A 72,089-nucleotide genomic window follows, 5' to 3' on the forward strand; every position below is an offset into this window, starting at 1 on the left:
AGCTTCAAAAGTATCAGATTTTTCTCTCAAAAAATCCACCCATGAGAATCGAGAAAAATCATCAACACAAACTAAAATATACCTTTTACCATTTAAGCTTTCTACCTGGATCGTGCCCATTAAGTCCATGTGCAAGAGTTCGAGAACTCTAGAAGTATTCACATCTGGGACACTCTTGTGAGAAATTTTCAGTTGCTTACCTAACTGGCATGGACCACATTTTCCCAATGACTCTTTACCTAATTTAGGTAATCCTCGAACAATCCCTGAAACAGATAATTTTTTCAGATTTTTAAAGTGAATGTGACCAAGTTTTTCATGCCATAGGTCAGTAACATTTTCAATGACAGAATGACAAGTGGCATGCGTAGTGAGTGTATAACAATTATCACTAGATCGCAGCCCTTGTAACACAATTTCATCAAGAATATTATATACATAGCAATGATTGCTATCAAAGCTCACAGTATAACCCTGATCACAAATCTGACTAATGCTAAGTAGATTAGCTTTTAGTCCTTCAACCAACATGACATTCTTTAGTTTAGGAAGCCCTTCGAACTTGAGAGTTCCCATTCCTATGACTTTACCAGTAAGACCGTTACCAAATGTAACTTCTCCACAGTGCATTGGTCTTATGTTCACAAGAAATTCTTTTTCACCTGTCATGTGTTTGGAACAACCACTATCAAAATACCACATGTTAGAAGCAACAGTTTTAAAACAAGTAGATCTACCAAGCATTTGTTTTTGACAACCCATTTTTGTTTTTGTAAAACATGTTTATTTCCAATGTAATTAGATTTAAACATGTTATGCATGGTTATGCATTTAGTTCGAATGTGACCTTTTACTCCACAAAAATGGCAAATAGGAATGAAACGTCTTCCTTTCCCTTTGAAATTGTCAAACTTACCGTGCTGCTTCTTTTCTGTAACAACAGAGTGCTTTGCTGTCGAGACAGAAACCTGCGAGGTAGAAACAGTTCTCCCAGAAACAAAACTATTAGTGGTATTAGACACAGGTTGATTTGGAACATAACCCAGCCCAGCATGATTGGTTTGGCCAGATTTTTGAATTTTTTCAAAGATGGTGGAACCTGGATTTAACATTTTAACATTCTTTTTAATGTTATCAATTTCCTTGGTTAAAGAAATGATTTTTGACTCTTTTAAGGACAATTCAGATTCACAACATTTGAGTTTATCTTCCAACTCATTAATGTTGTTACACAAAATTTTATTATCTTTAACCAGGGAGCGATTTTCAGCACTAGTTTCCAACCACTTACCAAACATTACCTTGTAGGATTCAACCATGGAATCCTCATCAATTTCTGACTCATCTGATTCGGATCTGGATTTTTCCTTGTTGTCATTGATCAGGTGTAACGCCCCAGTATTTTGCCTTATTTTACAAAAATACTATTTTCATGCAAAATTTGAAAAGATAAAAAAATAATTTAAATACAACAGTGGATTTTAAAAAAAATCAAAATGCAACAGAGAAGGATCCTTCATTTGTAAAACAAGATACAGTAAGTAAATAATTTTAAATAATGCATTTCCACTGTGTTAGATTTATCAACTGCTTAAAATAAAACTAAGGCACCACCGGCGTTCTAGATCGTTTGTCCGCCCGTAGCCGCTCACAGTATACGTACCAGAACTGACCCTGCTCACTATACATACTTCCCTGTCTAATACCTGTAGGGGGAAAGTAAGGGGGGTGAGCTAAAAGCTCAGTAAGGAAATGCTTATCAAACAATACTATATAATATCACACATACCATTAATGTATTTATTAAGTTTTAACAATATCATACATGCTCTTTTATAACTATAACCAAATAACTGTACATATGGAAACCTTTATCATACAAGTCTATACTATTTGTTCACACCGTACACATATACAGAGATCATAACTCCAATATCATACTCATAACATAATCATATCAATACTATAAATAATAATAACATTATCACAATATTGGCATATCATAGCCATTACTTACATAACCCGGGCCTAGCCTGACCCTACAATATCCTGGGCCTAATCTGCCCATATAATAACATGGGCCTATGCAGCCCTACCATTGTTATAGGATAGGGTATCTCTATATTCAACAGTAACATCACTGTATCATACCCACCATAACAATCTCATACACGACTCAGTAAAATGCAGGGTAGGGTATCTCTACATTCAACGGCCTTATCCCGTATCATACCCCACCATGGTCCCCCACTTTACCTGAGACGTTAGCATACAACATACAACATACAACATGCAACATACAAATATATCATACAACATACAACCTGAAACATACAAATACAACATACAACATATACAAGTCATACAACCATAATCTATGTATCAATTCACAAACTCATATTGTGTCCATACCACACATTCTCAGTACCATATACATATTCATAATAACAAATCATAAATCATATTTCAATATATAAAGAATTTAAATTTATGCAGATAAACACATAAAAAATTATCTAATTTCCTTACCTCAAATCCCTCTGCTTAAGAGTAGTTATCTCGTCACTACTACCTATAATAAGACATGGGTCAAGGCCCTAATATTAAAATTCGTACTCTTACAGTACAGCAGAAAGATTACTATTTTTGACCAACAACTACACTAATTCAGTAAAAGTTGTCTTCATAAAAATTATAGGAAATTCCATTATCTTTCCAACGATATAAAGATCATTAAAAATGGATTAAAACTGAGAGAGCTATGATTGTTTTACTGAAACTATTTCTGAGAAGGAATATGGAGTAACGAATTATACGACTTAGCAAAAATACAAACTTTTTGTATTGAAAGGTTCAGAACTAGAAGATAACATCTTCATAAAAGTTTTAGGAAATTAAATTCCCTTTCCAATGATACCAAAATCTCTGAAATTGGAATTATATTCAAAGAGATATTACAATTTTACCAAAACAATTTTGGAAGAACAAGATTCAAGAAACGAATTACATGATACAGAAGGAAACTAACTTTTCGACATAGTATAACTCCGAATTCACGAAATGTTTCTTCATGAAACTTATGGAAAATTGAATAAGCTTTGAAACCATATATAGATCATTAAAAATGGACAAGAATTGAGAGAGTTATGGTATTTTAAGTGAAAGTACTTTTTCTGGGAATATGAAAAACAACGATTTACAACAAAATCAGAAAGATGATAATTTTCGACATAGAATATCACCGAACTGGTGAATAGTTTCTTGATAAAAATTTTAGATCATCGAATAAGCTTTTTAACGATATAAAAATCGCTGGAAACGGATCAATATTGAGAGAGATATGACTATTTTACTAAGACAATAATTTTCAGAAAAAAATAAAAACGAGATTTCATAGTTTAACCTAAAAGTTCACAACAATAAGTGGAAGAACTCTCTTACCTCTTGATGACTCTTCTTAATCAGTGCTAGATCTTGAAATCTCAAATTATTAGAATGGTGATGATGATCTCAATGTTATGTTGATGAAAATCATGAGTGATGTTTGGCGAAGAGAATGAAACAAGAAGGAAAATTATAAATCTTTGATAGGTAGCAAGATGGATAACTTGTAGGATATAGGATTTTATGAGTGTCCTCTCTAAGAATTGTATTCAGGCTGAAAGAAAGAGATTGAGATTGAGTTTTATTTTTCTTAGGGTTAGAGACTCTGCATATTACGTATCAAGAATGTGATAGATTTAGGTTTTATAATCTAATTAAATCTATAAAAGAAAATAATAAAATAACCCCTATAATCTGATGCTAATTTAACTCTAAATAGAATAATTAAATAAAAATCCTATTTGTTAGATATAAGTTTTAAATTTAAATTTTAAAACTTAGGGTTTCTATACTAAACTTAACAGGTTGTCACTTTGTAACCTAATTTTGACCCCAATAAAGTTAAAATTACGATAAATCTATTTCTACATAATTGATAGATCTTTGAATTATCTTTCCAACGCCACTGAAATCACCTCAATCCGAGCTCTAGAACTCCAGATATGATCGTTTTAGTAAAACAGTTTTTAATCCTGCGAATTTATCCAAACCTACGAATTTTTAACATTAATTAATTAAACTCACTAAATATATTATAAAACCCTAATGGACCTTCATATTGGGCTTTAATTAAACGATTACTTACTCTGTAAAAATACCATAATATTTTACTTTCGTAGTTAATACAACTTTAACTCTCTAGAAAATTGGTACAACTACTCTAAGCAATAATATCAACTCACTAACAACACAGAGAAACAAGATAATTATCCTCGCTCAATTAATATCCAAAAAAAAAAAAAATTAAATACTATTTTAATCTGGATATTACATCAGGATATTGTTCAAGCAAATGCTTTTTCCTTTTTCCTGCAAATTTCTTGACAAAACACTTGTTAGGACAACTTTTTCTTTTTCATCCTCACTACTCTCAGAATCATCACTCCAAGTAACATTCAATCCCTTTTTATTTTTCTTTAAGGTATTAGCACATTCGGATTGAGTGTGACCAAAACCTTCACATTCTCTGCATTTAATACCTTTTTTATTGTTAGATGAAAAAAGTTTAGAGGGAATGTTACCAGAAATGTTACCTTTTGGGTTCTTTGAAAAGAACTTTTTATTTCCACCAGATTTCATGAATTTTTGGAAATTTTTTGCCAATAGAACCATTTCATCATCATTTTCATCATCAGAAACAATATTTTCAGAAGCATTAAAGGCAATACCTTTGCTTTTCTCATTCGAGAGATTTTGCTTACTCTTTTTCTTGATTTGTTGATTCAACTCAAAGGTTCTTAAAGATCCCATGAGTTCCTCAACCTTCATCTTGCCAAAATCTTTTGCCTCTTCCATTGCAAGCAATTTTGTATCAAACCTGTCAGGAAGAACTCGAACAATTTTTCGAACCAAGACAGATTCATCTAGTTTTTCTCCCAAGGCAAAAAACTCATTAGAAATATTAGATAATCTTTCATAGAAATCATTTAAAGTTTCAGTATCTGACATTCTCAATTCATCAAATCTAGTTTGTAGCATGGTAAATCGTGATCTCTTTACATCAGCAGTACCTTCAAATTGAATTTGAAGGATTTCCCATGCTTCTTTTGCAGATTCACAAGATGAGATTAATTTAATAAAACCTTCACCAACACCATTAAAAATAGCATGTAAAGCCTTATTATTATAACTGCATGCTTTTTCATCTTCAAGTGGTCCAACCGAGTTCGCATTTTACCTGAGTATTACCTTTTTCATCATTTTCAGTAGGTTGAGACCAACCTGTAAGAATAGCTCTCCATGCTTTCTCATCTTGCGATTTGATGAAAGCTCTCATCCTGACCTTCCAATAAGGATAATTCGACTCATTCAATAGAGGAGGTCTAGAGATGGAACTTCCTTCTGCAAACAAAGACATCTCACACAAAACAAGTTAAACGGAATAACCTCAAGATCTCACTAAGAATTTAGTGACTTGCTCTGATACCAATTGAAATTCCGTATTTTAATATTCCCAGTTTGATTATTTAATTAAATGATTAATTAAATGCGGAATAATAAAACCGAGTATCGAAAACAAGTTTTACGTAGTTACAGAATGCAACTCTGTAACTCCAGAGAAACCCAGAAAAACAAACAGTGCATAAAAGTAAAAACACACAAGATTTTTGTACGTGGTTTCAACAATCCTTTCAGATTGTTACTAGTCCACGGGGCCACGCCCAGAGATAAGATTCATTAGATCGGTATCAAAAATACAAAGTAATTGACTTATGCATAAATAGACTCCCTCTTATTGTATGCCGCAAGCTTGATGTATTCCACCTACTAACCGAATCTTGATAAAACTCCAAGTGCTCGAACTCCCTTCGATCACCTTGAAGAGTGCTTGAATCCTCCCGATTCAAGGCTTAAAGGCTATCTCCCGAAAGCCTATACAACCATCTCCCGAAGGTTGTGTGCTTGTATCCTCCCGATGCAAGACTTCAAAAGCAATCTCCCGAAAGCTTGTAAATACCCTTCTCCCGAAGGTGCACTGATGTTCTTCTTCGTTGTAGACTTGAATACAGACTCAAGACAATACAAACAACAAATAAACAGAGTAAGAGTAGAACAACTATTCTCTACAAAACAAAGACTCTCTTTTCTAAAGATATGAATGAAATTCAAAGATACAAGAGAGGTACCAAGAGAGGTACTAAACAAAGACACTCTTTCCTTAAGATATGAAAGCAATTCTAAGTGTATGAAAGAGATACAAAACCTAGCTACTATAAGATGTATTTATAATGAATATACATCTCATAGACAGCTTACATTCGGTCTGAACAAGACCTCAACCCACTAGAAACTTCCCTAAAATAATTCTTCAATCAGTCCAGGAATTTCCGTTTCTGTACCTACAGAATCGTGGGCAGTAACTACAACTTTCCTTTTATAGAAAATGAAAGTTTAGCTCCGGTTTTCTCTTCAAGAAACTTGATCTAAGAAAATGGGAAACTCAACACAAGATCAGATTACACAGCTGGTTAGATAAAAACGAAATGGGTAACCAAACTTACCATTTTTACCTTTTTTCCAAAAATAGGAAAGCTAGACAACTTTCCTTTCAAGTTTGAATACACCAAATAGGAAACCATATTAATGTATACCAGCCGAAAATATACAATGAATAATAAAATATTTTTGTCAATTAAATATGCCAAAAATGGAATTAACACAATATATATGTTACTTGTAAATGATAAAAGTTTTCTATATAAGGTGAAGTAATTCATATCTTAAATTATTATTTTGAGATAAATAATATAAATAACATATATAATTTTAATTAATTAGAGAGTAGCCGCAACATCTCTGATTAAATAAAATTATGTATTATTCATCTTATGTTACTTATATCTTTAAGTGTGATAAATTAAACTCAAATCATCATTTGTAAAATAATCTAGAATGAGAATAAATTAAGAACATTCATTTGCTTCTATTTTTAGATGCCTAATGTATGACTAATAAGAATCCGAATAATAGTTTGCATTGCATTTGTTACAGGATCGTTAAATAATATCATAATAATTAAAATTAAGACCACTTTATTTTTCATACAAAGTGATGAGATATCTTTAAGATACTAAAGATTATATTCATACATACTTTATTAAGGTGAACCGATTCTTTAGAAATTTAATCACTTAAGTTATGACTTCGTTGGTTATATTGATTCACGTAAATTAATATTTAATTACGTCATTCAGATTACCAGTAAGTTGTACCATGGGGAGCCTTAATTGTTATTTTTTATTATAAAAGTCATATCCATTTATTGTTTTGAGGATACATCTCATATGGTGTATTATAGAGCTTCATAGTAGGCCTAGAGTTTAGAATTACATTTTCAGGCTATTAAGAAAATTTTACGACAAATCAACTACAATATTTATGGCTAAGAACTATAAGAGTTTTGGTCAAAGCTAGCATATCAACATTAAGTATTAGCCATAAAGAGGCGTGATAAATGGTCATTAAGCATGTAACGTCCGCGCTTCAAGTCTCAAGTGGGCCCTTACACCTACGGAATGATAGCTCTTATACACGAGTACGTCACTATGGCTGCTTCCTGGAATGATGAATGACCCTACAAACCAGCATGTGTGTTTCCAGCGTGCTTTGTCCTCACTTGCACGCTTCTTAGGAAAGCTTTCCAAGAGGTCACCCATCCTAAAATTACTCCAAGTAAAGCACGCTTAACCGTGAAGTTCTTTAGTGATGGGCTACTGAAAAACAAGATGCACCTTATTGATATAGGTAGTACTAATCAATCCATTTAAGCCTTCTTCACCTATGTAGTCCCATACCTACACAGTCTCAGGATCATCACACATGACTTTCCCCAGGCGATATGGGATTGTACATCTCCTGGTCTTTCCCCTTTGAATCAGGGGCTCTGACTGTCACAATCACCCCCTTTGGGGGTCTGACGTCCTCGTCGACCACACTTCCGACTGGGTCAAGACTTTGATACCATTTGTAACATCCTTGCTTCAAGCCTCTATTGGGCCCTTACACCCACGGAATGATGACTCTTATACACGAGTACGTCACTATATGGCTACTTCATGGAATGACGAATGACCCTACAAACTAATATGAGTATTTCTAGCATGCTTTGTCCTCACTTGCACGCTTCTTGGGAAAACTTTCCAAGAGGTCACCCACCCTGAAATTACCCCAAGTCAAGCATGCTTAATCGTGGAGTTCTTTCGTGATGGGCTACCAAAAAACAAGATGCACCTTGTTGATATAGGTAGTACTAATCAATTTGTTTAAGCCCTCTTCAACTGTGTAGTCCCATACCTACACAGTCTCAGGATCATCACACATGACCTTCCCCATGCGATGTGGGATTGTACAGCTCCCGGTCTTTTTTTCCTTCGGATCACGGGGCCCTGACTGTCACAAAGCACGGGATACTGAATTGGGTGATCGCAGTATCCTTGATTAAAGGCATGCCACAACACAAATTCAAGGATAATATAAAGTAAATATGGGATTCAGTTACCCCTTATGCAGTTTTTTTTTTGTTGTACAGCTAAACTTATTCAATAAAACTCTAATTTCAATATTTTCTCATATTTATGTGTACTTTAATTTCATCTAAGAAAATTATCGTAAGAGAATTCGCTTAAGTACATTGCCACATTGTTATGTAACAAAAATATCGTAATACATGAAAGATAATACTCACCATAAAATGAGGACATATCGCCATGATTCATGTGTTTGTTATATAGCAAGGATAATCGTTGAGTTTAAGTGATAAATCTAAATGCTAACCAAGTGGGGAGAATATTAGAATAATTTCTATTTTAAGAATAGAATCAACAAATTAATTTAAGATATATGAATATTTTATATTTTATATTTTATTGAATTTGGACACAATTAATTAATTGATATTCTATATATGGTCAGATTACGATTTATCAAATATTTGATTTCTCGATTTAATATCCTGAATTAATTGTCAAAATATTCTGATAATTAATGTGGCAGAGACTTTTGATGGAATGTCTCATCTATATAAATATAGGATATCAATTCCCGAGCTCACTACTCATTCTGTGAAAATATAATAAATCCATCTAAAGAGAGTAGAGAGAGCTTGGAAGCTCGATTACCCACGCTAATTAGTTTCCTTATTTACAGATAAAAACTTGTGTGAAATGGAAGCTCAAAATTCAATGACTATACGTATTTCGATTCTATATATAGTTATATAGTGTATATGTTTATTTTATTTCCTATTTTATATACATATTTATATATTTCATCTATTCATATAAAATGTCTAACATTTCTGTCCAAACAAGAGGAGTTGAGAGAAAAGGAGAGAGAAGAGGAAGGATGGATAGGTTAGGAGGGGATTGAGAGACTAGCTAGAGGAATAGAAGTGATACTTCTATGTTGTTTGGTAAGTTAGGAAGGAGATAAATAATTATGAGTGAAATAGAGAGAATTTTAATTATAAAATTATTATATTATCCGTTGTTAAAAATGGATTTTTTGAATTTGGAAGGATTTGCTCTCCCTTCACTTCCCCCTTCCCCTCCTCTAATCCTTCCTACCAAAATAAAGGAATTGACCTCTCCTTCCACTTCTTTCCTTCCACACATTTATCTATCCATAAATCCCCTCTACCAAACACACAGGTTAAGATTTTTGTGGGCTTTTTGATTGCTAATTATTATTGGCTAGTGGTATTTGACTATTGGAGTTGCATTTCGTTATCTGGATTAGTTATTTTTCTATGATAGTTGTATTTTATTTCTAAGCTAATTTTATTATTATATTATTAGTTAATTAATTAAGATCTTTATTATTTAGAGGATATTACAAGTTTTTATAATTTTTCACGAGTGTCCAAAGTGTTATATTGATCAATATGTATATATGATCATAATCTTGTATGTTTTAGATTAGAGTTGTAAAAAAAAAAAAACTAAAATTAGTAATATACTATACATTAATATATAACATTGTTTTTACCTAAAAACCTTGATGTTTTGCTATATAAAAAAACCAGCTGAATGAAATAATTATTGCTATATTTTATATGAAATAATAAAGTGCCTTTTAAAAAAAATTAAAACACAATAATTAAGCATATCATATCATCATATAGATCATAACAAAAATACAAAATACAAAAGCCAAATTACTGATTAATAAAGTGACAAATATATAAAGTAGTACTCATGCATACACATATATATATCATGATGAAAATAAATTATAAGTAGTTTACTGATCGAGGGACCAGTACTAATTAACAATCCGATCTAGCTATATAGCTAGCTAGCTAGTATTGCTTCTTCTTTTTCTTTTTCTTCTTTAATTAATCACTAAATAATTATATAATTATATTAGTGTCGAGATGATGATGATCTTGGTTATTATGTTTGCACTTGGGAAAATGAACATAGGGAGTGGTTTGTAATTCCAAGTCACTACTGATATCATCATATTGATCATCCTTCTCTTCTATTAGTACAACTACCTTTGGTGCTTTCACATCTTGTAGTAATTTCATCTCCTTATTCTTACCCCATAGAACAGCATAAAGTCCCCCAATTATCAAAACTGACCCTATTGCCCTGCAATATTCATACAGATATATACATTATTATATATATATATATATGTATATATATATGATAGAGATTAATAAAAAATATAATTTTTTGTGAGTTAAAACATATATATATATATACGTACGTTCCAACATAAATTTTCTCAGATAGAAGAGCCCAACTGAAAATAGCCACCACAATCAGTAACATGGGACTAAACACTGACACGTAGAGTGGACCTTTTCTTTGTATACTCCAAGATGTTAGGAAAAATGCCACTGCTGAACCCATAACTCCCTGCAATTAATTTTTATTATATGTTATTGGCTCTTTTTTATTGCAAGTAAATTCTTAAAGTAATTTTCTAATATTGTTATCAATTTTTTTTTCCTATTGTAATAATTAGTATAAGTGAAAATTACGACATTAAAATGAAAATTACCGCGTAGAGAGAAGCAACAAGCCAAATGTTATTGGTCAAAGACCAAGCCGACATGTTGTGTTCGACAATCATGCCAATGGCCCCACACTCCACGCTCGCCATCGAGCACATTAACGTCGTCGTTGTGTATGGAGCTGGGAACTTCTCACTCAATCCAGCCTTTTTTTTATTTTTCAAAAAGAAAAAAAAATAATTAATTATATATATAATGACTCTATAATTAGTAATTAATTATTAATTATTACCTGGATGATGAACCATGCAGCCCAACCAACGGTGCTTAGTATAATGAAAATAGGGCCTAAGAGTGGGTTTGTGGGAGTAGAAGTAGTGGTAGTAGGGACTCTGGCTTCGTCAAGATAAGACCAGTGAATATTAGATTTACCCAAATTGATATTTTCACCGTGGTAAAACGACAGTAACATGGCTCCCCCTACACATAACATTGTTCCTACCACTTTAGCTATTCCTTCTTTCTTCCTTAACCCAGCTGATTCTTGTCTGTAGACATGTATTAATAACCAATTAAACACAAATTATTATAATTAATTAATTTAACCACATTAATAATACATATATATACCTGAAAATGACAGCAAGGAGGAATGTGACTGCTGGGAGAATATTAGATAATGCACTAGTTATTATTGCTGATGAGTATTTTAAGCCAATGAAGTAAAACACTTGATTAGCTACTGCCCTGCATTAATTAATTATAAACCAATTATTTAATCATATATCAATGTTTAATTAAGTAAGTTATGCTTAAAGAATAATCAACTTTTGTTGAATAAGGATGGATTTTTAAGAGTCCTTACCCAGTCAAAGAGCATAAGAAAATCTGGAACAAAATAGGCAATGTGATCTTCGGTCTTGTTTTCCTATAATATAATAATAACCAAAATTAAAGGGAAATAAAGTTAGCTTGTGATGAGATATATTTTTTACGCAAATTAATTAATTATAATAATATAAAGTATATATAAATTCAGTTTTGATTATTATTATTATTATTATTATTATTATTATTATTATTATTATTATTATTATTATTATTATTATTATTATTATTGTTATGCTTTTTGCGGAGTCACGAACCATAGATGGTATATATATCATGAAAAGTTTCTTCTTAACACAATTATGGCCAATATGAAGTAAAACGACAAAAATGTGTATATATATATGTAAATATTATTACCAAATAATAACGAGTGCATGTTTTTAGACAAAGGGAATATAGTATACGTTACGTTAGAGCCAAATTAAACGACAATAAAATGTTCACATGCAAAGCGTGTCAATATTATTGGAATTGCAAATAATAATAATAATAATTCAACTTATTAATTTTCTTTTTATTAAAACTAAAATTTTATCACGCTTCTCTCTCTATATAGTGTTTGGATCTTATTTCAGTGTGTACTTTTGGTTAATTACGTTCTAGAATTCTTAACTGTTTTCAACATTGGAGTGTACATGTACAAAACGAGGGAAATTAATTAATTGAATTTTTAATTATTTTATTAATATATAATTTTGGTAGTTCTCCACAAAAATAATATATGTCTTATTTAAGGATTATGAGAAAGTACAATATTTCTTGTCCTTCTCAGTTTTTAGGGAGGTTTAAAGGTGAAAACACCATTAGTAATACACTACTCTTCTGCTTCTTTTCTTGCTTTATTTAAGGATTTCACCAACCAATTTGTTAATCAGCCAAAACTTGCTTATTCTACAATATGGATTAATTATTAATTTTTTTATTAACATATATATATATATAACAAACACCATATAAATATAAATATTTAACCCTATTTATATATAAGTTCCCATTTTAAGGATATATATATTATAAAAATTAATTAGTTATCACAACAACAACAACAAAAATTAATATGTATACACAGTGTATACGCTCTTTTCAACATACACATTAATATATATACATATATACGAGCATCAAATTATAATTACAAACCCATATCAGTCTTTAGATATAGCAGCTATATAATTATTTTTGTTATTGATCAAGAATTTTTTTTTTCTTTTGAGGAAAAAAGATATATTCAAGATTTGCATTATTATTATATAGACTAGCAATAATAATTAAAATCACCAAATGAAAACATACTTGCACACACACTATTGTACTCAGATGAAGAAAATTTGATCAAACTATGTATATATAGGATAAGTCTATATATATATATTTATATGACATAGATGTATATAGATATACGTACCATTCGAGAAAACTGAAGGGGGCAATGGCTAAAGTGGCAAATATTTGGCGATAAGAGACAAGAACAAGAGGGTTCATTCCAGAGTCCAAGGCAACTTTGGACGTAATATTCATCCCTGCATAGCAAAATTGCACTATAACCATTACCAAGAATGGCATGCAATCTCCTACTCTTGACTTCATTATTCCCATCTTTATTTTAATTAATTATAATTATATATAAGTATAAATAGTACTCTTTCTTTCTCTCCTCTCTCTCTCTATTTATTATATATAGAGAGAGATTAGAAAAGAAAATATAAGAACAGAACTAAGAGGCCGTATAGAGAAAGAGAGAAGTGAATTATATGATGATATGAAGATATAGAAATGAGGAGAGGGTGTACATATATATAGACATAATAAATGGTGAACGGAAAGTAATAAGAGAAAAGAAAATGTTACATGAAAAAAAGGAGAAAAAAAGATTAATGGGATTGATGATATATATTATATATATATATATATGATATGTATATTTCTTGTAAGTAACAACACACTTGTGCTGCTGCATGAGGTAGAAGCCAAAACCGATTGCCACTACTTACATTAAAGACGCTGCCTTTCAGTTTTGTCTTTGGCTATATACGTACCTAGCTAGCTACTTTGTTTGTTCATTCATATATCTAAATTATTATCAAACCCCTTCAACAAGCTAGCTACTACACATACCCAATTCCACGTCACCCTCAATACTATATATATTTATAGCATTTGCTATAGGATCATCATCACTAGGACTCTGTTTTCTCTTTTCACTATAAATATATATAAAATATAATTACTTAATTTCTTTTATATAAAAAAACATATATTGTAGTTATTGATCCACATTATTGATAATTTAAAATATCAAAAATAAAATTAAAATAGTTATTAGTACGTTACATGTTACGAATTAAGATTTCCTCTTAAAAATTGATGTTATCAATCAAAATTTGATACATTAACTAATTTAATTTATATTGAATATGTTAATTACTTTTATTGACTAAATAAAAAATTAATTGACGTGTTAAATTTTGATTAATTTAACACAATAGAGATACTACTTTTTAATAAGAAATCTTGATTCTACATTACACGTATACTTATTATTTTTTAAGCGCATTTAATTTACTAATTTAAATTTTATTTTTGACATATCGTAAATTATTGTTTGTGTTTTATAATTATAATATAATATTGAGTGATTCTACAATGCATCCCTTTAAAAAAGATGTATTATTTCAGAAAAAAAATTTAGTCTAATTTTTTTTTTCATATTCATGTACGTTATAGCTATTTAACATATCCTACAAAATTTTGAGAGATTCTGAATAATTTACATATAGAAAATAATGTTCAAACAGTCTATTTTACACGCGTATAAAATAAAATAATCACGCGTGCAACACACTGTCAGAACACAATTTTCGGCGTGTTTAACTTTTCCAAATTTCTTAAAATTTTGCATGATGTCTTAAATAACTATAATTTACATGACCATGAGAAAAAATTTAACTAAAAAATTATTTCAGACACTAAAACAGATAATAATGTATTAGTGTATCTCTTTTAAGGGGTACACCATAAATATATATACCTACCTAAAAAGTTTCTTGTATTTTTATATGTGTATATATGAGTATATGTACATATATGGGTCCCTCTGTACAATGTATAACACACACCTAGTAAGAAACTCATCATCATCCACCATATAACAAATGGTCTACTTTATGGTTTAAACCTTTAAAGTATATATATCATAACTCTAATTTTCTTTTTAGGGAAAAGAATTTAGTCAAGTTGGGGGTGTCATGAGAGTGAGTGAATATTATTATCATTATTATTGTTATTTATTAAGCTGTGAGCTACGATGTACTAGCCACGCTACACTACATGTGAGTTAATCAAATATATTGGATTGCCGTTTAGAAGGGTTTTTTCTCATGTACAACTTAGCCAAATTATATGCTTGTAAATATATAATACTTAATATTAGAAATAATGTGATATTCTTTTGTATTTTCTTGAAATGGTTTTCATAACGATATGTATATGAAACGTATAAAGATGATCAATTATTAAAGAAAAGATTCTTGGCAACACTTTGTCATGATCACTAACTTTTCATCACCATTTATATGTGACGCATTTCACCGTGATCATATTGGTGACAATTTTTCTTTTCATGCTTTCATTGGTTAAATTTTGTTTATAATCTTATTATGTATCTTTCTTTTCTTTTTCTTTCACTTTTTAATTTTTTTTCCTTTATTTATTTCTTTTTGAGAGATAAAGAGTTCATTATTATTCTTTCTTTTACCATAAAACATTAGCTAAATCTTACCTCACGCTACAGTGAATAGCCACTAACCAATTAGAGTTGTAAATATATGTATGTGGTGTTGGCTTGCCCTATATTTTGAAAAGATTGTGAAAATACAAGTTGTGTCAAACCATAAAAAAAATATAGATCATGTCGTGTCGTGTCAACAATTTTATAAGGCAGCCTAGCACGGTCTATACCCGATATTTGTGTAGTGTGTTTAAATTCGCGTCGTGCTTTTAATCGTGTTAATCTTATTTTCTTAAACACACTAACTTGTTTTCTTATACGAATTTAAATTCGTATTCTATATTTTTATATTTTTATTACGATTAATGAGCTAATTATATACTAAATTTGATATTATTTTACCAAGATCTTAATTTACACTACAAAAAAAAAACTATCTTTAGTGATAATATTTTAGTCACAACATAAAATTTTGTGACTAAATGTGACTTTTAGTCACAACAAAAAATTACATGTGACTAAAGCATAGTATTTAGATACAAGTGGTAACTATAATTTAGTTTTAGTCACAACTAGTATTGTGACTAAAAACACATTTAATCACAATAAATTATAATTTTTGTAACTAATACTTTTAGGCACAGGCTTTTTAGTCACAATATAGGAATGGTGATTTATAATTAGTCACAGTTTTTTTACTTTAATTTTAGTCACAAATTTTGTTGTGACTAAAAATAAGATTTTTTGTAGTGTTACTATATGTATATTTGATTAATAACTATAATCTAACATTCACGTCTTGGGACGAGTGGCTGAAATGGTTCTCCAACCCTCAACATAGGCAAGGTATACAACAACTAGACTCCTTTTTAGGTGGGGCAGCCATCATATTTGAAAACATATGGAGGGTAAGGAACAAACTCTGTCATGAAGGGAACTCAACTCCAATTGGCTTGGTGATCAACGGGATCAACCTACGATTCAAGGAAATTGAGTTGCTGAATTCCAACTTATCTGCAACACTACACGACTCACAATGGTTTGCTCCTCCCCCAGGTTGGATAACTTGTAATTCAGACATATCTATTGGTAATTCCCAATCTGCAGGTGCGACAATATTCTATGATGAGGACAATAGGATTGTAAAAATTGTTACATTTATATCAAACTATTGTGACCCACTCCCTGGTGAACTCCATGCTATTAGTAAAGGAGCGGAATCAGCAGTTTCGTTGGGCTACAAGAATGTGATCTTTCTGAGTGATTCGGCGGCAACGATTGATTCAATTCGGACAACACGTTCAGATTGCAAGAATTTACACCACAATACGAGAGAGCTGATATCAAGCTTCCTTAGTGCAACTGGTTCGTTATGTAACTGGGAGACTCATTGGACTTCCCGGAGACATAATGGTGTGGCCCATGCTTTGGCCAAATGGGCAAATCAAAATAACAACTTTGGTACCTTTGATTTGTCCGATTTTGATGGTTCCCTGCAGTCTTGGATTGCAGATGGCTGTGTAGGAGACATTCGGCTGTAGTAGTTTTTTTTACTTTCTGTAGTTTTTTATTTTAGTTTTCTTCTTAGCACTTAGTTTGCCCAGGCCTTGTTTTTTTCTGGGTCACCGTCCTTTGTTTCTTTTGGATTGTTTGTTGTTTCTCTTGTTTTGTTTGTCTTGCTTGTTTGGCTGTTGCCAGTAATCAAAAAAAAAAAAAAAAATCTAACATTCTAAATGTGAGCAATCCTAAAATGATAAATAAACACATATAAAGTTAAGAAAACTTTACATTGATTGTAGCGAAATGATATGACTCTATCCGTTCAGATCTACCCTTAATCCTTCCTGTGGCAAATTTGAACTTGGATTCTCCTTCAGACAGACGACAAACGAGTAATACAACCTTCCTCACTATTATGAGTATTATTTTGACACGTGGACAATCACTCAATATTAAGAAGCACGAAATTTTGAGGAGAAAAACTAAAAAATTTTTGAAAATTTTATATATAATATAATAGCTCTCCTTTTAATTCTACTTGTCCGACAAAAGGTAAGTCACAAGTGTTATAAAAAGGCTATCATATTATATTTATAGTGTTCACTAGTGTTATAATTAGAATTAAATAGAATTAAAAAAAAATAGTCTAAAATTCAAGCCTTGGCCGAATTTATTATTGAGGTCAATGGGTTTGAATTTTATCATTTTATTGTTTCTTTTATGAAACTGATTTTTTTTTCAAAAATATCATTTTTCTATTCTAATTGTTTAAATGCTAGTTTTATCTATTTAACAATTACAATTAATTATTAAAAAAAAATTACCATTTAATGTTAATTAGACCCTCCAAAATCTATTAACTAATAAATAAATGCTAAATTCTCTTTTTTTCTCAAATATGTCCTCCGTTAGTAAAATTCATAAATAAGACTATGGGCCTATGTAAATAAATCAAGTTATTGAGACTACAAAATAATATTAAATAGTGAAAATTAGATGAAATATGGGATTTTGTAAGAAAGTTACAAAAATATGGTATTTATAGGTTTGTCACTCTTCTATGACATTTTTTCACATTTAAGACTTTTTATGGTATTTGATATGCCATATTTTTGTAAACCTATTATCCAAACCCATATTTCATGTTTTTGTTTCTATCTTAACTAGTTTTTTTTTTTAGTTTATTTTACTTTTACAATTTAGGATTTCTTTTTATTTAGAAAATTTATACCAAATACTAACTTTTTTTTTTTCAAACATTACATTTATAATTTGACAAAAAATATTTTATATTTATACTTTTCTTAATTTTCTTTTTCTTTTTTACTGTTTTTTACTTATTAAAGTTTTAAAAAGTTTTTTTTTTCTTTTTTATATATTTTTTAGTCAATTTTGGCTCTGTTTTTTCTTTTCATTTTTTAAGTCAGTTGATGACTTTTTTTTTTCTAATTTCTTTTCGTGTCTCTCTCTCTTTTTTTTTTCTCAAACTATTATTTTTTTCTCTTTGTATATATATATATATAATAAGTGTACATTTTTGCATCTCATTTTTTTTACAGAAATTAAACTTGTTTTTTTATTTAAATTGTTATTTATTTTTTTTTGTTAAAAACTAATTATTTTATTAAATACAGTAGAAAAAAAAAATCAGTTTCATCAACATCATCATGAAAAAAAAGAATATAAAAAATCATAATCTAAAAGAATACAAACTTTAAAAACTAGTTTCATCAACATTGAAAGAAACTAATAATTTCATTAAAAGAATAAAAAAAATAGTTTCATCAACAAGTTAATGAAAAAAATTACAATCTAAAAACGATACTAACTTTAAAAACCAGTTTTATCAATATTAAAAGAAACTAATTATTTCGTTAAAAGAGGCAAAAAAAAAATAGTTTCATAAATAACATAATGAAAATTACACAATGCCTAATAACTAAACTTTTACAAACAATACTAAATTTAAAATCCAGTTTTGAACATATAAATTTTATATCAATACCTAATAACCAAACTTTTAACTTCATTCTTTATTTTAACATTTAATTTTTATTTGCTTGCTCAAAAAATAGAATTGATTTAAACATACATTATGTAGCAAATATAACAAAGAGTCACAGAAATTAAAATCAAAGAGAAAAAAAGAAACAAAGAAAATTAAAGAGACAAAAATGCAATAAAAACCATAAAAGAATAACAAAAAGAAAAAAACCAGTAGAATGTGAGAAACCAGTTAGTAAAACAACCAAAATAAAAACAAACAAATAAAAACCAGTTTCTTGAAATAATTAAATAAAAAAATTGAAACTTAAAACTCAATTATGAACAACAATAAAAAAAACAGTTATGAAAACTAGTTACTTAAAAAAAACCAATTATGAAAATAATAAAATAATATGTGTGTCAGAAACTGATTATTTAAAATAAAATAAAATTATTGTTCAAATATCATACAATAATAAAACTGGTTTTATACAAACTAAAAAAAATACAATAATATTATAAAAATGGAGCAACCCCATTACAGAACAGATAAAACCTGTGAAACTAATTTTTACGCTATAAAAAATCATAACAAAATATAAATGTTAATTATAAAGTTAACTGCTGAAACCAGTTTCATCAGACAATCAAATAAAAAAAATATACACACAAAAATACAAAAAAAAAAAAAATACTAATCACACATATAATCAAAACAACACACCATGCATACCAATATTAAAAACAAAATATAAGTATAAGTTTCGAATCTAGAAACAAAATAATAAAAAAGTAACTTAAAATTAAAAATTTGTAATAACATAATGAAACTATTTTTTTTATTCTTTTAATGAAATTATTAGTTTCTTTCAATGTTGATGAAACTGATTTTTAAAGTTTGTATTATTTTTAGATTATATTTTTTTATATTATTTTTTTTCAGGATGATGTTGATGAAACTTGTTTTTTTTTTCTTTCTGCTACTTTTAATGAAATAATTAGTTTTTAACAAAAAAAACAAACAGTAGTTTAAATAAAAAAACAAGTTTAATTTCTGTAAAAAAAAATAACATTTACTGTTGAGATCATTTTTCATTTATTTTAGTGTTTTATTTTTTAAAAAAAGAAAAAAAAAATAAAAAGAAACACAAATTTAAAATTTTTTATGGCATTCCTCATGACTTTTTCCCATATTTGTAAGTTTTTTTTTTAAAAAAAAACCATATTTAAGGTAATTAAGTTTTTATGCCACATATATCAAAATATATCTTCATTTTTCCATATTTTTGTAAATAGCCCTATTAAATATCTCATCTAGTGTGGGGACTATGGGCCTATGTAACCAAGCCCTAATAAGCATATCTTGAAATTTACAAAGTGAATTATCTAGCTTATTAATTCCTCATGACTCCACTATGGATCTAGCATCACACACTCTTGATTACATAGAAGTTCTATATATCAAATATAGATACACTATTAATTATCAATTGTTTCGAACAACAATCATTGATCTTCTATAGACAGTTTACATTGAGTAGTGATGAAATTACTGTTTTGCTCTTCAATATATTTTATCCTTAAAATACTTAGCTACTTGTAAATAATATTTTGAGAAACTAATATAATTACTGAAATGAGACCTCTATTATTTATTGTCTTTAGCCAAGCTCAAAGGAAACTATCGCTGACTTCTAATAGACATAGAAACTATAGATGTTTATATATATGTATATGATTAACACTCCCACTCAATTGCATTACTGAGTTCTCAAGATGTAAGTATGGGCTAGTCCTACGGGTAAGCTGGTAAAGAACAAATCAAAGAACTTGTGCAATACAATTAAGCTAGAACTTAATCATCTCAGGATTGAGATCAAATGATCTATGATCAACTAAGTGATATTGACTTAAAAGATATATAACAATAAGTTTTAAGTTTATGATATATTTTCTACTGTTAAAATCGGTCTAGTCTGATGTATAGCTGATACATCCAATCTTGGTTTACTTTACTAATGCCCTAGAAAGCACATTTGTAATGTCCCCGCTTCAAGCCTCCATTGGGCCCTTACACCCAACACGAGTACGCCACTCTGGCTGCTTCATGGACTGACGACTGACCCTACAAACCAAACGAGTATTTCCAGTGTGCTTTGTCCTCACTCGCACGCTTCTTGGGAAAACTTCCCAAGAGGTCACCCATCCTTAAATTATCCCAGGTCAAGCATGCTTAACCGTGGAGTTCTTTCATGATGGGCTACCGAAAAACAAGATGCACCTTATTGATATAGGTAGTACCAATCAATCCATTTAAGCTCTCTTCAACTGTACAGTCCCATATCTACACAATCTCAAAATCATACAAACTTGCAGGATTGCCCAGCTTACCCGGTATTTCCCCTTATGGATCACGAGATTACTGTCTGTCACAATCACCCCCCTTGCAGGGTCCGACGTCCTCATTGACCACACTTCCAGTTGGGTCAAGGCTCTGATACCCGAAACATGTAATTTTTTATTATAAAGTTAAAGTTATTACAAGTTTAATTTTCATTTTGTTTTAGTTAAAAGTTTAAATTTCCCGCGCTTATTTTACTTGTAATCCCGTTTAGGGGATTAGGGTTTCTTAATCACCTTGGGTAGCGTGCCTATTTGTTAGGGCGTTACATAATGTATATGCATGCTTATATGGTTAGTACACTACCAACACTTGTACAGAAAATGGTATAGAGTGCATTGGTATAATGTATGTGGTTTAAAGAGTACATTACTGTGTTACCAGTACAAGTACAGGAAAGTACACGATGTGTGTGGATATCACTCAGTGGTACTCAGGGTACGAAACAAACCCTACCAACACTCATGCAATGAGGTACATAGTGTATGTGGTACAGTGGCTGTACCTTAGTATGGAACGTTCTTACTCATGTGTTAAGCCTTGTAAATAGGTGTATGGGCGCCTAGATACAAGTCGTTATTATATGATATGTTATATGATTTTCTTACTGAGTCTGTCGACTCACAGTTCTACTTTCATGTGTAAGTAAAGGAAAGGCGATGGCTGAATAGGAGTGAGCTTGAGCTTGGATGGGATTATACATGTCATGGCGGCGCAACCTAGAGAGTTCGGTCTCGGAACATCTGGGGTTGTCATTTTGTAGTCGCTGTGCGACCTGATTATTGTGTTTTGGAATATTTTGTAAGAAGGTTTAGAAACGGGATCCCGACTTTTGTAAATAATTATGTAAAGTTTAAAAGTTAATACTAAAGTTTTAAATTGACACGATTTTTGAGAAAATTCTTTGATTAGCAAAGATAGCATTGCAATTGAAAAATTATTGTAGCGTGCCTTAGCATTAGGGCGTTACAATATGCCTACCTCAGAATATACAGACAAGAAGGAGATATTCATCCACTTGAGCAGAATAAATGTAATAACATACAACAACCTTGTGCTACACATAGCGAGATAGTCACCTCACAATACTGATTTGAATAAAAGGATGCGACGAGGTGAACTACCTCCTAACACTTAGCATTTTCTTTTATTAAAGATGGACAAGGATGATAACTCATATCAAGCGAGATATAACCTTCTAAGTCAGCAATAACCGTCTAAAGGATAAAAGTAAAGAGCGGTTGAGTGGTTATTAGATATTATCCCACATGTGATTAAATGAAACGTGAGGATGGTCCATATTCCTGAACCATTATATTTGAATCAATCCCAAAAAGAGTAACTGCCAACTTATATTCCTATAAATAGGGACAGATTTTATAAAAAAAGGGACGCATTGGAGAGAGAAAAGACTATTACTCAAATTTTGATATTGTATTCTGAACTCAATTAATATCCCTAATAATAAGGACTAGTGGAGTATGTAGATTTTAACTACAAAACTACGTAAAAATATCTGGTGTTATCTTATCATTTATTACTTATTTATTTTTGTAGTATATTTATTACAAAAGGCTATTTGATTTGGTTAACGAAAATCTGCGTTAACCGTCTGGTACTTTTATTGGTGATAAAAATTCAGAAAAATCCCTCCTTATAAACTTTATTTACTCACATTCAATGGTCGGTGATGATTAATGTAACAATAATCAACTTGAGGAAACAATCCATCGTCCTGGCAAAGAGCCCATGGGATATCAAAGGCCCAACACCTCTAAAACACCATGTTCAAAGAGGAACAATGGTGATGGTGATCAAATTCTAGAACGAAGGAACGAAGATGCTAATAACTCTGCCAGATACGTGCCTAGGAGTGAGGATGCTTATGATCCAACTAGATACATACCATTGGTAGAGTTAGAAAATAGACAACTCCGGCAACGATTAGCTAAATCTAACCGATGAAACACTAAGTTGGAAAGAGAGGCTGTAATGACCAGGATGACACAGGGAACAGTTCCTCAAAACTAACATGATTTAACGGTAAGAAGACCACGAGGAAGACCTCGAGGCTCCAGAACCATGAGGAAGGAAACAAACTAAGGGGATCCCCCAAATACTCAGGAAGAACAACCTGGGAATACAAGGGATGCTCCAATGGACAATCAGACAAATCCTAATAATACAAGGAACCAAGAACATCAATGAGATGTTCTACAAACTTCCCATGGATTTAATAACCAAGGGAATGAACGAACTGACATGCCAGAAGCATCTCACAGGAATGATAAGAGGCACGACAGCCTCGACCAAAGAACTAGGGAATCCCTTGTAATAATGAGAGAAACCCTAGAAATCAACCAAGGTCAAGTGGGCTTCCTCCGAGGCATCCTCAACGATCATCATGAGCGGGTAGTGACAATGTATACATGTACTTGAACAGAGGACATGTATCTAATCTCTTTTAGAGGAGAAGGCCAGTGCGAGATGAAGCAAGTTCAAGCTTGAGATAATCAAGATCTCGAGGGCATAGTCGGTCTAGTAGACATACGCGAGAAGGAAGTAGATCTCGACGTTATTATGCTGACCAAGAAAGCATAAGCAATTCACAAAGCTATCAATTCGAGAGTTATTTAGAGACAAGAAATGTAAGTAATTATGAGCGAAGGCAGCCTGATCTTTGCAAGCACCTAAATTAAAGACAACTTGATCTTTGCGAGAGTCTAAACCAAAATGCACTTGATTTGTGTCATCAACTTAATCAAAATACTAATCAGCAACAAGTGGACCCCATCCAACTACGAATAATTGAACTAGAGGATAAATTCAAAAAAATATCAGGATGGTAAACATGGTAAATTTCCAGGCTACGACTCGGATGAAGACACCGAGCCATTCCATCCAAATATCTTAAATTCTGAGTTTCCTCAGGGATTTAAGAACCCACATGTTTCGCAGTACGATGGGACCAAAGACCCAGTTGCTCACTTAAACAACTTTAACACTATCATGCGAGCCAACAATATCTCGAATAATTTGAGTTGTATTTTATTCCCAACCTCCTTAACAAGAGCTGCGAGCAGCTGGTTCGACAAGTTTATACATCATTCCATAACATCCTGTGAACAGTTATCCAGGGACTTTAAAAAGCAATTTCAAGCCGCAAGAGACCGACGACCTGAAGCATCGTCCTTAACCAATATAAAGTAACAACCAGGAGAGTCACTTAAGGCTTATTTAAGTCGCTTTAGCATAGCCGTTGCAAAAGTAAAAAACTTGAATGAAAGTATTCAACTCACAACACTTTAAGCAGGAATCACAACTGACTTACCCATGACAGGAGGTGATTTATGGGATGATCTCCAGGGTCGCCCTGTGACGAACAGTAATAAATTCAATGAAAGAGCACAAGTTTTTGGGCGTAAAGAGGAAGCAAGAAATGAAAAGAAGTTGTTGAAAATGGGCTCGGGAAGCAAACCCAGCACCAGTACAGCAACAACAAGCATAGTCTCAACTAAAGTGGACAATTCTAGTGGTTCAAACTGTTGGAAATTATTTTACCAGGATCTATTTACTATCATGTATGTTTGATTAACAACTTAATATGAATTCTAAAACAATGAAAATAAACACATATAAAGTTAAAAAAACCTTACAGTGGGTGCAGCGGAATATTATGACTCCTTCCGTTCAGATCTCTAGCCCTTGATTCCTTTCTGTAGCAGAGCATCACCAAGATCTGAACCTGGATCTTCTTTTCTCCTTCTTTGATGCAGAATTTCCATAGTCTTACATACTATGATTGAGGTACCACTTGATGTGTGTGAGCACTACTCATCTCACAAGGATTTCGAAATTTTCTCTCTTTTTCTCTCTTAATTTCGTGGTCTTAAGCATACAAGAGAAGAGAACAAGGGTTGCTTTATATAGGGAAAAGGGAGAGCACAACTTTCCAAATACACAGTTTCCTCTTTTACTGTGTAATTGATTAACTGCCTTATTTAGTGTGATCCACCACTTTCCTATTATTGCTAGGCTTTGATTAGCAATTACATGGAAATTAAAATTAAAAATAATAATTGGGAAACACACAAAGAGGTGGCCGGCCATAGGGTGAAATGGGCCTCACTTAGATTTTGCAGTTTCCTCAATTTTATTTCTATTTCTCCAAAAATACCATTTTTCCAATTCTAATCATTTAAATGCCAAAACTAATTATTTAATAACTAAAATAGATTATTAAATAATATTGTCATTTAAAATAATTATTAATTAGACATACAAAGTCTCTTAATTAATAATTAAACATAGAAACCCTTTTATTTACGATTTCATCCTTACTTAGTGAGAATTCATAAAGTAGACATAGTCTAACTTTTAGAATTATAATTGATTAATTAAAATCAATTAACTGAGTCTTACAAGCAGTATGGTCTCAACTAGTATGGGGACCATGGGTCTATATAACCGAGCTTCCAATAAGTCGAACCGAATTTACCAAGTAAATTCCCTAACTTATTAATTCCTCATTGAATCCACACTTAGAACTTGGAATTGCACTCTCAGTCATATAGAACGCTCTATATGTTCCACGATATAGACACGTCATTAGTTATCCATTGTTATAACCCTAATGTGATCAATGATCCTCTATATAGATGATCTACATTGAAAAGGCACTACTGTTACCGCTACACCTTCAATGTATTTTATCCTTAAAACACTTAACCCTGTATAAATGATATTTCAACTAAGTGAAATGAGATCTCCACCATTTATCTTCGTTTGGTTAAGCTCGAAGGAAATCATCCTTTACTTTCTATTTTCCAAATAGAAGCTATAGATTCCATATTTATGTTAGCGCTCCCACTCAATTGCACTACCGTGTTCCCAAAATGTACGTATCACCCTGACCCAAAAGTAGACTTAACTAACAAATCAAAGAACACGAGTAACACTCTTGAGATTGAACCTAACCATATTAGGATTAAGATCATTTGATCTAGGATCAACAAGTGATATTGAATTGAATAGATATTACGGTAAGTTTTAATATATCTAATCAAAGTTCAATATCGGTCCCTTCCGATGTATTATCCATACCTCCGATACTGGTAAACTTTGCCAATGTCCTGGAAAGGACATAACACTTTTCCAAGGTGTAAGAATACCTATCGCTGATTATACCATGTCAGTATAAATCCAGTGTTCTGACAAATCAGGGAATAAATTTTTGAACATATAATAAAGATTATATTCCACTGTGCTGACAACACTATAATCTTTAACAAACTCATATGTTCTGAAATTAAAAAGAATTCATACATTAAATACATATAATCATGAAATAAATCATGTGAACCATGCAACATAAAATGTTATTTCTGATCTTTATTAATAAGTAAATCTGATTATATGAAATGAGTTTTATTTAGGGCATAAAATCCAACACAAACACGAAAAGAAAGGATGACTCGAAAGAATCATCCAAGAATAAAAAGAAACAGAAAAAGCATGACAAGTATGTATCAATTTATTCAGTATTTACTGAGTTGAATGAGACTCGCGAGAACATTTTCCTCGCTAATGAAAACAGGGTTGCATTTTGCAAACCTGAGCTAATGAGGCATGCAAGGCATAAGCGAGATTCAATGAAGTACTACAGATTCCACAAAGATATAGGGCATACCACTAAGGAATGTCGACAACTGAAAGACGATATAGAAAGCCTGATCTCGCTGGGATACTTTAGGCAGTATGTAAGACATCAAGAAAACAAGCCTAACTAGCCTAACAACCCTAATAACCCGAATAACCAGAGAATGCAACCTCCTCCTGTTGAAGGCGAGGATATCTTGGTCATTTTGGGAGGGTCGCACCTCGCTGGAAATAGTAATAATGCCTAAAAGAGGTACATAAATAAAATAAAAAATGGACAATCGACATTTGCTCCAGAACCATTAAAAAAGGCAAAATTAAATGAACCTCCAATTATCTTCTTGGAGGAAGATATAAAACACATACAATATCCACATGTTGATCCCCTCGTCATAATAGTCCAACTCGCCAATAAAAGAGTGAAAAGAGTGCTGGTAGACAATGGGAGTTCAGTCAACATCCTCTACAAGGACACATTGAAAAAGATGGGTTTAGAGGATGCAAAGTTGAAACCATGCATGGTGAGCCTGTGTGGATTTACAGGCGACAGTGTTGCTAGCTTAGGCATCATCGAGCTTTCCACTGACTGTAGGAGAGCCACCCTTATCAACGACACAAATGTAGGAGTACATAGTTGTTGATCTTCCAAATGTATTGATGGGTCGCCTAACACTAATAGGAATGGGGGTAGTAAGTTCAATCAAACACTTGTCCCAAAAGTTTCCAACACAAGCAGGAGTAGAAGTAGTCAGAGGTGACCAATTATTGGCTCGAGAGTGTTATCGAGTAGAACTTTAGAATAGGAGAGCCAACCATCAACTAATGGTAACCCTGACTGAAGAAAGCAAGAGGGAAGAAAAAGATCTGGATCCTAGAATCCAAGATGAAAATAACCAGCTCAAACCTATTAAGGAGTTGGAAGAAGTTATTTTAAATCCAAACAATCCCAAAAAATGTGTATTGGGAAGAATTTGGAGGAAGAACTAAAATAGCAATTAATTATTTTCCTAAAGTCAAACCAGTATCAGTTTGCGTGGAGCCACTTAGATATGGTGGGAATATGTCCAAAGATAATCTGCCATCATCTGAATATCGACCCCAATTATCCAGCAAAAAGACAAAAGCGATGACCATTAGATTCTAAGAGACAAGGTGCACTCAAAGAAGAGGTTGACAAATTATTAACTAATGATTTTATCCGTGAGGCATTTTATCCCTCATAGATCTCAAATTCAGTCCTTGTCCCAAAACCAGATGACACTTGGAGAACTTGTATAGACTTTTTGGTTTAAACAAGGCATGTCCTAAAGATTATTTCCCACTACCCAAGATCGACCAGTTAGTGGATGCAACAGCAGGACACGAGTTGATGACTTTTATGGATGCATATTCTGGATATAACCAGATTAAAATGCATGTCCCTGATAAAAAGCATACGAGCTTTGTAACAAACATGGGACTTTATTGTTATGAAGTCATGCCATTTAAATTAAAAAATACTGGAGCAATGTACCAACTGTTGGAATTTATTTTACCAGGATCTTAGATCTACTCACAAGTATGTTTATTAACACCCTAAATATGAACTTTCCAAAACGATGAAATAAATACATATAAAGTTTAAGAAACCTTACATTGGGTGCAGCGGAATTAAATGACTCCTTCCGTTCAGATATCTAGCCCTTGATTCCTTTCTGTAGCAGAGCATTATCAATATCTGAACCTGGATCTCTTTCTCTGAATCTTTGATGCTGAAACTCCTTCTTGCTGAAAGTCTTTCTTCACGATCTTTCTCACTATGATTGAGGTATCACTTGCTGTGTGTGGGCACTACTCTCACACTAAGATTTTCGAAATTGAAGAGGGAAGGAGAAAGAGAAGGGTCAGCCAAAGATAGGGAGAGAGAAGGCTCAGTTTTTTTTTGAATCAGAAGTGTAGAAATTTAAGTGTAAATTTCCTGAAGCCTTCACTATCTATTTATAGCATTCCACTAGGGTTAGGTTTGAATTATTTGGCATTAAAATAATGAAAAAATCAGTTTAAATTTCCTACAAAAGTGGCTGGCCCTATACAAGTGGATTTGGGCCTCACTTTTTGCAATTTTGCAGTTTTATCTTTTCTGCATTTGATTTTCTCAAAAACGCCAATTTTCTAATTCAACCATTTAAATGTCAATTCTAACTATTTAATAACTATAAATAATTATTAAATAATATTGTCATTTATCATATTTATTAATTGAACCATACAAAGTATCATAATTAATAAATATGCCCCTAAAACTCTTTCTTTACAATTTCGCCCTTACTTAGTGAAAAATTCACAAATAGACATAGTCTAATTTGAGAATTATAATTGATTAATCAAAACCAATTACATGAGTCTTACAAGCAATATTATCTCAACTAGTGCGGGGACCATGGGTCTATATAACCGAGCTTCCAATAAGTAGATCAAGAATTTAGCACTAAAATTCACTAACTTATTAATTCTTCGTTGAATCCACGCATAGAACTTAGAATTGCACTCTCAGTATATAGAATGATCTATATGTTCCACCATATAGACACATCATTAGTTATCCATTGTTATAATCCTAATTTGATCACTGATCCTCTATATGAATGATCTACAGTGTAAAGGGATTAAATTACCGTTACACCCTACAATGTATTTATTCCTTAAAACACTTGACCCCGTATAAATGATATTTCAGCTTATGTGAAATGAGTACTCCACCATTTATGTTCGTTTGGTCAAGCTCGAAGGAGATCATCCTTTGCTTACTATTCGCCAGATAGAAGCTATAGATTCCATGTTTATGATAGCACTCCCACTCAATTGCATTACCGTGTTCCCAAAATGTACGTTTCACCCTGACTTAAAAGTAGGCTTAACTAACAAATCAAAGAACACGAATAGCCTCTCGAGATTGAGCCTAATCATATCAGGATTAAGATCATTTGATCTAGGATCAACTAGGCGATATTGACTTGAATAGATATTACGGTAAGTTTAATAAATCTAAGTCAAAGTTCAATATCGGTCCCTTCCGATGCATACTCCATGCATCCAACCTGAGCTTTACTTTAACCAATGCTCTGGAAAGAACATAACACTTCTCCAAATGCAAGTAAACTCTGTTGTAGATTATCATATCAGTAAAACCCTATGTCTGATAAATCTAGGAAACTTTATTCACATAGTCATGTTTACTTTCCAATGTGTTGACGGCACAATAAACAGGATCAAGTATGTGAAAAGGGTTTCAGATGAATTTATACATTATATACATATAATCATGAAATAAATCATGTGAACCATGCAACATTAAATGTTATTTCTGATCTATATTAATAAGTAAATCTGATTATATTGAAATGAGTTTTATTTAGGGCATAAAACCCAACACCAACGACTGGTAATAGTATGTTCGAGAACCAAATTAGATGAAATATGAAAGTCTACGTCGACGATATGCTGGTGAAGTCAGTAAAAAGCGAGGATCACACAAAAGACCTCACAGAATGTTTTAACATTCTCAGTTAATACGACATGAAACTTAATCCTAAGAAATGTTTTTTTGTGGTTTTCTCAGGAAAATTTCTAAGTTTCATAGTCAATGCGAGAGGAATCGAAGCCAATCCAGAGAAAATAAAGGCCTTAATTGAGACGCCTTCACCAACAAAGTCAAAAGAAGTCTAGGCTTTGACAAGAAGGATGTCAGCACTCAGCAGGTTCATTTTGAAGTCAATAGATAAATGCTTTCTATTTTTTAATGTTTTACGAGACAATAAGAAATTCAAATGGACATAAGAGTGCGAGGAAGCTTTTACAGGCATAAAGAAGCATTTGTCAACACCTTCAGTTTTGGTCAAACCAATAACTGGAGAAACTTTATACCTTTATCTATCTGTCTCGGAGCATGCCATTAGTGCATCTTTAGTGCGAGAAGAGGGTAAGCACCAACAACATGTTTACTATGTTAGTAAAAGATTATTGGGGGTAGATTCGAGATACCCACCTCTTGAAAAACTTGCATTATGCCTAATTCACACATCTCGCAAATTACGACCATATTTCCAAGCACATCCAATTATAGTTTTAACAAATCAGCCACTAAGGCAAGTTTTATCAAAACCTGATGCTTTAGAAAGATTGATAAAGTGGTCCTTTAAAGTATTCCGGACAGTTTCTATAACCGTCACCTATACGACCGTCGCAAAATGGACAAAATAGATGACATTTAAAAACCGTCGCTAATGTCGACTTCCCAACGGTTTAAAACCGTTGCCTATAACAAGGTACATGTGACAGTTTTAAACCGTGTCCTATACTATAGGCAACTGTTTAAAACCGTCGCCTATACCTTGTTATAGGCGAAGGTTTAAAACCGTCGGGAATGTAAAACAAAAAGAGAAAAAAAATAGATTTTTCTGACATTAAAATCTATATTTTCCCTCATTTTTTTCTGCATTGGTTTTATAATTTTACCTAAATTAAAATAAAATAACTAATTAATTTTATTACAATAACAACTAACTTTAAAACACATTAAATTTGTACAATAACAAAATAAATATATATGATAAAATAAATAAATAAATATATTTATACCAAGGTCAGAGAGAGAGAAAGAGAGAGAGGGAGACAGATGGGAGGTGGTGGACGGGAGGTGGTGGTAGTCTGACGTATGTGATGGAGAGGAGAGGGAGACCGACGGGAGGAGGGGTGAGTGGAGATCGATGGACGAGAGAGACGAGAAGAAAGGGAGATCGAGAGAGGGAGGAAGACGGCGAGAGAGAAGGGCGATGGTGCGGAGGCATGGGTGGGGTTTAAGATTTTCGTTTTAGGGTGTGGAAAATGGGAAAAAAAAATAGGTGAGAAGAAATAGGTGGGCATGTGGGAAATAATAAAAAAAAAAAGTAGGTGGGCACGTGGGAAATGTGACGAGAAGTAGGTAACGATTTTTTATTGGATCCTTATACCCAACGATTTAACACTGTCGCCTATAGTATATGCGACAGTTTAAAACCGTCGCCTATACAGTTATTTAATTTTTTTAGTGGCAGTCCCCTAAAAAAAATATTTTTAGGACCATTACGAATTCTAACTTTTGTAGTAGTAACTATATATATATAAAGGGGGAGAAGAATGAAGGGAGAAGAGTAGAGAAAGATAGAGAGATTGATGAGTTTCTTTGTTTAGGAAGAGAATAGAGATGAGAAATAGAGGGAGACCCTCCCTCGCCAAATACACAACTTTCAATCTCCCAAAAAATAAGAGAATTCAAGAAAAAAAACAAAAAAGGCGATATAAATTATCTTTATTTCTACCATTTTAAAAATAATATTTGATTGTATTAAAAACTATAAAATAATAATTTAATATTTATTTTAATCTCTATCCTTCCAACTTTATTCAACTATCCTTTCATCATCCTATTCCTTACCCTTTCTAACTCTCCATCCTATTCTTCTCTCTCCTAGCAAGTATAGCCTAAATGTGTGATGCCATACAACATTACTAAAAAAAAAATTGTAGTAACAAACTCTAGGCTATCATTACCATGTATATTTTTAAACAAATCATTAATTTTTTTACTTTCATACAAAAAATGGTACAAACAAAATTGTTATATTAGTTTCAAGTTGTTTATTATCAATAAATCATAATAAAAATAAAAAAAATGTTGTTATTTTTTTAAAAAAATTTAACAGTAGCACAAAAATAAGTAACTAACAATATCAACTAAATAAAAACAGAAATTTTGTTAGAAGAAAAGCCTAAATTTAAGAATATATTGTAAAATATTAAGAAAAAATGTTTTTTGAAAGTATTGAAAAAAGTGTTAATATGATATAAATATAGCCATTTTCTTTCTTCATTCTTTTTTATTTTATTTATTTTTTATTTGAGAGAGAAATCTTTTTTTTTTTTTGGTGTGGCAAGAGAAATTATAAATTTACTGTTGAGGATCTAGTTTTTTTTACTAAAACTTATTATTTCTTTTTAACAATTTACTAAACTTATATTTGAAGGCATTCTTTCTCTTCAAAAGTTATAAAACCCATAGCTTTTAGAAATCTCTAAACAGAGTACTACAGAGTCTAAAGAGAAAACTCTGTCCTGTTCACATCTATGGCCATGGCTTCCTATTCTCATTCTCAGTCCATTGGTCTCACTCTGTTTACATTGATTTACCTCCTCCTTTCAACGGTGAATCCAGTGGTGTCTCAGTGCAAAAACAGGCCGGTAATCTTCAACTTCGGCGATTCCAACTCGGACACGGGTGGACTGGTGGCGGGACTCGGATTCTCAGTCAACCTTCCCAATGGCCGTACGTTTTTCAACAGATCAACCGGTCGGTTGTCCGATGGACGCCTCATCATTGATTTTCTCTGTAAGCCTAAGCCTAAGCCATTTTATTTATTTATTTTTAAAATAATTTTTTAATTTAATTAATAAAAGATTATATAATATTTTCCCAAAACGACATGATCTTCTATATGTATAGTTTTATGTGTGTCGGTAGCACCATGAAATTTGAGTTTGACGGTGGTTTTTATTTTATTTTAATTGTGGTCGTGTCGTTTGGAGTCGAAACGACAGCGTTTGGGATGGGGAGAATTGTGATTGTGAATGTTGTTGTGTGTGTCTCCTATTTCGGGAGGTGTCGGAGTTAGATGTGGATTTGAGTGAAATAAAATGGGTCCCACTGTTGATATGTTCCATTCATCTTTCCCTATATATATTTACCCATTCCCCGTAGTTATTATAATTATTGCCCATTATTATTGTGAATGTACTTTATCTCTCTATTTACATCTCCCCTTTTCTAAATTTATTTATTAAAAAACATATTACTAAGCTCTTTGAAATTATATATTGGTTTTAAAATTTATAGGTCATGAGAAAAAAAAAATATTATTAAGTTTTTATTTTAGAAAAAATTATGTAATTTCAAAAGAGATTTTTTTTTTTTTTTAGAATTAGGTGAGCTTTAGTCATAATCTTAGCTTGCCTATACACCAATGGAGTGGGTATAAATTTATCCAATAATAACGTGTTGATAGAATTATAATTGATTGTCGAACATTAGATATTCAATTGTAATCGGATCGGATTGAATGTTATTTTTAAATATCCAATTGGATCAAATCAAATGTTGAATGGAGTTTTAAAAAATCCAATATATCCTACATCCAATCAAACATATTAATATTTTCGTTTTGATTGGATGCATAATTAAATTTTATGTCGTTATTAGATTTTTTTTTTTTTTAGATTGAATGGATCCAGTCTAATCCAATAAATATCAGACTTAAAACATTGGATGGATCCGAACCAGTCTTAATTATATTTGGTCGGATGATGAAATCTAACATCCAACATATAATTAGATTAGAACTAAATAGACTTATTGGATATAGTCCAATAAACACTTTTAAATAGCCATATGCCACCTCTTATAGTGTTCGAGACCTCAAAGTGTCTCTTAACATTTATTGTATAAGGTAAACCCAATCAACTTAAGACTAGCCTGAAAGGGAGGGTCCCAAATAGTTATAAACCACCATAAGTTGCTCTTTCTGTAGCTTCGACCCAACATGGCTGGGATACCATTTGTTACAACCACTTCGAACTCAATTCCAAAAGATTTGTAAGGAGGGTGCCCAAGCCAATTTCACACTTAAATGTAGGATCCTAACGACTAGTTTCTAGTGTATAATAATTATTTTAAATATATTGGTCTCATGAATGTAATATTAGATAGTTATGTTATGAATGATTAATTTTTAAAAAAATATTGAAGTTTTATAATTTTTTTATATATAAAAAACAAAAGTCCAAAAATTTAGACACATTTCAATGAATTTGGTCCAACTTTTATATTCTTGTAGAAAGGTTCGATGAATGGCTCATATTTTCTCCAAACTAACTATAACCATTAGGTTAGTCCACTAAAGAGAAATGCTAAAAAAGCAGTGGTGCCTAACAACCTCCTATGTGTCAATATCGTTATTGGTCCAACTAAGTATCGGGTTCATAGTTTAATATAATGACTCTGAAGGAGTATTGCTAGTCAATCACAAAGCCACATGTCTAGAGGTGCTAGACACTACTGTTGTCCAATAACAATGCTCATCCACTAAAATATTTTCAATCCTGCTAACTCAATTCGTTTGCGCCCTATTTTTAACCTTTGACAAATATTGGACATAGAATTTGGTGAGGAGATTTTCAATTCCTGTATAATATTTTATTTAAAATTACAATGTTATACTTAGAAGAGAACCCAACAAATGTGATTTAGATCTACCATGATGTGTTAACACATAATTTTATTCAAAACAATTGTAGGAAAAAAGAAAAAGATTTGACCAGCTTTAGTGTAAGTGATTGTCTGCCTTGTGAATTGTGTCATTGTATATTTCACAATGTGCCACAGGGATCAAATGTTGCTTAATCTATGTTAGGTATGTTATATTTTATACAAAAATTTGTGTAATTTTTTAACCTTATTATGCAGGCCAAAGTTTGAAGACAAGCTATTTGATTCCATACCTAGACTCATTGGCAGGGAGCAAGTTCACAAATGGGGCCAATTTTGCAATTGTGGGGTCCTCAACCCTCCCTAAATATGTACCCTTTTCTTTGAATATTCAGGTCATGCAGTTCACTCATTTCAAAGCTAGGAATCTTGAGCTTGTTGCAGCAGGTTTGTTTGGTATTTGATGAGTTGAATGGTTTCAATTTTCTACCAATAATTGACAATATGTGCTGATGATTAATTGTGTTTTAGGTTCAAATAATCTTTACTTAATCACCGATGAAGGGTTTAAGAAGGCGCTTTACACCATCGATATTGGGCAAAATGACATTGCTGACTCTTTTGCTAAAAATATGTCCTATCTTGAAGTTGTAAAAACCATTCCATCCATAACTATAGAAATACAGAATGCAATTAAGGTGAGAAGAAGAAATTGCTCAATATTTTCACTAACAAAGAATTCTTCATGAATTTGCATTGACACTTTGTTTCTACATCAAATGCAGACTCTATATGATCAAGGTGGCAGGAATTTTTGGGTACATAACACAGGGCCATTGGGATGTCTTCCTCAGAAACTTTCATTAGTTAAGAATCAGAAATTAGACCAACATGGATGCATTTCGATTTATAATGATGCAGCGAAAATGTTCAACGAAGAATTGCGTCGTTTATGTCAAAAGATGAGAACTGAAATGAGAGATGCAACTATTGTGTATGTAGATATCTACTCCATCAAGTATGATCTTATTGCCAACTCTACAAAATATGGTAAGTCTTGTGTCACAATCCCATATTGGTGATATCTTAGAATTTGCTTTTGTGTCTCTTAATTTTTCAAAATTAAACTAAAAGTTTATGCTGATTACTTGAGTGGACAATAACATATTTTGTAGGCTTCTCAAGTCCTCTAATGGCATGTTGTGGTGATGGAGGTCCTCCTTACAATTACAACATCAAAGTGACGTGTGGTCAAGCCGGCCATCAAGTCTGCGACAAAGGAACTCGGCGCATAAATTGGGATGGTATTCATTACACAGAGGCTGCAAACTCCATTGTTGCATCCAAAATACTTTCCATGGCTTATTCAACACCTAGGCTCAAGTTTGATTTCTTTTGTAGTAGTTGATTTTTATGGTAATAAGTCACATTTTGTTGTAATTGTGTATTATTTTGTATTGTACTTTCTCTAAAGAGAACTAAGAGTAGAAAATTTGGGTTCAGCTATAATTTAAAAAGTAGAGTAAATTTATTTTAATTTTATAAGATTTTAATTTGGATTTTTTTTCAATTTTAACCAAAAAAGTAATAATATTACAAAAATACTTTCAGCTGGCCAAATAAACAAATATACAGCTCAAATAAAAAATTTTACATAAATACCACTTACACACAACTTCAACCCATGATCCATGCTTTCTGGGCAACTATCGCGCAACCATTGCGCAACCACGCAACAACCCAATGCAACTGAAATAAAAATTCAATCAGAAAGAGAACCACCATTAATTCCAGCAATTCACCTAGAAGACAATTAGAATCAATCAAAATAGGGGCTGTTACGAATTCATAAAAAAAGTGTAGAAAAACTACTACGTCGAAACTAAAATTTAACTGGAAATCCAGTTTAATTTGTATACAACTACTATCTTGACTTCAATTTTTAAATTCATGGAAGACAGATCTCAAAAAATTGATCTGGAGTTTCTAAACAATCCAACTCAAGTATAATAAAAAAAAATTACATCAATACTATAGTAAAATATTTATCCTGGTCTATTTTTGTTGTTTTCTAAATTTCTCATGGTAAATTTGTTCATATTAAAATATAAAGAGACATGTAGATAGAGTTACGTACGTGAAAACACTGTTTCGATTTTAATGTTTCACAACAGTTGCATTACAGTTGCATAAATATTTTGTTAACAATTATTTCGTATGATTGAAACCTCCGTCTGATGCAACATTCGACCAACCACCCAGATGCTTTCGTCAGATTAAAACCTTCGTCTGATGCAACCTTTGACCAACCACCTAGCATCCACTCTGCAACCATCATCTGATTGAAACCTTCGTCTGATACAACTACCGCACAACCACGCAGCAACCACCCTGTAACCATTGTTTGATTGTGTAAGTTATAGTGTAAGTGGTATTTTGGTAATTAAAATCATATAATAGGTATAAATGTTATCCATACCTTATAGAGGTATTATTGTAAATAAAGTATTAATTTATATTTTCTATGTAATAATTCCAAAAAAAAATAGTGGTTGAGCTTATCTTTTGGAGCTGACTTGAGCTAAGTATTGAGAGGAGAAAAGTGGAAGAAAATGTGAAAAAAAATGTGAGTGGTGAGGGCTGGGTATTTAGTTTAGTGTTAGGATATTTTAGTCTTTTTCTTTAATAGTTGATAAAAAAGAAAAAGTTTTATTTATACCCCAATAATTTTTAAAGACATTCTGTTTTAATAATTTTTATATTATATAAAATTTATACCTTTAATTTTACTAAGTTTTTTTTTTAATTTTTTTTTTCCAATTCATATTCTTAAAAAATGTACATATCAAATAAAAATAAATTATATTTGAAATATTATGACAAAAAAATTAAATAAAATTTTCTTAATTTTTTTTTTTAAAAAAAGATATACATAATTTAGAAAAATATATGAAAATAAAATCAAATTAAGTATTAAAATTAACTTAAAATAATGTGAGGAAAAAATTTGAAAAAAAAAAATATATCAAGAGTAATTTTTAAAAATTATTTAAGTTTATTTTTTTAATAACAGAGTGTATTTATCATTTTATGGGGTGCAAATAAAATTCCCTTAAAAAAATTAAAAATTAAAATAACTTTATAACAAGGTTAATATAATAAGCAAAAGTAGTTTTCCCACAAGGTCATCCAGCTTAAAAGCTCAAAGGCACAAACGGTACCTAATAAGCACTTTACATTAGCAATATTTTATAATAATTATAATTATTTTATAAATATTGAATACTTACGCCGCTAAAAATAAATATTAAATTTATGTCACTTATAAATTTAAAATTTCAGTTACTTATGCCGCTATTTACTTGTAACACCCTAACTATCTTAGGCGTATTACGTGATTTTTAAACGTACTGTGCAGCTCGTTGCTAATCAACGAGGTTTATGGAAAAACGTGATTAATTAAAATTTTGCTTTTTAATTAAACTTATAAACCATTTTACAAAAGACTCGGGATCCCGATTTATAAAATCATTTACAAAAGTTTTAACTGTTTAACTATTACATAAAATTAAAAGTCGTCTAACGACCAGTTACAAAATTCAGCCTTGCTGTCCCGAGGATCGTACGCTCCAGGCCTAACCGCCCCGACATGTACAATCTCATGAGCTCGCTCACGGTCCATCAGCTATAGCCTTGCCTTTACCTACACATGATCATAAACTGTGAGTCGACAGACTCAGTAAGAAAAGCATAATAATACTCATACATAATACTAACTGCCGTGTCCAACACGATACTGAGTCCCGCTACTGCCATGTCCAACATGGTACTGAGCCACTACTGCCATGTCCAACATGGTGCGAGTTACGAACGTTCATAGGGACGGTACTATTGACACGTAACAACCTGATCGGTCGAACCGGTCATACTCCGGCTGCTGGTCATACTCCAGCCTGTACCGACGTGTTACTATATCCTCCTGATCGGTCGAACCGGTCATACTCCGGCTGCTGGTCATACTCCAGCCTGTACCGACGGGATACGTCAATAGTACGGAACCACCAACCAACTGTCAGCCTGATCGGTCGAACCGGTCATACTCCGGCTGCTGGTCATACTCCAGCCTGTACCGACGTGACAGGGTTGGATGGTTCGAAGCCAACATACAACTACTGTAATCTAATAGGCTTCCTACATGCACGCTAAACATGTAATCTACATATGCATCTTTGTTATACTAATCTTACTTGGATTAGATTTCGGGTGTCTTGCGGTCAACTGTTGGAGGCCGAAGGCTGACGGCGGATTGCGGCTCCTAAACCATAAAAATCACAACGCTATAAGTGACACGCTAAATCACTTCCCGGGGACTAAAACTTGGAACTAAAAGTTTCCCTATCGATAAAAAGCATGGCAATACCCCTAAAAACATAAAAACGAGGAAAACTAGGGTTCGGAAAAATTCCCCAACCGTAGGCCAGGTTGCCCAACCGGAATTCCGGTTCTGGGAATTACTGGACACCCATCCGGAATTCCGGTTGCACAACCGGAATTCCGGTTCCTCGCAGGAATTTTTCAAAAATTCCTAACTCGACCAAATCAAACCCAAATCAATCCAAACCTTCCAGACCTGTTCTATATGCCCCAAATAACCATTTAAAGGCAACAAATTCACCCAGAACTCACAGAGACAAAATTCACCATTAAAGACCAAGCTTTGAGTTCCAAAACTCAAACTTGGTTAAATCCACTAACATGCATCCAAACCTAGTTATATTCTACTCAAATAAGCTTGAAATAGCTTCTGAAATCAAACAAAAACCTCAACAATAACCCAGCAACAGATTCAATCAATACTCTTTGAAAATCAAACTTTTGCATAATAAACCTCTAGCATGCTCAACCTAGGAATCATACTTCACAAGAGCTTAATTACCAACTAAAAATCATGCTTTAAACCACGTAAAACATCAACAAAATACGCAAAGAACAACCTCAATTAATCATGCATGCATCATCATTTTTCATCATTTTTTTCAAGAAATTACAACAAGAAAGGTTAGAGACTTTACCAAGGATTAGAAGAACACTTAGATTGGATGAAACTAGCTTGAAAATTGAAAGAAAACCAGCCCTTGAACCCCAAGCCTTCAGCCGAAAAAGAGAGAGAGAAAAGAGTGTGTTTTCCTTTTTCAAAGTTTTTTCTAAAATATGCTAAGTGTAAAATTTGAGAGAAAATAAAGTTTTAATGCATATAACACCTTATTTCAGCCAAAACAATTATTTAAAATAAACATTTAATCCATTTAATAAATCACATAAGACAAAATACTAATGGGGCAAAAAGACCATTTTGCCCCTCCACCATAAAATCATGAAAATCATACTAAAGGGGTATTTTTGGGAAATTCTAAATTCCCGGCCATTCCCGACATTCCCAATGTCTAACACCCGTCCCCAAACTACTAACATACTAAGTTGTGATTTCTACTGAGCCAAACGCCGAGTTCCAAAATACCGGACACCGGAAATGCAAAATATGAAAAACTACTGATAACATAATCATGCATTTCTGAATTCCATAAATAACAGTAATAAATTATTTAAATAGCTATAAATAATTTCATAATTAAACATAAACAACTGCTAATTTCCAAATTAATTAAGCGGGCTTTACAACTATTCCCCCCTTAAAAAGGATTTCGTCCCCGAAATCTAACCTGAATAACTCTGGATATTGAGCTCTCATATCTGACTCTAGCTCCCAGGTGGCTTCTTCCACCTTACTGTTTCTCCAGAGAACCTTGACCAATGCTATGGTCTTATTCCGAAGGACTTTATCCTTTCTATCCGGGATGCGCCTTGGCCGTTCCTCATAGGTCATGTCCGGCCGAAGCCGAAGACTCTCATAACTGAGTATATGAGAGGGGTCTGAAACGTATTTTCTCAACATTGAGACATGGAATACGTTGTGCACTGCTGATAAGGCTGGAGGCAATGCTAACCGATATGCCACTTGACCTATCTTCTCGAGAATCTCGAAAGGTCCTGTAAATCTAGGGCATAACTTGCCTCTTTTCCCGAAACGTTTAATCCCCTTCATCGGAGATACCCGTAAAAATACATGTTCCCCTACTTGGAACTCAACATCTCTGCGTTTCGGATGCGTAACTCTTACGTCCGCTTTGTGAGGCAAGCATTCTAGCTTTTATCTTCTCTATCGCCTCATTGGTCCGCTGAACTGACTCTGGACCCAGGTATTTCCTCTCCCCTGTCTCATCCCAGTGGATAGGGGATCTACATTTCCTACCGTACAACAGTTCATAGGGAGCCATCCCTATCGTACTCTGATAACTGTTGTTGTAAGAGAATTCTATCAACGGTAGATACTTACTCCATGAGCCTTCAAAGTCCATAACACAGGCTCTCAACATATCCTCCAATATCTGAATTGTCCTTTCGGACTGACCATCTGTCTGAGGATGGAATGCTGTACTGAATTTTAGCTTCGTACCCATTGCCCGTTGCAAACTTTGCCAAAATTTGGAGGTGAATTTCGGATCCCTGTCCGAAACTATAGACTTCGGTACCCCGTGAAGTCTCACTATCTCTCTGACGTACAGTTCTGCCAACTGATCCACTGAAAATGTTGTTCTAACCGGCAGAAAATGAGCAGATTTCGTAAATCGGTCCACCACTACCCAGATGGAATCATACAAACCCGTGGTCCTAGGTAACCCGACCACAAAATCCATCGTAATATCTTCCCATTTCCATTCTGGTAGGGTTAGAGGCTGCAAAAACCCTGCTGGTCTCTGATGTTCAGCCTTAATCTGCTGACAAGTGAGGCATCTCGATACGAATTCTACCAAATTCTTCTTCATACCGCTCCACCAGAAGTACGGTTTCAAATCTTGGTACATTTTGGTGGTGCCCGGATGCAGAGAATATGGGGTAGAATGAGCCTCCTCAAAGATCTCATTTCTAAGTTCCACACTGCTCGGGACACAAACCCTGGCTTTATACAAAAGCATCCCACTATCTGACACTGAAAAGTCCTTGGCTAGACCAGCCAATACCTCATCTCGGATTTTCACTAACTCCGGATCTGTCATCTGAGCGACTTTTATTCTTTCTAATAGATCAGATTGCAGCGTCAAGTTGTGAAGCTGACCTACCACAAACTCAATGCTGGATCTAACCATATCCTCAGCTAACTGAGGTGAGATCTGAATCATACTAGCTACTTGCCCGGGACCTTTTCTGCTCAGGGCATCGGCCACTACATTGGCTTTTCCGGGATGATAGAGGATCTCGCAATCATAATCCTTCACTAATTCCAACCAACGCCTTTGTCTCATGTTCAAATCTTTCTGAGTAAAGAAATACTTGAGACTTTTATGGTCGGTATAGATCTCACACTTCTCCCCGTAAAGGTAATGCCGCCAAATCTTCAGTGCAAAAACCACTGCGGCCAATTCTAAATCATGAGTCGGGTATCGCTGTTCATAATCCTTTAACTGACGGGAGGCATAAGCGATAACCCGATCGGCTTGCATCAATACGCACCCCAAACCCTGTTTGGATGCGTCACAGTAGACTACGAACTTCTCCTTGTCCGAAGGCAAAGCTAGCACCGGAGCAGTAATCAACCTCTGCTTTAGCTCCTGAAAACTAGCTTCACATTTATCTGACCAGATAAACCGCTGATTCTTCTTTGTAAGCTCGGTTAGGGGCATTGAAATTTTGGAGAACCCCTCCACGAACCTACGGTAGTACCCAGCTAATCCCAAGAAGCTTCTGATCTCTGTCACTGTCTTCGGTCTCGGCCAATCCCTGACGGATTCAATCTTCCCGGGATCCACCTTGATCCCTTCTTTAGTCACAATGTGCCCTAGGAAGGACACCTGAGACAACTAGAACTCACATTTCTTGAACTTGGCATAAAGTCTATGTTCTCGAAGCCGTTGCAGTACCATCTGAAGATGTAACTCATGCTCCTCTTCTGATTGAGAGTACACGAGGATGTCGTCGATAAACACAATCACACAGATATCGAGGAAATCCTTGAATACTCTATTCATCGGAGTCCATGAATCTTTGCGGGAGCATTGGTTAGTCCGAATGACATAACCAGAAACTCGTAATGTCCATACCTAGTGCGGAAAGCCGTCTTTGGAATGTCCTCCTCTCGGATTCTCAACTGATGATAACCCGAACGGAGATCAATCTTAGAAAAGACCGTCTTCCCCCGAAGCTGATCGAACAAGTCATCGATCCTAGGTAATGGATATTTATTCTTCACCGTCAGCTTGTTCAACTCCCTGTAGTCGATGCACATCCTCATAGATCCATCCTTCTTCTTGACGAACAAAACCGGGGCTCCCCAGGGTGACACACTGGGCCGAATGAACCCTATGTCAAGCAACCCTTGGAGCTGAATCTTTAATTCCTTAAGTTCAGCTGGAGCCATCCTATACGGGGCTTTGGAAACCGGTTCCACCCCTGGTGCCAAGTCGATTACAAAATCAATCTCTCGCTGAGGTGGTAACCCTGGAAGTTCTTCGGGAAAAACGTCCAAAAATTCCCGAACCACTCTGATGTCCTCTGGCCGAATGGTGTCTGGCCGAGTGGTGTCCACCACCACGGCCAGAAACCCCAAGCACCCGCCGTGCAACAATTCTCTCGCTGACATAGCCGAGATCACCGGGATCCGAGATCCCTGAACTGAACCCACGAATACAAACGGTTCTTCACTTTCTGGTTGGAAGACCACCATCTTCCTTTTACAGTCAATGCTCGCCGAATATTTAGATAGGAAATCCATTCCTAAAATAATATCAAATTCGACTAAGCTCATCTCTATCAGATCAGCGCTTAACTCTCTACCATCTATCCTGATCGGCATAGACCTAATCCACCTATTGGAGATAACCAATTCTCCGCCAGGTAACAGGGTTCCAAACCCTGATTCATATCTATCAAAGGGTCTACCCAACTTACTAAAGACCACGGCCGCTACATAAGAATGTGTAGCCCCCGAATCAAACGACCGAATATAGCGAGTTGTTAACGGAAAGGCGACCCGTGACTGCGATGGGCCGGCATACGCATCGGCTGCGTGATAGCGAACACCACGGGCCGGAGTGGGTATCGCTGGAGCTCGCGGTGCCTCTGGTCGGAGCTGGGGACATTCCCTCTTGAAGTGTCCGGGCATGCCACAATGAAAGCATCCCTGACCTTTGCACTCGCCCCGATGGTGCCTCTTGCAGCTAGGGCACTCGGGATAGGAGAATTGGGTCTCAGTACCACCAGGACGACTCCCTCTACTCTGGTTCCCCCGGAACCTCTTGTTCTGACTCGAGCCACCGGAAGCAGTGGGTGCCCTCTTCCTCTGATCAATGGCCGAACCACTACTCCCCCTGCTATAACCTGATGCAGGAGGGGTAGGAGCTCCGCCACTCACCGGAGTACTGGCTGATTCTGACATGCACCCCACTGCGCCCTCAGCTCGCAGTGCCTTCTCCACCATCTGAGCATAGGTGGTGCTGTCGTCTGTGGTGATCATCAGGTCATGCCTGATCTTGGGGTTCAACCCGTCCAGATACTTCTCCTTCTTGCTGAAGTTGGTCGGCACAATTCCCGAGGCTAACCTCGCCAACCGGTCAAACTGAGTAGTATACTCAGTGACGCTCATGTTCTCCCGCTGAGTCAGGTGAACGAACTCTTTCCTCTTGGCGCTTCTAACCGCCTCGTTGTAGTATTTCGCATTAAAGAGTTCCTGGAACCTTTCCCAGGTCATGGTGGTGACATCATGAATCTGAGACACCATGTCCCACCATACCAGGGCGTCCTCCTGGAACTGAAACGTGGCGCACACCACTCTGTCGTTACCGGTGACACCCATGAAATTCAGGATTCTGGTAATCACCGTCAGCCATTGCTCGGCTTTCATCACGTCCGGACCTCCCAGGAAAACCGGAGGTGCTTGCTTCCGGAACCGCTCATACAATGGTTCCAATCTATGGGCCGCCACCACTATCTCGGCACAGGCGGCGAGCGGGTGCCACTGGAACTACGGGCACAGGAACTGCAGGAGCACCCTGCTGTCTCAACCTCTGAATCTCGAGGTCTTGCTCTTCGATCCGGGCTTGCATCTCCGCAAACCGTAACTCCCAGTTCGGGGCTCCCTGATCGGCTGGGGGAGCCTGGCAGCCTGTGGCGGGTTCTCATCACCCCGGCCACGAGCCCTGCCTCGGGGACCTCTGCCTCGGCCCCTAGCAGGTGGGGGAAACTGAGCTCCCTGTCCTTGGTTCGACCCCACGGAGTTGCCCTGACTCCTGGTAGTCCGCCTGGCGTCCATCTAGTTAGAACCGCCTGCGAAACCAAGAGTTGGCATATCAGGTCGTATTCAAGGCGAGCTTACTAATGCCGCTTAATTTGGAAATTAAAAACGAAACATGCGCCTATTCTACTATCAGGCTACTAACATGCTTCCTAACAGGCTTTTCTTTTTCATAACTGAATAAAATAAACTACTAAAGCAATAAAGGCTTACTGAACCGTGAACCGAGCTAACTGCTGATGATGATTGTACATGTCGTGACGATCTTCGGAAGACAACCTGGCGACTCTGATACCAAATTGTAACACCCTAACTATCTTAGGCGTATTACGTGATTTTTAAACGTACTGTGAAGCTCGTTGCTAATCAACGAGGTTTATGGAAAAACGTGATTAATTAAAATTTTGTTTTTTTAATTAAACTTATAAACCATTTTACAAAAGACTCGGGATCCCGATTTATAAAATCATTTACAAAAGTTTTAACTGTTTAACTATTACATAAAATTAAAAGTCGTCTAACGACCAGTTACAAAATTCAGCCTTGCTGTCCCGAGGATCGTACGCTCCAGGCCTAACCGCCCCGACATGTACAATCTCATGAGCTCGCTCACGGTCCATCAGCTATAGCCTTGCCTTTACCTACACATGATCATAAACTGTGAGTCGACAGACTCAGTAAGAAAAGCATAATAATACTCATACATAATACTAACTGCCGTGTCCAACACGATGCGAGTCCCGCTTGCCATGTCCAACATGGTGCGAGCCACTACTTGCCATGTCCAACATGGTGCGAGTTACGAACGTTCATAGGGACGGTACTATTGACACGTAACAACTGATCGGTCGAGCCGGTCATACTCCGCTAGCTGGTCATACTCCGGCTGTACCGACGTGTTACTATATCCTCCTGATCGGTCGAACCGGTCATACTCCGGCTTGGTCATACTCCGGCTGTACCGACGGGATACGTCAATAGTACGGAACCACCAACCAAGTGTCGGCTGATCGGTCAAACCTGGTCATACTCCGGCTGTGGTCATACTCCGGCACTGTACCGACGTGACAGGGTTGGATGGTTCGAAGCCAACATACAACTAATGTAATCTAATAGGCTTCCTACATGCACGCTAAACATGTAATCTACATATGCATCTTGTTATACTAATCTTACTTGGATTCGATTTCGGGTGTGCCGTCAACTGGCCCAGGAACCGAAGCCGAGCGGCGGATTGCGGCTCCTAAACCATAAAAATCACAACGCTATAAGTGACACGCTAAATCACTTCCCGGACTAAAACTTGGAACTAAAAGTTTCCCTATCGATAAAAAGCATGGCAATACCCCTAAAAACATAAAAACGAGGAAAACTAGTGGTTCGGAAAAATTCCCCAACCGTAGGCAGGTTGCCCAACCGAATTCGGTTCGGAATCTATCGGACACCCATCCGATTCCGGTTGCACAACCGAATTCCGGTTCCTCGCAGGAATTTTTCAAAAATTCCTAACTCGACCAAATCAAACCCAAATCAATCCAAACCTTCCAGACCTGTTCTATATGCCCCAAATAACCATTTAAAGGCAACAAATTCACCCAGAACTCACAGAGACAAAATTCACCATTAAAGACCAAGCTTTGAGTTCCAAAACTCAAACTTGGTTAAATCCACTAACATGCATCCAAACCTAGTTATATTCTACTCAAATAAGCTTGAAATAGCTTCTGAAATCAAACAAAAACCTCAACAATAACCCAAAGAACGATTCAATCAATACTCTTTGAAAATCAAACTTTTGCATAATAAACCTCTAGCTTGCTCAACCTAGGAATCATACTTCACAAGAGCTTAATTACCAACTAAAAATCATGCTTTAAACCACAGAAAACATCAACAAAATACGGAAGAACAACCTCAATTAATCATGCATGCATCATCATTTTTCATCATTTTTTTCAAGAAATTACAACAAGAAAGGTTAGAGACTTTACCAAGGATTAGAAGAACACTTAGATTGGATGAAACTAGCTTGAAAATTGAAAGAAAACCAGCCCTTGAACCCCAAGCCTTCAGCCGAAAAAGAGAGAGAGAAAAGAGTGTGTTTTCCTTTTTCAAAGTTTTTTCTAAAATATGCTAAGTGTAAAATTTGAGAGAAAATAAAGTTTTAATGCATATAACACCTTATTTCAGCCAAAACAATTATTTAAAATAAACATTTAATCCATTTAATAAATCACATAAGACAAAATACTAATGGGGCAAAAAGACCATTTTGCCCCTCCACCATAAAATCATGAAAATCATACTAAAGGGGTATTTTTGGGAAATTCTAAATTCCCGGCCATTCCCGACATTCCCAATGTCTAACACCCGTCCCCAAACTACTAACATACTAAGTTGTGATTTCTACTGAGCCAAACGCCGAGTTCCAAAATACCGGACACCGGAAATGCAAAATATGAAAAACTACTGATAACATAATCATGCATTTCTGAATTCCATAAATAACAGTAATAAATTATTTAAATAGCTATAAATAATTTCATAATTAAACATAAACAACTGCTAATTTCCAAATTAATTAAGCGGGCTTTACATTACTCTTAATATATGGTACGTTTGGAAACATTTTTCTAATAATTTTTTTTTATTTTTAAAATTAAAAAAGTGAATGTATTTTTCAAAATCATGTTCTATTATTTTTACTTTTCAATTTTCTTAATTAAGAATCTATTTTTTTTTTTTTTTAAAAAATCACTTTTAAAATTTTTTTAACAATTTTTTAATCAATATTTTAGAATGTGACCCTAACTTAGACCTTGGAAATCGAATCTGGACCTAGATTTGGAGCCGCCTCCGTTCCCGATCTCGAACCTGACTTAAATAAAATTAACAAATAAAAATGAAAATGAAATTTACAGAACACACTTTTATTTTTTTGTTTTTAAAACTAAAAAATAAAAGTGGTTATTAGTGTAAAAATAAAAAGGCTAATTAGTAATTTTTCCCTCGAACTTTGACATGTACTAAATCGTGCTCCCTGGACTTTTTTGGCCGTTAAAAATTCCCCTCGAACTATTGAAATTGTTAAATTTAAGGACTTTTATCTAATTTTAGTAAAAAAATTCTAACATGGATGAAAGTTCAATGTTCAATGGGCATTATTTAGTACATATCAAAGTTTGAGTGGCATAATTTGGTAAATATCAAATTTTGGGGATCATGATTTAGTACATAAACAATCACTGAAACAGTAAATTGAATGAAATTAGACAAAAGTCCTTAAATTTAACAATCTCAATAGTTCGAGGGGAATTTTTAACGGCCAAAAAAGTTCAGGGGGCACAATTTAGTACATGTCAAAGTTCAGGAGAAAAATTACTAATTAGCCAAATAAAAAAGCCCCTAGGCACCATTATTATAAAATAATTATAATTATTATAAAATATTGGGTAAATACCATTTTAGATCTTGTATTTTGCAAAAGTTATAAATTGGATTCTCTATTTTGTTAAATGATCAAATAGACCTTGTATTTTTTAAAATTGTACAAATAGGACCCGTGAACTAACATTTTGTCAAAGTAAAATCTAATAATAATCTTATCTAGAGATATTATGACAAAACTGGTTACATTTTCTGTATCTGTTCGTATTAAAAATTATTGTAAAGTTTGTTATATTAAAAAATAAAATTGTTAAAAATTGAGCTCAGGGTGTTATTTTACCATTTTAAAAAATATAAGGTTCATTTTGTTATTTAACAAAACAGAGGGTCCAATTAATAATTTTTACAAAATACAGGGCCCAAAATAATATTATGGTGGCGTTTAGTAATATTTTGGTTTTTAAATTTTTTAATCACAAAAATAAAGTAATAGAATTTTAAACAAAAATGTATTTTATTTATAGAACAGTTTTTTTTTTTTGTTTTGTTTTTTTTTTTTACGGAATTAACTCCTATTGGCTATTGCCCTCCAACCATTTTAAAAACCCAATCCTAACAAAAAAAAAAAAAAAAGTTAAAATAACATTACATAGTTTGATGGTATATTTGACGGGTGCCTTTTGCCATATATTTGATGGTATTGTTGTTAAGATTCATAACATGAATGGGGGATTCCGATTCCTAGATCGTCTAATGAAGTTGCTAATGTTTTAGCCAAGTGGCCTTTTATGTTTCTTTGAACTGTAAACTCTCAGCAGTGTGGTCTGCGGTGAACTCATCGATGCGGTTGTTATTTATTCAAATCAGAGGGTATACAACAAACGTTGCAAGTTCCTTTAACTCTCTTATTTCACGCTATGCCCGTCTCGGCCAAATTCATAATGCCAGAAAGGTGTTTGATGAAATGCCTCAGAGAAATATTGTGTCTTGGAACTCCATTGTTGCTGCTTACTTCCAAAACAATCAACCCGGAGATGCCCGTAAGTTGTTTGATAAAATGCCTGAGAGGAATCTCATTTCTTGGAATGCATTGGTTTCCGGCTATATCAAGAATGGAATGCTGAGTGAAGCTAGACAAGTGTTTGATTCGATGCCTGAGCGTAATGTGGTTTCGTGGACATCTATGGTTAGAGGGTATGTGCAAGAGGGTATGATTTTGGAGGCAGAGTCACTGTTTTGGCAAATGCCTGAGAAGAATGTTGTGTCATGGACAGTTATGTTGGGTGGCTTGATACAAGCTAGGCGTATTGATGATGCTCATCGCCTTTTTAATGAGATGCCGGAGAAAGATATGGTGGCAAGGACAAACATGATTGGTGGGTATTGCCAGGAAGGTCGTTTGAATGAGGCTAGGATGATTTTTGATGATATGCCATGTAGGAATGTCGTTTCTTGGACGACAATGATATCCGGGTATGTGCAGAATCAACGGGTGGATGTGGCTAGAAAGCTGTTTGAAGTGATGCCAGAGAAAAATGAGGTATCGTGGACGGCAATGTTGATGGGTTACACTCAGTGTGGACGAATTCAAGAGGCTTCAGAACTTTTTGAGGTGATGCCAATCAAGTCAGTTATTGCTTGCAATGCAATGATACTTGCTTTTGGCCAAAGTGGAGAGGTTGATAAATCAAGAAGAATTTTTGATCAGATGATAGAGAAAAATGAAGTGACATGGAATGGCATGATTAAAGTTTATGAAAGGAATGGTCTTGAATTGCAAGCACTTGATTTATTTGCTTCGATGCAGAGACACAGAGTTAAGTTGAATTTCCCTTCACTAATCAGTGTCCTATCTGTTTGTGCTAGCCTTGCAAGTCTTGATCATGGTAGACAAGTTCACTGTCAGTTGCTAAGATCCCACTTTGATAATGATGTATATGTTGCCTCGGTCTTGATCACAATGTATGTCAAATGTGGCAATCTTGAGAAAGCTAAACTGGTTTTTGACAGATTTGGTGAAAAGGATGTTGTTATGTGGAACTCTATTATTACAGGTTATGCACAACATGGTTTAGGAGAGGAAGCTTTACAAATTTTTCATGAGATGTGCTCTTTGGGCTTAGAGCCTAATGATATTACATTCATTGGAGTTCTTTCGGCATGTAGCTACACCGGAAAGGTTGAGGAAGGTCTTGAAATTTTTGAGACAATGAAATGCAAATACCTTGTAGAGCCAAGAACAGAACACTATGCTTGCATGGTTGATCTGCTTGGTCGTGCAGGGCAGGTGAACGAGGCGATGAATTTAATTAAAAAAATGCCAGTGGAAGCTGATGCTATTGTTTGGGGTTCCTTATTAGGTGCATGCAAAACTCACATGAAGATGGACTTAGCAGAAGTTGCAGCAAAGAAACTTCAACAGCTTGAGCCTAGGAGTTCTGGGCCTTACATTTTATTATCACATATGTATGCCACCAAGGGTCGATGGGGTGATGTTGAAGAGCTAAGGAGTGACATGAGAGCAAGAAGTGTAAGCAAATCACCTGGCTGTAGCTGGATTGAAGTGGACAAAAATGTTCACATGTTTACTGGGGGAGATAGCATGGGACATCCAGAGCATTTAATCATCCTTAGAATGTTGGATAGACTAGGTGTATTACTGAGGGAAGCCGGGTACTGTCCAGATGGTACCTTTGTGATGCACGACGTGGATGAAGAAGAGAAAGTTCATAGCCTTCGATATCACAGTGAGAAGCTGGCAGTGGCATATGGACTGCTGAAGGTGCCAGAAACAATGCCTATTCGGGTGATGAAGAATCTTAGGGTCTGTGGCGATTGCCATTCTGCGATTAAATTAATAGCCAAAGTTACAGGGAGAGAAATTATTTTAAGGGATGCTAATAGATTTCATCATTTCAAGGATGGACTGTGTTCCTGCAAAGATTATTGGTGATAGCAAGACATTTATGGTAGTCTGATTTCAGTTTAGCAATGAGCATACCCAAGCTATCGGCCTATTGCTTAATTTGTTGCACAGAAACTTGACAGAACTGAGTTAATGCATTCTCAAGAATGTCTGATGCTTTAGATGGCCCCATGTATCCTATACTTTCCCATCTCTTTCAGGTGAGGACCACATTTCCATAATACTTGATAACACTGGAGCAACCAATCAATCTCATGCTCTGTCATGTAAAAATTGTTAAGCTTCTGTATCGTTACAGTGAGAATTTTTACACTGTTGACTCCATACGATGAGGCACATAAACTTTGAATTGCACTACTAAGTTATTAACCAACCGAATTCGTTCAAATTTCGCTCTTACAACTCCTATTTTTGATTGCACATAGAGGTATGTATTGGTTCTACTGTTATATAACCTATTAGTCTGGTACTCAATCTGTATGCTTGCTAACTAGATAATTTGTTGGGTCACTTCCCCAGGTGATAATGTAATTTATTGAGAAGTCCAGCTGGTTACACAAACTTCATGTTTCTTTCATAATCCATTTACCCAACCCAAGTGTTCAAAATAGAAGGCCTTTGTTGGGTTTGAAACTTACTCAAAAAGAGGTATTTTTGTTACTCACATGTCTATGATTTACTTGGTTTTGTTTCTGCCATGAAGTCTTGTTTGTTACTTTGGTCCTTAGTTATCAACCACTTAGCCAATGCCTTGTATGTAGATATCCTACTTATTAATTGGTATATTCCATAAGTGAAAAAGGAATTTATTTAATTGGTTTGGGAAGCTGCCAATTATGAAAGTTGGTGGTGACGTTTCCTATCGAAATTAAGCTTGATCATTATTCTGCTTATGGAGAATGTTTAGCTGATTAGGTCATATTACTTGTGAATTTATTTTTCATTTTGTTTTGGCCGTAAACTGCCAATGAAATTTTAATGAATAGACCAAAAGCACTTTAATTATAAAAAATGAACTAATTGTTTAGAGAATACCTTACTATAATGATTATGGATTTGTTCATGGTCATACTTTCCAACCAAACTAACAAAAAATTCAAGGTTAATGATAAATATACTCTCAACTCCTTAAGACTTGGTTGGCTATGATTATATAAAATATATATGACTATGCAGTAGTAGTTTAATAGTTTGATTTAGTTATAAATGTGAGTACTACAATTCTAAAGATTTTATTAGAAATTGCATGATCAGTGATTCAGATGTAACCCAGTCTCTTCTTTTTCCTTCATTCTTCATTTGCTGCTCTCAATTTTCGTAAAAACGATTCTATTTATAGTTTATACTTTCGTTGTCATCTTTCTATGCCCTGCAAAATCTTCAACTTCAAATACAGGATTCGAAGGACCATATGGTTTGCTCTCACAAGGTCAGATGTTCGAGTTCCTCTTAGATACCTACTTAGTAATTGTTATAGTTTTCTCGTCCCCCAAATATTCTCAATCTTGACTTCATCTTCATCCTCATGATCTTGCTAAAAAAAAGAAAAAAAAATCCTCACGATCCTGCTCTACCATTCCTTCTTTCTCCTCAAGAGTAGCTGTGATGATCATAACCCTCCTTTTGCCTTCTCTTTCTATGTTGTTCATAAAAATCAATTAACACTGTCTGTTTTCAGTTTCACCATCTATAAATACAATATAGATACTCAAATGAATTTTAATTAATTTGATTATCAACATTCAACAATTTAAGTATATAATATATAGTCCTTTGATTTTGTTCATTTTTGTAATATACGAAATAAATCATGTGTTAGGCACCAAGACTCAAATAAATAGATATAAATTAGGTGGTGGGGAGTGTGAAATATTTCTTTTAGACGTGAGTATCATTTTGTGGAGTGCTAAGAAGCCTTCGGTGGTCATTTGTGGTCTAGATGTGGTGGTGCTCGAGAATGGGATGCGGTTTGGGGTGGGGCCTTTGGGTCTGTTTCAGGTAGCATGGGGTTTGGGTCGTGTTTCTACGACTAAGATGGTGAAGGTGCTTAGGCGGCCTGTGGTGGCTGTCGGTAGGGTCGGTGTGGGGTGTTAGGGGGTTGCATCTAGGGGAGGATTTTGGGGGAAAAAGATGCATTTGATAGCTACAGAATGGCATCTAGTTACCGATTTTCATATTTATGTTTTATTTTTATCTATGTTCTGCTTTTTTTTTTTTTTTCTTTTTCTTTTTTAATAATGTGTTGTAGCACGACTCTGCTATTGGTATCGTATTCGAGTCATATTTGTTTATGGCGAGGTCTTTTAGTCTTCTCTCCAGTAGGGTCGTTTGTGTTCTCTTTTAAATGGCTCAAGTCGTTTCCATATGGTTGACACAACTACCACTTACCATATTCAGATATGGGGATTCTCGGATTGTTATTGACCCATGATTTATTATTCGATCTTTCATCAAAATTATCATAGGCATGGTTGATTTTTTATTATTTTAGTTTAAATAATGGGATTGTCGTTATTTAATTTTCATTAGAAGATCTTTATGTTTGATTTGTGATGTGTTCATTCATTATAGAAATTTAGCACTCACTATTACAAAGGTGGTTTTTAATGTCGGTTTTGACGTTAGTAAATTTGAATAGCCGACGCAATTAATCAGGATTAGAATTTTGCATCGGCTGTGCTTCGACGCAATGTTTGTGTAGGTGGGGAAGACCATCATGTGTTGGAAGTTTGATGTATTGTATGGTGTGTATGAAATCTAATTTGGCTTATGGAATAAGCATGGTAAGTAAGTTCATCTTAGATCGAGGGAATGAACACTGGTCTATTGTTAAGTGGATCTTGGGGTACCATAAAGGTACAATGGTCTTGGGACTAGTGTACTACAACAACAAAAATATTGAGACAGAAGTCACAAGGTTTGTGGACTCGAATTATGCTAGGAGCAGTGACACTAGGAGGTCCATAGCAGGTTATGCTGGAAGTCAAATCTTCAAAAGGTGGTTGCACTATCCTCCACAGAAGTTGAATATATGGCAGCCACTGAGACAATAAAAGAAACAATCTGGCTAAGGGATTATACAACTGAATTCGGATTCAATTCTGAAGACATTTTAGTACATTGTGATAACCAAATTGTACTACACTTGATGAAAAACCGAGACTCATAGTATATAGACATCAAGGGGAGGTTCAAGTTAAGAAGATTGAGACAAAAGAAAATATAGCAAATATGCTCCCTAGGTATAAACCTCTAGCCAAGTTTAGACTAAGTCTAAACTTCCTAAGCATACTTAGTTGTTGCTGAGATTACTAAGACCAAGAACAGTCATTACTCAACAGGGCAAAAGTACTTGACATATGACCACGGTGGATGGTTGTTGTTATGGACACATGTTAAGACAACTAACTACCTAGATGGAACTAACTTACTGTTAGTTATGACAGTTAGTACTCGAGTTGAGCCTATTGTGGACAATGTCCCACATGTAATAAATGGTAGAGAATTGAGCCATATATAAGAACATGGGCTACTCCACTCATTGTCAATTGGTTTTGAGATGGAACCCCATGATTCTCAACATGGTATCAGAGCCATATCCCTTGCGGGCAAGTGATCATATCCGATCCGCACCTATACAGATAGTGACCATGTCCACTCTGATACGGTTCAAGATTGATGAGCAAAAAATAGCCATCATCTTGAGGGGGAATATTGTGGACAATGTCCCACATGAAATAAATGGTAGAGAATTGAGCCATATATAAGAACATGGGCTACTCCACTCATTGCCAATTGGTTTTGAGATGGAACCCCATGATTCTCAACAGAGCCAAATGCTATTTTATACCCAAGCCTTAGAGTCATTTGTAACACCCAAAAAAATCAGATTCGAGTACGAGAGAGTTAGAGTGAGAGTTGAGGAGGGTTGTTAATGTCATAATGTGTGTGTCTGATCACCATTGACACAAGTGAGGTTTTGTTGTAAAGAAGCTTTGCTTCTTGGGTGATATGTAGAACAAATTGTACAAAAGTGTATTGGGTTCTCTCATCTGTTATTAGCTCAATAAAGATCTTAAAACCTTATTTTTGGCCAAGAAGTAGGTAAGAGTGATTCATCACCACTCCTTGTTCGAATCTTGTAATTGTTGTGTATTTCTTTTTATGTTATTCTATTTGTTGTTCATTCATTTTTAAATTTGTCTACATGTTTTACTTTTGATTTCTTGGTTGAGTTTTATTCTTGAAGAGTTGTATTTCACAACAATTATTGTATTTAAAAGAATAAATTATTATTATGTTAGAGAAACACTATATATACAACTTAAATTATATATAATTTATTATACTTATTATATGTAAATTATATTTTTTTTTTAGTTAAATAAGACATAAATATATTAAATTGTTCATAAATATGTCATAATAAGATTGTAAACATGTTATGCTTGTTATAAATATGTAAATAAGAATAAGTAAACAAAAATTAAGCATGATCCCTTCTATAAATGGGTTAAATACTTGTTTATTGATTTAGGTATTAGTTTTTGACACGATTAATAAATAAGTTGACATTTACTCATATACTTAAGCCTCGACATGACATGAACACCCCTACGAACACGAATTGCCACCCCTAATTTTGTAATTAAATTGAATTGGTTCTAATCATGCCCAATCCTAATCAAATACACTATAAATAGTAAATAAATCACTTAAGAATTGTACATTTTTACTAGGCTGGGCGAAAATGTTGACCAAAACCTTATAAATGTGATTTTAATTCTTTTTAGGTTTATAAAATATCTATAGATTTTCATTCTATCGTATAACCTAAGGTTTTATCTCTCGTTCTCTTCCCTAACCCTAGCCAGTCGTCGTGTCAGGTTCTTCTTTTTCTCTGACCAAGGCGCGTCGACCCTCCACTGGGTTTGGATGTGGCTCTAGTTGGGGTTATTAATTTCACACAGTAAGGCATTTTAAGTTCTCTGTTCTCTTCCTTGCTTGGAATGGCTTTTGGTTAGTGTCTCTTTGCTTTGCTAGGGTGTTTCCTTTTTTGCCGATTTATTTGAAGGGCTTCCCTTTAGAGAGGATGGATGGAGGGGCATGTGATTTGGGGTTGTCGATGTTAGTAGAGTCGTTGCACAGCCATGGTTTTGTTGGACAAAGATCCTCCATTGAGGGTCGTGGATCTGATGTCCTGAGAAATTTCCTATTTCGTTGAGTGTATGAGATTTAGTGTAGGGTTGATGGCTATGAATCTGTGTGGTGTTATTTTAAGTTTTATTGTTATTTTATTTGATCTAATAGTGGTGGTTATTCACGTCCCATTAGATTAATGGGTTTAGTTATTGTCTCCAGTGTCTCAATTTTTGTCTTCTATTGACTAATTGGTGTTTTATCGTTGGTTCCAAAGTAGCTTCGGCGAGGATGTTGTCTCTCTGTCTCTTTGGTCGTTAGATCTTGGGGATTCCAAGATCTTTATTGACCTTATCTTTCCTGAGCCAATTCTTTGTGATTAAGTTTTATAACATAGTTGGTCGTGCTATTTCTCTTATTTGTGATTTATATATAAAAAAAAATTACATAATTAACCAATTTTTTTAAAAAAAAATTACAAAAATACTTAATATGGAAACTATTTATTCTTACGCTTTAAAGTTTTTTATTTACAAAAATATCTCTTTACTAAAAATAATAAACTATCTTTTTGGTTGTTTTATAGTTTATTTATAGTTGTATTATAGTTGTTATGAGATTATTTTTCTAGTTATTTTATAATTTATTTATAGTTGTGAGGTTGATTTCTCGTTTTTCTTTTTAATTTTTGTTGAGCAAAGTGTATTTTGTAATTTAAAATTTTTACCAGCATATTTTTGTAAATAAAAATTTTAGGCCATAAAATTATAAATAAACATAAAATATGGGTATTTTGAAAATTTCTCAATAAATAATAGGGTTGTTGTGTCCCAATGCTTATTAGAAGATCATTAATTGATAGCCATTGATGGGTTAAATTTGTCAAATGCACATTTAGTTTGGAAACCTAATATAGTTCTTACTTTTTTTTTATGTTTAATTTCTCGTGGCTTATTAAACTTTTAGTTAAAGTTACTGTTAGAATTTTTTTCTATTCTATTGTAAACAGTTTGATAAGCATATCTTCAAATTTTTGTCAATAAAAATATTTACTAAAAATTAATGAGAACTTGACTATCAAACCCTAGCTCACTATTGCTATCCTCTTAGTATTCATTTCCAAATCATAGTTGGGGTTTAGTATTATTTCATACCCTATTCTCAAGTTTCTCTACCTCATAGGATGCACCTATTTTTTTCTCCTAAAAAAAATCTTTTACACATTTTTTTTAAGTGGAACATAAACTTGTGAAAAATTAGTCACTAGGCTGGTCTAGTGGTGAGGAGGATTTGGAAATGGAGGAGACTTCAAACTTGAATCTCTAGAGATTTAATTGAGGTTCATAGGACATTCATAGGGCCTCAATTAAGCACCAAGTGTATTTACATATTTAATATATCATCTATTTAGTGTAATTAAATCTATTTATTAAAAAAAATTAGAAACTTGTGAATTAAGTATTAATAATTATTTTTTATATACCACGTGAGTAACATGTAGATGGTGAGGACATCCCATCCGATGACATGGTGAACCAGAATGTGGCATTAGTGGGCAACATGCGTAATATATGAATATGATGTGTGAGTAGGTTGCGAGCTGACTTAAAGGACTTTGAGCGTGTTACATACCTCAATTCAACCCACTTTTAAATTAATTAAGAAAAATGCTAAAATGCATCAGTGGTGCTTAGCATCCTCCTACGTGTTACTATCGCTGTAGGTATAATTAATTATCAAGTTCCATATAGCTAATATAATAACTTTTAAAGAGTATCACTAGCTAATTACAACGTGATAAGTCTAGAAGGTGCTAGACACTCTCATTAATTAAATGTGTTATTCATTGTGTCTTGGAATGACGTTTTCTTTTTCTTTTTTTGGTTACAAAAAGTATTGGGTGGTTTTCACTTGCATTCTAAAAAGGGATGCAATGTATCTTTCTTGTTTTTGATGCTTTTTTGTTTTTGCTAAACATGGTGTTTTGAGAAATGCTAATCATGCTTAGCAATTTTATAAAGTGAAATATCTATTGATACAATTTAATATTAAGTTTTACTTCTTTTATTTTAATAAATATTGTAGAAAATTGTTAACTAATTATAAGACGATACTTTATTGTGGTACTAAGCACCATGAGTGCTTTATAACAATGCTCTTGTATTTTGGATATACTTGTATAATTTAGTCTTTTTTTTTTTAGTTTTTAAACCCTATGCTTTGGAAAAATTGTCTATTGCACCATTTTTTTTGTTACACGACAAATTAGACTATTTATTTTTTAAAATAGTACTAAATAGTACCCTAAGGTTAATTTTTTTATCAAAATAAAACATAATAATCACTCGATCTAGAGGTATTATGATAAAACTATTATATTTTCTGCATCTATTCATGTTAAGAATTATCTTCAAGTTGGTTATTGTTATAACCATATTTCGAGCAATTATTATGGGTGTTTAAACATATGGCACGCATATTAAATTCTTGAAGTAATTTGGCTTGCATATTGAATGACCCAATATGAGGCACCTTGAAGAATACTAGTCAAAATACGTTCAGATATGGATGAAGCGACCCACTATATATATATATTAAAAGATTGCCTCGGGGAAAGAAAAAATTGCATGTCCCGATAATGCGATAGCCAGCAGAACAGACACAAGAAAAATTATACGGAGTGTCTCGAGAAACTCACAGGGCATCCCTAAATTTAGTAATAGTGTACACTAAGTATTTGACCATTATATCAATCCAAAGTTGTCTTGGGACCTAGTCTTAGATGGGATGACATTTAAAATATGTTTATTGTCTCTAAGGCATATCCTTAGAAGAACTTTAATAGCTGCTAGTAACTAATCATATACCTAATCATTTCATCAATATACGACTCTGAAATTCTGAGGAAGTAAGTTCGATTACAATTCGAAGTTTATTTAAATAATCTTTGAACTACATATCAAATATTTCTATACTCCTATAAGTTTGCAAGATCTTTTATGACATTTTTAATTGTCTTTGCTAGAAACTCAAGAAATTTTCAAACATTTTAAATTTCTGACATAAGTTAAATATCTATAGTAATCGTCTAAGAATTTGATGAGTTACTCATAACCCATAAAATTCTAACTATATCATAATTATTAATTCAATTATGAAATAGGCAGATTACAGAGAGTGACAACATTAAGCATTGTGGCTTTGTTTTCTTTGTTTTTTGGATTGATTTTCCAAATTCACATCTGATTTCAAGCTTGAGCACGAGCAATCAATCGTAAAGACTTCCTTCCACCATGTTTGAAAGTAGTAGTTCAGGCTAATGAAAAAGAATCCCTTAAAAAGGAAGCTCTAAAATTGAAACGACGTCGTTTTGATGGACTTAGGTGCAAGGCAAAGAACATAAAAGATTGCGAGTTTGTAAGTTTGATTGAAGAAGTTTCTTTTTTTTTTTTACAAAAAAAAAAAGTTTGTTTGAAGAAGATGAAAATAGGAGTATCTACCTCTTTATAATATTATATATTTATTAAAAAGTCTCAACTTCCATTTTGAGTGTCATTATAATTTTGTTTTAATTTTTTAAAAGAGGTGTCACAACTTTTAAAGCTAAGATTTAATTTTATGCACAAACTATATATTAAATAAGACGTACATTCAAAAGTTATATAAATCAATAGTTAAAAAATATCTCTATAATATGAGAACAAAACTAATGTTACTACCATAGAATTATTCTCTATATATCAACCATATATTAGTAATCATGTAAACTTGACAAAAAAAACTTGTAGATTATAATTTATTCTATTCAGTTTTCATTGAATGGAAATAAAATCAAATATATATTTTTAAAAATTTGTTCATTCCATATATTATTCTCATTAATGTTTTCAGTAAAGTCTTTTTATAATAAATTAGGTGTCAAAATATTTTTTATTTAATATATTTTTTTCTTGTGCAATTAAACTGATTTTATTACATTGAATTCATGCCTTTAATTACTCTTTTATTCTAAGGAAAGATTCATTTTTAGCTGGTCTTATTTTGTTTAGAAAACTTCTTGTAAGAGAAGGAATTCTCTTATGGAAAGTTATTTAGTTTTAGGAAACTTTGACTTTTCCTTTTTCTTTAATGATTTCAGTTTTGTCTTGATAAGATCAGATCATATAAGTAGGTTTGAAGTCTAAATTCATGATCTTGTTCAAATTTGAAAAGCTTCCTTACTCGTCCTAATGATCTGCTGCTACAAAGTTGAATTCTGATGTTGCAAATTAGAAATTTTTTTAAGGAAGTTTTGTACAACTGTGAAATTATTTTTGTGGCTGTTTCTAGAGTTTCTATGTTGTATAAACTGTATTTGGCAGGTTTGAAGTCTAAATTCATGATTTTGTTCAAATTTGGAAAGTTTCTTTACTGGTCCTGATGATCTGCTGCTACAAAGTCCAATTCTAATGCTCCAAATTAGAAATTTTTTAAGGAAGATTTGTAAAACTGTGAAATTATTTTTGTGGTTGTCTCTAGCATTTCTATGTTCTATAATTTATAGAACATAGAGAGCAGCTAAACGATTTACCTCTTCTAGTTTCCATTTTTTTTCTTCATATTTTCTTATTAGTGAGGAGAAAGTTCTTTTTGTGAGAACCTAGTTGTTCAACTAGGTTTTAGTGTTCATGTTATTATACTTATACTGCCCTTAGGATTGGTTGAACAACTTGATTAAATAAGAGAAAGGTCTTCGGGGGAAGACTAGTTCAAGCCTTACTTCGGGAGGAAGTAAGTACTCACACATCAAAGATGAAATGAGTTCGTTGTTTGGTGGTGTTTCAAAATCAAATTCATGAAGTGAATTACAAAGGATTGTGGTATAGATTTAGAGGGAGTCTAAACTTGTTTAAGTAACTTGCATTTGTAGTTATTTGAGACTTTACTAATTGATTTCATTCTCTAGGCGTAGCCCTATGGACTAGGAGTGTTTGAAAGAACACTAATACCACGTATAATTCTCTTGTGTCAAGTTATTTTAAATTATGCATTTATTTATTTTTTGGTCTGGTTTGATTATGAAAATCTGTGTTTTGCAGTGACAAAATTGTAATTTATTACTACAGACTGTTTTAGTTGTGTTTTTATTGTAATAGTAATATTATTGACATTTACAAAAATACATTTTTTCAATTGGTATCAGAGCGAGATACTAAACTCTTATTGTGGTCTTTTAATATTTTCGTGTGTTTTTTGTAGTATGTCATTTTTTGCAGAAGAAAGTTCTATTTCTCGCCCACTGCTGCTCAACGATTCTAATTATCCTTATTGGAAGGTTAGAATGAGGACTTTTATCAAGTCTCAAGATAAAAAAGCATGGAGAATGATTCTTTCAGGATGGTCTGCTCCTGTTGTGGTAGATTCCAAAGGTAATTCAAAATTAAAACTTGAACTTGAATGGTCTACTGAAGATGATAAGTTATTTGCTTGCAATAGTAAAGCTTTACATGCTATATTTAATGGAGTAGATAAATGTTTTATTAATGTTATATCTTCTTGTGAATCTACTAAGGATGCTTGGCAAATCCTTCATACTTAGTTTGAAGGAACTTCTGATGTTTAGTATTCTAGGTTTATTATGCTTCACACCCAATTTGATGATCTTAGGATGTCTGAAAATGAAACCCTATCTAAGTTTTATGAAAGACTATATGATATAGCCAATGAATATTTTGCTCTTGGTGAAAAACTTGATGAATATATTCTTGTCAGAAAAATTATTAGAGTTCTTCCAGATAGGTTCGACACTAAACTTTTAGCCATGGAGGAAGCTAAAGATTTTAGCACGATGAAGGTGGAGGAGTTAATGAGTTCTTTACGTACTTTTGAATTGAATCAACAAATCAAAGAAAAGGACAAACCCAAGTCCATTTGTGATAAAGGTAAAAGTATCGCATTAAAAGTTACTGAAAAAGAAAGTTTTTACAATGAATGTGATGATGAAATTGTTTTATTAACCAAGAACTTTTAGAAATATATGAAAAGTTGGATAAGAAAATGAATTCTCCAATATTTTCAAAAGGAAATACATCTTTTAAACCTTCTATGACTAATAAAAAAGGGATTCATTGCAGGGAATGTGAAAGTTTTAGACATATTTAATCTGAGTGTGCAAATACTTTGAAAAAGAGTAAGAAAAGTTTTAATGTCACATGGAGTGATGATAAAACTGATAGTGATGAAGAAAATTCTGATAATGTTGCACTAACTTCAATTTCTTCTAGTTTGTTATGTGATTCACAAGTGAAAGAAAGATTGATTATTTGAATAATACCATTGAAAAGAGTCTCTCGCTAAATCTTACAAGATTATGTATAAAAAGTGGATACAGGTTACTTTTAAAAATAGATTTTTATCAAAAATTAATAAACAATTGTCTTATCAAATTGAATCTCTTGAATTAAAAATTAAAGATTATGAGATTGATTTTTGTCTTAAAGATGAAAAAAATTATTCTATTAAAGAAGGAACTTGAAAATTTCAAGAAAATGTTCAAATGCTTAACCTTGGATTTTCGGGGAGAACCAGCTAGCTCTGGGTTCGAGTGGCATTTCACCCCTAACCACAACTCATCCGCTGATTCTTCAACATCAGTCGGTTCGGACCTCCACTTAGTTTCACCCAAGCTTCATCCTGGTCATGGATAGATCACCCAGGTTCGGGTCCATAAGCAGTGACAATTGCCCTATGAAGACTCGCTTTTGCTACGGCTCCGGTGGGTTCCCTTAACCAAGCCACTGCTTTAGTTTTGAGGAAGTACAGAATGCATGTCAAAGAAGCTTTGTTGGCTTAGATGAAATGGCACTAAAAATTCTGGAAACACAAAATTTGTAAAATCTAGTGTTCCAGTGAATTTTCCTGCCACTGCAAATTTAAAGTTTGCTGCTACAAATTCAAAGCCTATTGCTGCAAATGTAGTGTATGTAGAAGCAAAGTCTCTAGTAATTTCAAAAAGAGTAAGATCTCAGGTAAGGAGGTTTGTCCCAATTTGTCATTTTTGTGATATGAAGGGGCATATTAGGCCTAAATGTTTCACCAAGCAGAATATGTACAAAATAAATTATTTTGGTAATTTGAAAATTTTTCAAAAGAAACATAGTGTTTTGAAATAAAAATATATTGAAAAAGAAAAATGTCTAGCCGGTTTTTTTGACAAAGTCTTGTCTCACAAATATGGTATTTTGACAGTAGTTACTCTAGACATATGACAGGTGACAAGGACTTTTTGGTAAACATTAGGTCAATGTAGTGTGGTGAAGTCACCTTTGGCAATAACTTAGTAGGACATATTATTAGAATGAGAACTCTCAATTTTGAAGGGTTGCCAAGATTTAAAAATGTGATGTTAGTTGAGGGACTAAGAGTTAATTTACTTTAGCATTAGTCAAATTTGTAACCATGGTTATATTGTCTGTTTTGACAGTGATCATTGTTAAGTACTTAATGATGATAATCAATGTATTTTGCAAGTATTTCAATCTAATGATAATTGTTATACCCTAACTCCTATGTTCACTTGTCATTCAGCTATCAACAACACCACTGATTTGTGGCATGCAAAACTTGGGCATATTAACTATAAAAATCTAAAAAAACTTATCGTTGTTTTCTTTTTGTTTTTCTTATGTCTTTTTCCCATCAGCTTTTGATTTTTGGGACCGCAGATTAATTTTAGACTGAAATGCATTTTCAGCTTCTCTTTCCTTATGCATTTCTCGTCTACTTTCATAAGCTTCAAGAGAGCCCATTAGTTCAATTGGTGATAGAGTTTCTAAATCTTTAGTTTCCTCTATCACAGAACTATTGAATCATATTTTTCTGTACAAGAAATTAGTATATTTTGTACTATATTCTTATCAAAAATTATTTCTCCGTAGGCTCTCTTTTGATTTACTATTTCCTTAATTCTAGAATAATAATCTTTTGCAGTCTCATTATCTTTCATTTAAGATTTTCAAATTCTCTTCAAAGCTTTTGTAGTCTAACTGTGCATACCTTGACTGTTCCTTGAAACTCCTTTTGCAGCGTGTCCCATGCTTTTTTGTCGTTAATGCGCCCATAATTCTTGGAAAAAGATTGTCTGTCATAGCTTGCTGCAAGCAGTATAATGCATGAGAATCCTTTTGTTGATTATCCTCTAGTGCCTTCTTTTGATCTTCCAAAAGAGATGTAATATCTTTCGGAATAGTGATTCCTTCTTCAACAATTTTTTTATAGATTTTGTGATTACAAATAGGTTCTTATTTTTATGGACCAAAAATCATAGTTTTCTCCATGGAAAATTGAAGAGGTAGTGAAAAGCAGTTAGACTCCAAACTAATGTTGATGAACGAAAAAGATTATGCCCAGTGATGATCGTACTTGGCTCTGATACACTGGTAGTTTGAGAATAAATTTGTATTGGTTTAGTTTAAAGTAGGTGGATATGTAGGATTGTGTTTAGTGGTTGTTGTGATAATGTAGTGAAGTAATAATATTGATAAGTAGTTGTTGGTTTAAAAGATGAAAGTAAGTTTGGCTTAGAAGAGAGAATTGTATGTAGGAAGTAGTAAACTTGTACTTATAGTTTGTAGTTTTAGTTTGGATGTTTGGAGAATAGTTGATAGTTGATGATTGTATAAATAGAATAGTGAGTAGTATCATTGGTAGTGAAAGACTTGATTTATTTTTCAAGTTTAGTTACAATATGTAACCTTGAGGGGTATGCCTCCTACATTTGTGGCTAGAACATTTTATTTAGATTGTTCTTGTTCTATATGATTAACAATTACTCTAGATTTTTCTTAATTAATTTCTTCTAAACTCTTCTAAATATTCTAGGCTTCGCTAGTTATTTATTTTTCCTATAAATTTGTAGAAATTTTTAGAATAATTACTATTGTAGAAATGTCTAGCAACTTCTAATATTCTGAAACTTTCAAGTACTTAATTGTCAAGTCAATATTCACGTGTTTTTTTTTATTAGTATATTTAAATTAATTTTCAAATAAAAAAAAATGTAATGACTAGGATCAATCAAAGACTATAATATGTGGTCATTAACTTGACAATTAACGGCCAATATGTAATCATTCAGTGACGGACCTAAAATTTAAAGTGAGAGGACGTAATTTTTTTTAAAATAGGGGTAAAAGTAAACTTAAAAAAAAAAATATTCTTGGTAGAATTTGAAGCTTGACCTCCTTTATCCTATATGGAAGCAAATTAAACATTAATATTATCCTTTATTATAAATATATCTCGTAACTAATTAAAAAATATATATGTTTTGATTTTTTTTAGGGGACAATTGTCCCATCTCATTTCTATGTGGGTCCACCCCGGTAGTGATTAACCTGTTTTATCCTATATGGAAGCAAATTAAACATTAATATTATCCTTTATTATAAATATATGTCGTAACTAATTAAAAAATATATATGTTTTGATTTTTTTTAGGGGACAATTGTCCCATCTCATTTCTATGTGGGTCCACCCCGGTAGTGATTAACTTAACGGTCAGAGCTAGCCGGGTCGGAATCCAACCCAACGAGGCAGCTTCAGCCCATGATAATCGAGTTTTATTCAGGTCATTGCTCCGATTTGACCCATCTCAATAATAGAAGTTCTAAAAATATAACTTTAAGTATTATTATAAAAAAAAATAAATTTAAATATTAGAAGTTAAATTTAAATATTTATGTAATAAATTACTTTTTTAAGAAAAAGAATATATTTCAAAATAATATTATTTTATCATTCTTCAAATAATAAAAAAAAACACTTTGCATTTGAAACTAATATCAAAGACGACGTAACTTAACTTAAAGACGACATTATTGTAAAGCCAAATAGATGTTAATTTTCTATATAGTCATAATAATAAGTTTAGTTCATTACATTTATGAAAACTCATTATAAATAATTATAAATATAAATATATATTTTATTATTTATAGTCAAAACAAGAAACAAATTAAGTCTTACAGAGAAAGTTTCAAGTCTAAATCAGTTGTTGATGTCGTACCACCGCCTCCCCCACTATGGCTACCACTTTCATTGTCATGAATTTGATCACCTCCTCCTCTGGTTCTAGAAGGCCCAGGCCCGGGCCCAGACCCAAGCCCAATCCCAGGCCCAACTGAAAGAGACTGTTTACAAGCTCCACGATCATGTCCGTCAATACTACCAAGATTAAAATTAGGATCGGACGGCTGAGGAGGAGGAGGTGGTGGAGGATTCTTCATCATCACCATCATGGCTGCTGTATTGTTCTTATTATGATGATCGGAATCAAGAAAATCCTCTGGTCGGAATGTGGGATTCCAAACACCGCTAATCGGATTTATATCGGCCTGTGATCCATTATTGGTACGAAGAAGATTACGAACCTCTCTTGTGCTCCTAATAAGAGCAAAAAACTCTTTTACTTTTTCCTCCTCCTCTTCATCGAAATCATCACCGCCTCTCACATTTTCCTGATGATGATCGGTCTTCATCTTCTTCCCCATACGACGCTGATCATCTTCCATGGATTAATTATATATATTTATTATATATATATATATGAGAGAGAGAGAAAGGAGAAGCGAAGATATTTATTTTACTTAAAATAGTAAAGAACTACATGAAAGAGAGATGAGAGAGTTTGTTGAAAGAAAGAAAAGTAAATAGGAGTGATGTTATATGATGAAGCGGAGAGAAATAATAATAAGGTGAGTGAGAGAGTGAAACTGATGAAAAGCTCAAGTAGATTGACAATAATGCCCTTTGCCTTACAAATACTAGAAGAGTAATCATACCCAACTACTTGTTAATTAGTATTCATTCCCAACTACTATCTAAATAACGTGGAGCATTGCTATCGGCACCAGTCTCGAAATTCTAAATTTTAAAATAATTATTGTTATAATTAAATATTGAATTTTATATAATTTAATGTAATAATTTCTAAACATTATCTTAGAATGTGCTAAACACTAATATTCAATAGTATCTAACACCAAACCCCTATAAATAGCTAGTATTTTTTAATAATTTTTATTAAAGTGAAATTAAAATGAATTGCACCAATAGTGATTTATTTTTGTATTTTTTTTTTAATTTTTGATTTATTATGTAATTTTTCTAAAATTAAAAGTGCATCTTGGATAAAATTATTTATAATAATTAAAAATATAAATTCTTTTTAAATAAATCGAATATTATAGTGGTATACGTTTTTACGTAATTAAAAAAGATATTATTTTTTTATTTATTTATTTATAACAAAATTTAATTTTTATAGTTTTTTTGTATTTATAATTTTAAAATTTTACTAGCATATTTTTGTAAATAAAAAATTTTAGATCGTAAAATTATAAATAAACATAAAAAAATGTATTTTTTGCTACTAGTACATTGGTTTGTTTCGCGGGAGTCTGGTCATCTTGATTGGTTGGTTGAGTGGAACTGGTCTAATCCTGAGGGACAAACATGATGTTGACCTGAAAAGCTCCGATACCAAGTTAAATTTGGTAAAAATAATAGATTAATTTTAATCAATTCAAAAGATAATGATGAATAACTTCTCATTTATAGTCGGTCAGTAAAATAGGAGAAATAATACAAAACAATGACAACTATACACATACACACTTAATTATAATAGGAAAAATAGAATAATTATAACAACAATACAAAATAGTAATGAAAGTGACATTTGGTAATAGTTGGCTTGAGATTGCAATATTGCATACAAATTCTAATAATTTTAGGTGCACATTTCTGTGATTAAAATACCCTGATATTTTCTATTTTGTAATACCTAATAATTAAAATGTTCACAGTTATAAAATAAATAAATAAATAATTCATGAAAATATTAAACCAATAAAATGTGTATTAAAACAACCTTATGCCATAAAATTAACCTATACGGATATATACAAATAAGGGACATCCACAACCACGTATAATTTTGTTTTGGAACGTGAGAATAATGATAGCGTACCATTTTCGTTTTATATTCTTTTTATCTTTTGCACACTCCTTTCTTCTCACTACAAAAAATAAAGAAAGAAATATCAATTAGCTAGGATGATAATATCTTTATTCAATGTATATACATGCCAAATAGGGAAAGGAAAACTAAAAACCACAAAAAAAAAAAAAGGAAAAAAACAACCTTTTTTCTATAAATGAAACAGTCACGTGAACTATTTATCAGAAAAAGGAAAGGGTGAACTTTAACCAACTTTTATTTTTAGAAATGTGAACTAACATAGAATAGAGAAAAAAAATCATAATTATTCACTAAAATAAAGATATTTATAAAAAAAAAAAATAAATAAATAATAAAGATATTAAAGCTGTTAAAAAAAAAAGACTAATTATGATTTTTGCTCCTTAAATTTTGACATTTAACAAATCATGCTCCCTGCATTTTTAAGGTCGTTAAAAATACCCTCTAAACTATTAAGATTGTTGAATTTAATGACTTTTATCTAATTTAAGTAAAAAAAGTTCTTAAATAGAACAATCTCAATAGTTCACGAAACATTTTTAACTACTTTAAAAGTTCAGAGGGCATAATTTAATTCATGTCAAAGTTCAGGAGACAAAAATTCTAATTAGTCAAAAAAAAAAATAATAATAAATAAATAAAGATATTTAAGTGCACTAGTGTACACAAAGTTATATACATACAAAAGATCACAGAGCTCTCAATATCATAAAGAAAAACTCAAAACTGGAAACTGTTTTATCACTTATCTGGTTAATGCTGATTTTTTCAACAAAATAAAAATTAAAATATGTTAAATTCGATATTAAATTATATCGATAATAATATAATACCTTCAAATTATATCATTAGCATCATTAATTGTTTAGCTTTTCCTTGTTAATTGAGTATAATACGACTAATTACATAACATCCAAATTACTTAATTAGACAAAAAATTACATAAATTAACTCTCTACAAAAGAATATTGTACTGTAAATATATGTAAAAAAAACTAGCTAGTCTAAAATAGAATGGCCATGCTTGACAAACATCATAGTTTGGGGCTCAAGCCAACCCTAATTTGTTTTTTTATATCTATATATAAAAAAAAGATAAGCAACAAAAAATAAAGTATATTTCAATATAATAAAATTATAAGAAAGTCCTACCACAAAAGAGAAAAACTACTATTTCAACTCTGATACTATTTTTACAAAAAAAAATAGTGTCTTATATAATTATTCTATATTTTTATTCCCATAACCCTCATGATCACAAACACAGAAACCATAAACTTAATCCACAAAAAGTAAGTTAAATATTTACTGCAAAATTTGTAAATAGATGCACTAACTACCACAAAATGTAAATTTTATTTTAATCCAGAGATTTTATAATCACTTATTTGTACTGAAAAATACTTTAAGACAAAACGATATTTGGCAGGGCTTATTTGATATTAATTATAACATTTAAAGGTATATTTTTTTAACAAAAAAATTCTTAACATGCTTGAATATTTAATACAGTAGTCAATATAATAAAATAAATTTATTGTTAAAGATATCAGTTTAATTATTTTAAAATTATTATATAGATGTTGCATGTAGGCCCTTCAACCCAAACCCTAGGCAAATTAGACTCGTTCTTCCACACAAAATTTGATATATTATAATTATTACTTAACAAAGACTAAAATGATTAGTAACGTTATATAGGATATGGCGATGACTCTAATGTATAGGTCAAGATGAATATTATAATATATATATATATATATATATATTTATTTTAGAGCATTGGTATCTGTGGTGCCCAACACTTTCTATAGATGTCACCTTAGGATTGGTTAGTGATATATCCTAAAACTTATTTTCTTAAATTATATAAGACCCGCTATATAATTACATCAATAGCAGTAAGACACTAAAGAGGGTGCTAAGCACCAATAATACCCAATAGCCATTCTCTTTATTTTTTTATTGTGTATTTATTTGATAATTTATTAAAGTGATTGGATTGGTATTCATACTACACACAATTCCAAGAGTGTTTATTATTATTGTTGTTGATTGTTTAAGTGGGTGAGAATGAATAATAATAATAATGGTTGGGCGTCACTGCCCATACGTAATGCTTCCACCTACTGCCATACGTGTGATCGTCACATGTGATGTGATCTATGGCATCTTATTGTACTCATCACTTCATTCATTGAATCATATATTTAATTATCAAAACATGTCACTCTTATATACAATATATACTTTCATACTTTTAGGGCTGCCACAACCTTTTTCTTTCTTTTTTTTTTTTAATTGTGGCAAAATCTTTAATATTTTTATTTTATTTGCATTTAATTTTTAAAATTTAAATTTTATCGGTAAAATTTCCAAAATTAGGAAATCGTTAGCATTTTATAGTTTTCATCTATATTTTTTTTATGTTAAGTACCATGTTGGACTGTTCACGTGTACATTTAGGTAGACACAGTGTACACATAACACACATAACACTATTTCATTAGTACACCTAATAAAATATTAAAAAAATAAAAAAATTATAAATTGAAAAAACAAACAATTTTTTCTTTCTAGTTTTTTTTTTAATTTAAAAAAAAAATAAAAAATATGAAAAAAATTATATATTTTTTATTTCTTTCTCGCATGTTCACTCTATCTCTCTATCTCATTTTTCTCCCTTTTTTTTCTTCTTCTTCTTCTTCTTCTTCTTCTCTCTCTCTCTCTCTCTCTCTCTCTCTCTCTCTCTCTCTCTCTCTCT

At 33.0% G+C, this 72,089-nt stretch overlaps 3 protein-coding genes across 4 annotated transcripts; 2 read left to right on the top strand and 1 right to left on the bottom strand.

The window, feature by feature from the left end:
* Positions 1-10,247: 10,247 nt before the first annotated feature.
* On the bottom strand, positions 10,248-13,827 carry LOC115721147 (WAT1-related protein At1g09380). The gene is made up of 7 exons (XM_030650399.2): positions 13,365-13,827; positions 11,934-11,996; positions 11,699-11,815; positions 11,361-11,616; positions 11,116-11,274; positions 10,819-10,970; positions 10,248-10,697 (listed from the first exon to the last, which is right to left on the bottom strand). The coding sequence occupies exons 1-7, from the start codon at positions 13,553-13,555 to the stop codon at positions 10,454-10,456; spliced, it is 1,182 nt and encodes a 393-aa protein (XP_030506259.2). The 5' UTR covers positions 13,556-13,827; the 3' UTR covers positions 10,248-10,453.
* A 19,431-nt stretch (positions 13,828-33,258) lies between these two features.
* LOC115718594 (GDSL esterase/lipase At1g09390) lies at positions 33,259-37,023 on the top strand. The gene is made up of 5 exons (XM_030647405.2): positions 33,259-33,634; positions 35,765-35,953; positions 36,038-36,204; positions 36,292-36,556; positions 36,682-37,023. Exons 1-5 carry the CDS (start codon positions 33,373-33,375, stop codon positions 36,912-36,914), a joined length of 1,116 nt encoding a protein of 371 aa, XP_030503265.2. The 5' UTR covers positions 33,259-33,372; the 3' UTR covers positions 36,915-37,023.
* A 12,873-nt stretch (positions 37,024-49,896) lies between these two features.
* On the top strand, positions 49,897-55,626 carry LOC115721191 (pentatricopeptide repeat-containing protein At1g56690, mitochondrial). Of its 2 annotated transcripts, XM_061110586.1 has the most exons (3): positions 49,897-52,591; positions 52,684-52,812; positions 54,866-55,626. In XM_061110586.1, exon 1 carries the CDS (start codon positions 50,080-50,082, stop codon positions 52,189-52,191), a length of 2,112 nt encoding a protein of 703 aa, XP_060966569.1. In that variant the 5' UTR covers positions 49,897-50,079; the 3' UTR covers positions 52,192-52,591; positions 52,684-52,812; positions 54,866-55,626. The 2 variants fall into 2 exon arrangements, with proteins under 2 accessions (XP_060966569.1, XP_030506308.2); XM_030650448.2 differs by lacking the exon at positions 54,866-55,626 and having other exon boundaries at positions 52,684-53,057.
* The last annotated feature ends 16,463 nt before the right edge of the window (positions 55,627-72,089 follow it).

Source organism: Cannabis sativa, chromosome 2 (genome assembly GCF_029168945.1).
Source record: "Cannabis sativa cultivar Pink pepper isolate KNU-18-1 chromosome 2, ASM2916894v1, whole genome shotgun sequence".
Taxonomy (NCBI): Eukaryota; Viridiplantae; Streptophyta; class Magnoliopsida; order Rosales; family Cannabaceae; genus Cannabis; species Cannabis sativa.

What these genes read in the sequence shown, in the direction of transcription:
- LOC115721147 (XM_030650399.2), bottom strand. Translation starts at nt 13,555, where the DNA reads ATGGGAATAATGAAGTCAAGAGTAGGAGATTGCATGCCATTCTTGGTA. An exon ending in TTGTTGCTTCTCTCTACGCG is followed by an intron (nt 10,971 to 11,115) that starts GTAATTTTCATT and finishes AATTAATTGCAG; the next exon opens with GGAGTTATGGGTTCAGCAGT. An exon ending in GAGAAAATTTATGTTGGAAC is followed by an intron (nt 10,698 to 10,818) that starts GTACGTATATAT and finishes TGAATATTGCAG; the next exon opens with GGCAATAGGGTCAGTTTTGA.
- LOC115718594 (XM_030647405.2), top strand. Translation starts at nt 33,373, where the DNA reads ATGGCCATGGCTTCCTATTCTCATTCTCAGTCCATTGGTCTCACTCTG. An exon ending in AAATACAGAATGCAATTAAG is followed by an intron (nt 36,205 to 36,291) that starts GTGAGAAGAAGA and finishes CATCAAATGCAG; the next exon opens with ACTCTATATGATCAAGGTGG. An exon ending in TGCCAACTCTACAAAATATG is followed by an intron (nt 36,557 to 36,681) that starts GTAAGTCTTGTG and finishes CATATTTTGTAG; the next exon opens with GCTTCTCAAGTCCTCTAATG.
- LOC115721191 (XM_061110586.1), top strand. Translation starts at nt 50,080, where the DNA reads ATGCGGTTGTTATTTATTCAAATCAGAGGGTATACAACAAACGTTGCA.